The sequence below is a fragment of the Pseudophryne corroboree genome, chromosome 5, assembly GCF_028390025.1.
Source record: "Pseudophryne corroboree isolate aPseCor3 chromosome 5, aPseCor3.hap2, whole genome shotgun sequence".
Classification (NCBI taxonomy): Eukaryota; Metazoa; Chordata; class Amphibia; order Anura; family Myobatrachidae; genus Pseudophryne; species Pseudophryne corroboree.
The window spans coordinates 304,361,872-304,433,960 of NC_086448.1; the positions used below are offsets into that span (position 1 = coordinate 304,361,872).

The 72,089-nt window shown below is 47.7% G+C and overlaps 1 protein-coding gene across 1 annotated transcript; it reads right to left on the minus strand.

Moving 5' to 3' along the window:
• Positions 1–30,793: 30,793 nt before the first annotated feature.
• SEC61G (SEC61 translocon subunit gamma) lies at positions 30,794–44,234 on the minus strand. Its single transcript, XM_063922448.1, has 4 exons — positions 44,112–44,234; positions 40,048–40,146; positions 38,367–38,469; positions 30,794–30,939 (listed from the first exon to the last, which is right to left on the minus strand). The coding sequence occupies exons 2-4, from the start codon at positions 40,139–40,141 to the stop codon at positions 30,930–30,932; spliced, it is 207 nt and encodes a 68-aa protein (XP_063778518.1). The 5' UTR covers positions 40,142–40,146; positions 44,112–44,234; the 3' UTR covers positions 30,794–30,929.
• Positions 44,235–72,089: the final 27,855 nt, after the last annotated feature.

Here is a 72,089-nt window from a genome sequence, read left to right on the forward strand (position 1 = left end):
TGATAAGCAAATGGCCCCTGTTGCAGAAGGTCCTCTCGAAGAGGATGAGGCCTCGGATCTTCTAGTAGTAATCCGCATACCAAGCCATTCTTGGCCAGTCCGGAGCAATGAGGATCACCTGAACTCTTATTCTTTTTATAAGTTTGAGAATCCTTGGGATGAGTGGAAGTGGAGGGAACACATACACCGACTGGAAGAACCATGGAGTCACCAGTGCGTCCACCGCCACTGCCTGTGGGTCTCTTGACCTGGAACAGTACCTGCAAAGCATCTTGTTGAGGTGGGAGGCCATTATGTCGATTTGAGGTATGCCCCAAAGACTTGTCACCTCTGCAAACACCTCTGGGTGGAGGCCACACTCTCCTGGATGGAGATCGTGTCTGCTGAGGAAGTCTGCTTCCCAGTTGTCCACACCCGGAATGAAGATCACCAACAGCACCAGCGCGTGCCTTTCTGCTCAAAGGAGGATCTTGTCAACTCTGACATTGCACCTCTGCTCTTCGTTCTGCCTTGTCGGTTTATGTAGGCCACCGTCATTACTAGAGATGAGCGGGTTCGGTTCCTCGGAATCCGAACCCGCCCGAACTTCAGTTTTTTTTTACACGGGTCCGAGCGACTCGGATCTTCCCGCCTTGCTCGGTTAACCCGAGCGCGCCCGAACGTCATCATCACGCTGTCGGATTCTCGCGAGGCTCGGATTCTATCGCGAGACTCGGATTCTATATAAGGAGCCGCGCGTCGCCGCCATTTTCACACGTGCATTGAGATTCATAGGGAGAGGACGTGGCTGGCGTCCTCTCCGTTTATAGAGATTCGAGAAGAGAGTGAGACAGAGAGAGACACAGTAGTAATTTTGGGGAGCATTAGGAGGAGTACTACTACTACTACTAGTACTTGCTGAAGTAATAGAGAGAGATAGTGTGACTGTATTATCTGACTTGTGGGGGAGACACTGACAGTGGGGAGCAGTTAGAGTCTGAGAGCAGGACTCAGGACTCAGGAGTACATATAACGTACAGTGCACACTTTTGCTGCCAGAGTGCCAGCCACACTGCCATTGTTTGTGACCACACTGACCACCAGTATAATATATATTGTGATTGTCTGCTTAGGACTCAGGAGTACTACTTGCAAGTTGCTGATAGTGTGACCAGTGACCTGACCACCAGTTTAATAATCACCACCAGTTTATGAGTTTAATATATATATATATATATATATAATTGTATATAATATATATATAATATTGTATACCACCTAGCACCTACCCGTGTTTTTTTTTTTTCTTTCTTCTTTACATACTACTATAGTAGCTTACTGTAGCAGTCTGCGGTGCTGCTGAGCTGACAGTGTCCAGCAGGTCCGTCATCAGTCATTACATAATAAATATATATACCTGTCCGGCTGCAGTACTAGTGATATTATATATACATATATATTGATTTCATCTCATTATCATCCAGTCTATATTATCAGCAGACACAGTACGTTAGTCCACGGCTGTAGCTACCTCTGTGTCGGCACTCGGCAGTCCATCCATAATTGTATACCACCTACCCGTGGTTGTTTTTTTTTCTTTCTTCTTTATACATACTACTATAGTAGCTTACTGTAGCAGTCTGCGGTGCTGCTGAGCTGACAGTGTCCAGCAGGTCCGTCATCAGTCATTACATAATAAATATATATACCTGTCCGGCTGCAGTACTAGTGATATTATATATACATATATATTGATTTCATCTCATTATCATCCAGTCTATATTATCAGCAGACACAGTACGGTAGTCCACGGCTGTAGCTACCTCTGTGTCGGCACTCGGCAGTCCATCCATAAGTATACTAGTATCCATCCATCTCCATTGTTTACCTGAGGTGCCTTTTAGTTGTGCCTATTAAAATATGGAGAACAAAAATGTTGAGGTTCCAAAATTAGGGAAAGATCAAGATCCACTTCCACCTCGTGCTGAAGCTGCTGCCACTAGTCATGGCCGAGACGATGAAATGCCAGCAACGTCGTCTGCCAAGGCCGATGCCCAATGTCATAGTACAGAGCATGTAAAATCCAAAACACCAAATATCAGTAAAAAAAGGACTCCAAAACCTAAAATAAAATTGTCGGAGGAGAAGCGTAAACTTGCCAATATGCCATTTACCACACGGAGTGGCAAGGAACGGCTGAGGCCCTGGCCTATGTTCATGGCTAGTGGTTCAGCTTCACATGAGGATGGAAGCACTCAGCCTCTCGCTAGAAAAATGAAAAGACTCAAGATGGCAAAAGCAGTAGCACCGCAAAGAACTGTGCGTTCTTCGAAATCCCAAATCCACAAGGAGAGTCCGACTCCAACTGTGTCGGTTGCGATGCCTGACCTTCCCAACACTGGACGTGAAGAGCATGCGCCTTCCACCATTTGCACGCCCCCTGCAAGTGCTGGAAGGAGCACCCGCAGTCCAGTTCCTGATAGTCAGATTGAAGATGTCAGTGTTGAAGTACACCAGGATGAGGAGGATATGGGTGTTGCTGGCGCTGGGGAGGAAATTGACCAGGAGGATTCTGATGGTGAGGTGGTTTGTTTAAGTCAGGCACCCGGGGAGACACCTGTTGTCCGTGGGAGGAATATGGCCATTGACATGCCTGGTGAAAATACCAAAAAAATCAGCTCTTCGGTGTGGAAGTATTTCAACAGAAATGCGGACAACAGGTGTCAAGCCGTGTGTTGCCTTTGTCAAGCTGTAATAAGTAGGGGTAAGGACGTTAACCACCTCGGAACATCCTCCCTTATACGTCACCTGCAGCGCATTCATAATAAGTCAGTGACAAGTTCAAAAACTTTGGGTGACAGCGGAAGCAGTCCACTGACCAGTAAATCCCTTCCTCTTGTAACCAAGCTCACGCAAACCACCCCACCAACTCCCTCAGTGTCAATTTCCTCCTTACCCAGGAATGCCAATAGTCCTGCAGGCCATGTCACTGGCAATTCTGACGAGTCCTCTCCTGCCTGGGATTCCTCCGATGCATCCTTGAGTGTAATGCCTACTGCTGCTGGCGCTGCTGTTGTTGCTGCTGGGAGTCGATCGTCATCCCAGAGGGGAAGTCGTAAGCCCACTTGTACTACTTCCAGTAAGCAATTGACTGTCCAACAGTCCTTTGCGAGGAAGATGAAATATCACAGCAGTCATCCTGCTGCAAAGCGGATAACTGAGGCCTTGACAACTATGTTGGTGTTAGACGTGCGTCCGGTATCCGCCGTTAGTTCACAGGGAACTAGACAATTTCTTGAGGTAGTGTGCCCCCGTTACCAAATACCATCTAGGTTCCACTTCTCTAGGCAGGCGATACCGAGAATGTACACGGACGTCAGAAAAAGACTCACCAGTGTCCTAAAAAATGCAGTTGTACCCAATGTCCACTTAACCACGGACATGTGGACAAGTGGAGCAGGGCAGGGTCAGGACTATATGACTGTGACAGCCCACTGGGTAGATGTATGGACTCCCGCCGCAAGAACAGCAGCGGCTGCACCAGTAGCAGCATCTCGCAAACGCCAACTCTTTCCTAGGCAGGCTACGCTTTGTATCACCGCTTTCCAGAATACGCACACAGCTGAAAACCTCTTACGGCAACTGAGGAAGATCATCGCGGAATGGCTTACCCCAATTGGACTCTCCTGTGGATTTGTGGCATCGGACAACGCCAGCAATATTGTGTGTGCATTAAATATGGGCAAATTCCAGCACGTCCCATGTTTTGCACATACCTTGAATTTGGTGGTGCAGAATTTTTAAAAAAACGACAGGGGTGTGCAAGAGATGCTGTCGGTGGCCAGAAGAATTGCGGGACACTTTCGGCGTACAGGCACCACGTACAGAAGACTGGAGCACCACCAAAAACAACTGAACCTGCCCTGCCATCATCTGAAGCAAGAAGTGGTAACGAGGTGGAATTCAACTGTCACGATCCGGGTATCTGGACGCCATTACTTACCCTTCAGATGCCTCCTAAGGCTGGCTCAGCGTTCCAGGACCGGATCCCGCTGTTCCTGAGTTTCCACATGCAGAATGTCAGAGTGGTGATTTCATCAGCCGCGGCCTCCGCTGTGCCCGCGTGGTTAAATGTGCGCTTGTCAGTCTGGCGTCTCCTGTCTCCTGTGGCCGGCGTCGCCATTACTGTTTCAATTCTCACATGGATTACAAACCAAACTTCCCTCCAAGTGTCTGCATGGGCGCAGCCATCTTGGATTTTGTCATCTGATCATTTCCACCAATCTGCTGTCTGTATTGTTGATTTGCATAATTGCCTAGCCAACCCCTTCCTTGCTGCAGGTATAAGTAAGCTGTGCCTGAGCAAGGAAGGCGTCAGTGCTTTGGTAGTCTAACCTAGTTCCAGTTTGTCTCTCTCCTGTGGTTATCTTCCAGGTTCCAGCTCCTGTCTCCAGACTTCTGCTATAGAGACCCGCACCAGCATTCCATCTGCGGTGTAGCCTGACTCTCCGATCCATTCTGGACTCACCTGTTTCCAGTTACAACAATCACCTGCTTCCAGCCCAGCTTCCAGCAGTGTACAGCTTCTCTTAATGGGCCGGTGTCCTTTCTGCAGTTTACCACTCTCCACCGGTATTATTATTTCACCGCTCTCAAACTCCAAACTTCATTATCTATCACCTGCTTCCAGCCCAGCTTCCAGCAGTGTACAGCTTCTCTTAAAGGGCCGGTGTCCTTTCTGCAGTTTACCACTCTCCACCAGTATTATTATTTCACCGCTCTCAAACTCCAAACTTCATTATTATTTCATCGCTCTCAAGTTCGTTTATTATTTAACTGGTTCCAGCCAGTACCCACTCCGTACCAACAACAGTCTGGTTCCAGCCAGTATCCACAGCAGCCGTTTTATCTTCAGCAGCCCAGCCTTTCCTGGAACACCAGCTGGTACGATCCTGGGTTCTCTCCATTGCTACAGTCAGGCCTGGTAAGGACTTTCCAACTAGAAGATTATAAGAACTGTCTCACACTACCAGTGCCTGTGGCCCTTGCCACCCTGTAGTACCCAGGAATTGTATTTATCCTCTGTTGACTTTTATGTTTCCTTTACTGCTGCTGTGTTACGGAGTTTGTCATAATAAACATCATTGACTTTTATCCTGGTTGTCGTGGTCACGCCTTCGGGCAGTTATTCTACATGTTACTTACATGTCTAGGGGTCTGATACAACCTCCCAGGTTCCGTTACATCTCAGCCCCTACAACTGAGGCTGCCTCCCGTCAGCTCAGGCCCTCAGTTGTGACATCAACTTTCTATATGCTTCAGAGGTTGGAGGAGCAGCAAAAGGCCATTCAAGCCTATACAATTCAGCACGATATAGGAGGTGGAATGCACCTGTCTCAAGCGCAGTGGAGAATGATTTCAACATTGTGCAAGGTTCTGATGCCCTTTGAACTTGCCACACGTGAAGTCAGTTCAGACACTGCCAGCCTGAGTCAGGTCATTCCCCTCATCAGGCTTTTGCAGAAGAAGCTGGAGACATTGAAGGAGGAGCTAACACAGAGCGATTCCGCTAGGCATGTGGGACTTGTGGATGGAGCCCTTAATTCGCTTAACAAGGATTCACGGGTGGTCAATCTGTTGAAATCAGAGCACTACATTTTGGCCACCATGCTCGATCCTAGATTTAAAGCCTACCTTGGATCTCTCTTTCCGGCAGACACAAGTCTGCTGGGGTTCAAAGACCTGCTGGTGAGAAAATTGTCAAGTCAAGCGGAACGCGACCTGTCAACATCTCCTCCTTCACATTCTCCCGCAACTGGGGGTGCGAGGAAAAGGCTCAGAATTCCGAGCCCACCCGCTGGCGGTGATGCAGGGCAGTCTGGAGCGACTGCTGATGCTGACATCTGGTCCGGACTGAAGGACCTGACAACGATTACGGACATGTCGTCTACTGTCACTGCATATGATTCTCTCACCATTGAAAGAATGGTGGAGGATTATATGAGTGACCGCATCCAAGTAGGCACGTCACACAGTCCGTACTTATACTGGCAGGAAAAAGAGGCAATTTGGAGGCCCTTGCACAAACTTGCTTTATTCTACCTAAGTTGCCCTCCCACAAGTGTGTACTCCGAAAGAGTGTTTAGTGCCGCCGCTCACCTTGTCAGCAATCGGCGTACGAGGTTACATCCAGAAAATGTGGAGAAGATGATGTTCATTAAAATGAATTATAATCAATTCCTCCGTGGAGACATTGACCAGCAGCAATTGCCTCCACAAAGTACACAGGGAGCAGAGATGGTGGATTCCAGTGGGGACGAATTGATAATCTGTGAGGAGGGGGATGTACACGGTGATATATCGGAGGATGATGATGAGGTGGACATCTTGCCTCTGTAGAGCCAGTTTGTGCAAGGAGAGATTAATTGCTTCTTTTTTGGTGGGGGTCCAAACCAACCCGTCATTTCAGTCACAGTCGTGTGGCAGACCCTGTCACTGAAATGATGGGTTGGTTAAAGTGTGCATGTCCTGTTTATACAACATAAGGGTGGGTGGGAGGGCCCAAGGACAATTCCATCTTGCACCTCTTTTTCTTTAATTTTTCTTTGCGTCATGTGCTGTTTGGGGAGTATTTTTTGGAAGGGCCATCCTGCGTGACACTGCAGTGCCACTCCTAGATGGGCCCGGTGTTTGTGTCGGCCACTAGGGTCGCTTATCTTACTCACACAGCTACCTCATTGCGCCTCTTTTTTTCTTTGCGTCATGTGCTGTTTGGGGAGGGTTTTTTGGAAGGGCCATCCTGCGTGACACTGCAGTGCCACTCCTAGATGGGCCAGGTGTTTGTGTCGGCCACTAGGGTCGCTTATCTTACTCACACAGCTACCTCATTGCGCCTCTTTTTTTCTTTGCGTCATGTGCTGTTTGGGGAGGGTTTTTTGGAAGGGCCATCCTGCGTGATACTGCAGTGCCACTCCTAGATGGGCCCGGTGTTTGTGTCGGCCACTAGGGTCGCTTATCTTACTCACACAGCTACCTCATTGCGCCTCTTTTTTTCTTTGCGTCATGTGCTGTTTGGGGAGGGTTTTTTGGAAGGGCCATCCTGCGTGACACTGCAGTGCCATTCCTAGATGGGCCCGGTGTTTGTGTCGGCCACTAGGGTCGCTTATCTTACTCACACAGCTACCTCATTGCGCCTCTTTTTTTCTTTGCGTCATGTGCTGTTTGGGGAGGGTTTTTTGGAAGGGCCATCCTGCGTGACACTGCAGTGCCACTCCTAGATGGGCCCGGTGTTTGTGTCGGCCACTAGGGTCGCTTATCTTACTCACACAGCTACCTCATTGCGCCTCTTTTTTTCTTTGCGTCATGTGCTGTTTGGGGAGGGTTTTTTGGAAGGGACATCCTGCGTGACACTGCAGTGCCACTCCTAGATGGGCCCGGTGTTTGTGTCGGCCACTAGGGTCGCTTATCTTACTCACACAGCTACCTCATTGCGCCTCTTTTTTTCTTTGCATCATGTGCTGTTTGGGGAGGGTTTTTTGGAAGGGACATCCTGCGTGACACTGCAGTGCCACTCCTAGATGGGCCCGGTGTTTGTGTCGGCCACTAGGGTCGCTTATCTTACTCACACAGCTACCTCATTGCGCCTCTTTTTTTCTTTGCGTCATGTGCTGTTTGGGGAGGGTTTTTTGGAAGGGACATCCTGCGTGACACTGCAGTGCCACTCCTAGATGGGCCCGGTGTTTGTGTCGGCCACTAGGGTCGTTTATCTTACTCACACAGCTACCTCATTGCGCCTCTTTTTTTCTTTGCGTCATGTGCTGTTTGGGGAGGGTTTTTTGGAAGGGACATCCTGCGTGACACTGCAGTGCCACTCCTAGATGGGCCCGGTGTTTGTGTCGGCCACTAGGGTCGCTTATCTTACTCACACAGCTACCTCATTGCGCCTCTTTTTTTCTTTGCGTCATGTGCTGTTTAGGGAGGGTTTTTTGGAAGGGCCATCCTGCGTGACACTGCAGTGCCACTCCTAGATGGGCCCGGTGTTTGTGTCGGCCACTAGGGTCGCTTATCTTACTCACACAGCTACCTCATTGCGCCTCTTTTTTTCTTTGCGTCATGTGCTGTTTGGGGAGGGTTTTTTGGAAGGGCCATCCTGCGTGACACTGCAGTGCCACTCCTAGATGGGCCCGGTGTTTGTGTCGGCCACTAGGGTCGCTTATCTTACTCACACAGCTACCTAATTGCGCCTCTTTTTTTCTTTGCGTCATGTGCTGTTTGGGGAGGGTTTTTTGGAAGGGACATCCTGCGTGACACTGCAGTGCCACTCCTAGATGGGCCCGGTGTTTGTGTCGGCCACTAGGGTCGCTTATCTTACTCACACAGCTACCTCATTGCGCCTCTTTTTTTCTTTGCGTCATGTGCTGTTTGGGGAGGGTTTTTTGGAAGGGCCATCCTGCGTGACACTGCAGTGCCACTCCTAGATGGGCCAGGTGTTTGTGTCGGCCACTAGGGTCGCTTATCTTACTCACACAGCTACCTCATTGCGCCTCTTTTTTTCTTTGCGTCATGTGCTGTTTGGGGAGGGTTTTTTGGAAGGGCCATCCTGCGTGACACTGCAGTGCCACTCCTAGATGGGCCAGGTGTTTGTGTCGGCCACTAGGGTCGCTTATCTTACTCACACAGCTACCTCATTGCGCCTCTTTTTTTCTTTGCGTCATGTGCTGTTTGGGGAGGGTTTTTTGGAAGGGACATCCTGCGTGACACTGCAGTGCCACTCCTAGATGGGCCAGGTGTTTGTGTCGGCCACTAGGGTCGCTTATCTTACTCACACAGCTACCTCATTGCGCCTCTTTTTTTCTTTGCATCATGTGCTGTTTGGGGAGGGTTTTTTGGAAGGGCCATCCTGCGTGACACTGCAGTGCCACTCCTAGATGGGCCCGGTGTTTGTGTCGGCCACTAGGGTCGCTTATCTTACTCACACAGCTACCTCATTGCGCCTCTTTTTTTCTTTGCGTCATGTGCTGTTTGGGGAGGGTTTTTTGGAAGGGCCATCCTGCGTGACACTGCAGTGCCACTCCTAGATGGGCCAGGTGTTTGTGTCGGCCACTAGGGTCGCTTAGCTTAGTCATCTAGCGACCTCGGTGCAAATTTTAGGACTAAAAATAATATTGTGAGGTGTGAGGTATTCAGAATAGACTGAAAATGAGTGGAAATTATGGTTTTTGAGGTTAATAATACTTTGGGATCAAAATGACCCCCAAATTCTATGATTTAAGCTGTTTTTTAGTGTTTTTTGAAAAAAACACCGAATCCAAAACACTAGTGATGAGCGAGGTTCGGTTTTACTCGGTTTTACTCGGTTCTCAAAACGGCATCTTATTGGCTATCCAAAACACGTGACATCCGTGAGCCAATAAGATGCCGTTTTGAGAACCGAGTAAAACCGAGTAAAACCGAATCCGCTCATCACTACAAAACACACCCGAATCCGACAAAAAAAATTCGGTGAGGTTTTGCCAAAACGCGGTCGAACCCAAAACACGGCCGCGGAACCGAACCCAAAACCAAAACACAAAACCCGAAAAATTTCAAGTGCACATCTCTAGTCATTACATTGTCCGACTGCACCTGAATGGCCTGATCTTGTAGAAGATGTGCCGCCTGTCAAAGTCCGTTGCACACAGCTCTTAGTTCCAGAATGTTTATCGGAAGGATGGATTCCAGACTTGACCACTTTCCTTGGAAGTTTTCCCCTTGAGTGACTGCGCCCCAACCTCTGAGACTTGCATCCGTAGTTAGAAGGATCCAGTTCTGAATCCCAAACCTGCCGCCCTCGAGAAGGTGAGGCATTTGTAGCCACCAAAGGAGTGAAATCCTGGCTTTCGGCGACATACGTATCTGCTGGTGCATGTGTAGGTGAGATCCCGACCACTTGTCTAGGAGATCCAGTTGGAAGGACTGTGCATGAAATCTTCCATACTGTAGAGCCTTGTAGGAGGCAACCATCTTCCCCAGAAGGCGAATGCACTGATGAACCGATACCCAGGCAGGGTTCAAGACATCCCGGACCATCGATTGTGTCACCAACGCTTTTTCCACCAGTAGAAACACCCTCTGCACTTCCCTAGGAAGTCAAATGTGACTGGAAGATTCATGATCCCCCGTGATCCTGGAGTAGTTAAGTTGTGATAGCAATGTTCTGCAATAACTTCTCCCTGGAAGATGCTTTTATCAGCAGATCGTCCAGATATGGAATTATGTTTACTCCCTGCTTGCGTAGGAGTAGCATCATCTCTGCCATTACCTTGGTGAACACCCTCGGTGCTGTGGATAGGCCAAATGGCAGTGCCTGGAATGGATAGTGACAGTCCAACAGCTCAAATCTGAGATAAGCCTGCGCATCCTTGATGTCCAGGGATACCAGAAATTCCCCCTCCTCCAGACCCGAGATCACCGCTCTCAGAGACTCCATCTTGGACTTGAATTCCCTCAAGTAGGGGTTTAAAGATTTCAGGTTCAATATCGGTCTGACCGAACCGTCCGGTTTTGGTACCACAAAGAGGTTTGAGTAGTAACCCTTGTGTTCCAGATGAGGTGGAACTGGGACAATGATATTTGCCTCTTCCAATTTTTTAATGGCTTCCTGTAGGATAGACCTTTCTGTCAGCAAAGCTAGTAAGCCTGATTTGAAAGATCTGTGAGGTGGCAGTTCTTGAAACTCCAGTCTGTATCCCTGGGACACAATATCTTGTACCCAGGGGTCCAGGCCTGATGACGCCCAGATGGAAATTTCTTAGATGTGCTCCCACCTGCCCGATCTCCAGGCTGGGAGGTCCACAGCCATGCTGAGGATTTTGAGGAAACAGAACCAGGCTTCTGTTCCTGCAAACCTGATGGTACGGGTTTTCTGGATTTTCCCCGACCACCTCTGAAGAAAGTGGAAGGGGGCTTGGACTTTTTAACCTTTGCAGTCCGAAAGGACTGCATAGTAGACATAGGATAAGATTTCCTCATCGGTGGAGTGGCTGAGGGAAGAAACGTTGACTTACCCGCGGTTGCCATGGAAATCCACGCATCCAACGCTTCCCCAAACAGAGCCTGACCTGTGAAGGGTAGGTTCTCCACACTCTTCTTGGATTCTGCATCCGCAGACCGTTGGCGCAGCCAGAGTCCCCTGCGTGCCGAGACAGCCATGGAAGATGTCCATGCATTCAGATGACCAAGGTCCTTCATGGCCTCCACTATGAAACCTGCAGAATCCTGTATGTGGTGTAAAAACATTTCAATGTCACTTGTATCCATAGTATCCAATTCCTCTAGTAACGTGCCTGACCACTTTACTTATGGCTATAGAAATCCATGCACAAGCAATAGTGGGCCTAAGCGCCACGCCTGAAGCAGTGTATATGGTAGAGCAGTGGTTCTCAAACTCGGTCCTCAGAACCCCACACAGTGCATGTTTTGCAGGTAACCCAGCAGGTGCACAGGTGTATTCATTAATCACTGACACATTTTAAAAGGTTCACAGGTGGAGTTAATTATGTCACTTGAGATTCTGTGAGACCTGCAAACCATGCACCATGTGGGGTCCTGAGGACCGAGTTTGAGAACCTGTGTGGTAGAGCATAGTCTCGATCTTTCGGTCTGCCGGCTCTTTCAAGGCGGTAGACCTAGGGACAGGTAAAACACCTTTTTAGACAATCTAGCTACAGAAACGTCTACAATAGGGTTTTTTTTCCCACTTTTTCCTATCCTCTTCAGGGAAAGGAAAAGGAACAAGAACTCTTTGGGATCTGGAATTTTTTTCTCCAGGATTTTTCAAATAACGCGTTTAATTTCTTCGACGCAGGGTAAGTAAGGGAGGCCTTCTTATTGTCTGTAAAGTAAGCCTCCTCTACCTGTTCAGGTACCTTGTCAGCAATGTGTAAAACATCCCAAATGGCCTCAATCATGAGTTGTACCCCCCCCCCCCCCCCAAATATAACACCATCACCGTCTCCCATATCAGACTCGGTATCCGTGTCGACTTGCATTATCTGTGCAAGAGCATGCTTTTTTTGGGAATATACCACGGGATTTTGAGGACAAATTGGGAGCAGAAGACGACAAAACCGCTACAGATTTTTTCAAAACTTGTGTTTGTTTCATTATGGGCTATCCTAGAAGAAATCTGGGATATCATTCACTTAATAGAAGCCACCCACTGGGGTTCGGATTCAGAAGGCTGAGGCAGTATATTGCATTCCTGAGTACAAGGAACAGACTCTTCTGGAGAAGATACATACTCTGCAGCACAAGACACAGAGTCCCTAGACATAGCAATGGGAGATATTTCATACACCCAAAATGTCAGACACAGTTTCCCCAAGTACCTTCAGAGAGACAAAGAGTTAAGGAGCCAGCACACACAGCGCCCCAGTAGGAAGTTAAATAATAAAAGCCTGGCGCTGACTGAGTAAACTTAATAGACTACCCAGTCCTTAATGTGAATAAACAATCTCCCTCCCCCTCTATTACCTCTGGTACCACACAGGATAGCTGGAGTTATGTGGAGGGTCAGCACTTGTAAGGATTATACTGGCCTGAGGTATCGCATGCTAGCAGCAGTACAGAGTCCCTGGTAGATTAGATGACCAATCTGTAGGGTATTGCGCTGGCACAGGGCACCCCTCACAGCGCAGCACCACAGTACCACAGAGCCCTCCGGAGCACATCAGGGCTGCGCTCCCACCCTGATGCCGCCATTCTCACCAGCTCCCCGCTCGTTAGGGCACCGGCGTCCAACTCACCACCGACATCTTCTGGCTCTGTTAGGGGGTGGCGGCAGTGCTGCGGGAGCGAGCGGTCACCTCAGGGGCTTGTGATCGACACCCTCAGGAGCTCGGTGTCCTGTCAGCAGAGATAGGGGCCATAAACCTCAGAGGGTTGGATCCTAAGTCCCACGAAGCAGGGAGGCTGTTGCCAGCAGCCTCCCTGTGCCTAACTCTTAATAAAAAAAAAACCCCAAAAAAACTCCTAGGAACATTCCTAGCTGTGACCGGCTCCACCAGGCACATTTTCTAAACTGAAAAAATGTGGGCACTGCAGGACTCTTATGCCGAGGACGCTCGGCTCTGACCAGCCCACCGGAGAGGTATTGAGATTTGCTTAACCGAGGGACCCATATTCAACTGGGACATTATCTGTGCACCCTGTCTTCTAATAGCAATTAATTTCATCAAGTGGAATACGAACTTTCTCTATTAAGGTTACGTCCATCTTATTGACCTTGAGCTATTACTAGTTTTCACTTTACTAGTGACTCTTCTTAATATCATTTTTACCGGTATATATGTTTTAATTCTATTTTTATTAATTAATAAATACTGTTATCATTCACGTTGGCTCTCTGTACAGTATATTCATTTTCCTGACCTCCAGCGCAGCCGTTTGTCTTTTTTCTCTTGTTGCTATCCCAATACTACACATAGTATTCCGGCAAGCGCAGCATCTCAGGAATTGTTATTTCTAGAAGTGTAACACAATTAGTTTAATCCATACAATCTCATGTTTAGGCGCTCCTTTAGCAGTTTTTGTTTTGATTTTCTAAACTGAGTCTGGTAGGAGGGGCATAGAGGGAGGAGCCAGCCCACACTATTAAACTCTTAAAGTGCCCATGGCTCCCAAGGGACCCGTCTATACCCCATGGTACTAATGTGAACCCCAGCATCCTCTAGGACGTAAGAGAAAAGCGGTTTTTATTTTATAAATTCTTATCTTTATCCAGATAAGATTTAGTTTCTTTTTCCAAACATTGCCAAATTAAGTGTATATCTTTTTAGCAGCATGTTAACCTAGGTTTAAAAATAAGATTTTACTTACCGATAAATCTATTTCTCATAGTCCGTAGTGGATGCTGGGGACTCCGTCAGGACCATGGGGAATAGCGGCTCCGCAGGAGACAGGGCACAAAAGCAAGCTTTTAGGATCACATGGTGTGTACTGGCTCCTCCCCCTATGACCCTCCTCCAAGCCTCAGTTAGGTACTGTGCCCGGACGAGCGTACACAATAAGGAAGGATCTTGAATCCCGGGTAAGACTCATACCAGCCACACCAATCACACCGTACAACTTGTGATTTGAACCCAGTTAACAGTATGATAACAATGAAGTAGCCTCTAAAAAAGATGGCTCACAACAATAATAACCCGATTTTTTTGTAACAATAACTATGTACAAGTAATGCAGACAATCCGCACTTGGGATGGGCGCCCAGCATCCACTACGGACTATGAGAAATAGATTTATCGGTAAGTAAAATCTTATTTTCTCTAACGTCCTAGTGGATGCTGGGGACTCCGTCAGGACCATGGGGATTATACCAAAGCTCCCAAACGGGCGGGAGAGTGCGGATGACTCTGCAGCACCGAATGAGAGAACTCCAGGTCCTCCTCAGCCAGGGTATCAAATTTGTAGAATTTAGCAAACGTGTTTGCCCCTGACCAAGTAGCTGCTCGGCAAAGTTGTAAAGCCGAGACCCCTCGGGCAGCCGCCCAAGATGAGCCCACCTTCCTTGTGGAATGGGCATTTACAGATTTTGGCTGTGGCAGGCCTGCCACAGAATGTGCAAGCTGAATTGCACTACAAATCCAACGAGCAATAGTCTGCTTAGAAGCAGGAGCACCCAGCTTTTTGGGTGCCTACAATATAAACAGCAAGTCAGACTTTCTGACTCCAGCCGTCCTGGAATTATATATATATATATATATATATAATTTCAGGGCCCTGACAACGTCTAGCAACTTGGAGTCCTCCAAGTCCCTAGTAGCCGCAGGCACCACAATAGGTTGTTTCAGGTGAAACGCTGACACCACCTTAGGAAGAAACTGGGGACGAGTCCGCAGTTCTGCCCTGTCCGAATGGAAAATCAAATATGGGCTTTTGTAAGACAAAGCCGCCAATTTTGACAATCGCCTGGCCGAGGCCAGGGCCAACAGCATGGTCACTTTCCATGTGAGATATTTCAAATCCACAGATTTGAGTGGTTCAAACCAATATGATTTGAGGAATCCCAACACTACGTTGAGATCCCACGGTGCCACTGGAGGCACACAAGGGCTGTATATGCAATACTCCCTTGACAAACGTCTGGACTTCAGGAACTGAAGCCAATTCTTTCTGGAAGAAAATCTATAGGGCCGAAACTTGAACCTTAATGGACCCCAATTTGAGGCTCATAGACACTCCTGTTTTCAGGAAGTGCAGAAATCGACCTAGTTGAAATTTTTTCGTGGGGCCTTCCTGGCCTCACCCACGCAACATATTTTTACCACATGGGGTGATAACGTTGTGCGGTCACTTCCTTCCTGGCTTTGACCAGGGTAGGTATGACCTCTTCCGGAATGCCTTTTCCCTTAGGATCCGGCGTTCAAACCGCCCTGCCGTCAAACGCAGTCGCGGTAAGTCTTGGAACAGACAAGGTCCCTGCTGGAGCAGGTCCTTTCTTAAAGGCCGATGCCACGGTTCCTCTTGGAACAGACATGGTACTTGCTGAAAGCAACTCCCTTCTTAGCTCCCGAGGCCATTAGTCCTCTGTGAGCATCTCTTGAAGTTCCGGTTACCAAGTCCCTCTTGGCCAATCCGGAGCCACGAGTATAGTTCTTACTCCTCTATGTCTTATAATTCTCAATACCTTGGTTATGAGAAGCAGAGGAGGGAACACATACACCGACTGTTACACCCACGGTGTTACCAGGACGTCCACAGCTATCGCCTGAAGGTCTCGTGACCTGGCGCAATACCTGTCCCATTTTTTGTTCGGGCGGGACGCCATCATGTCCACCTTTGGTCTTTCCCAACGGTTCACAATCATGCGGAAAACTTCCCGATGAAGTTCCCACTCTCCCGGGTGGAGGTCGTGCCTGCTGAGGAAGTCTGCTTCCCAGTCGTCCACTCCCGGAATGAACACTGCTGACAGTGCTATCACATGATTTTCCGCCTAGCGAAAAATCCTTGCAGTTTTGCCACTGCCCTCCTGCTTCTTGTGCCGCCCTTTCTGTTTACGTGGGCGACTGCCGTGATGTTATCCCACTGGATCAATACCGGCTGACCTTGAAGCAGAGGTCTTGCTAAGCTTAGAGCATTATAAATTTGCTCTTAGCTCCAGTATATTTATGTGGAGAGAATTCTCCAGACTTGATCACACTCCTTGTGTGACTGCTCCCCAGCCTCTCAGGCTGGCCTCCGTGGTCACGAGCATCCAATCCTGAATGCCGAATCTGCGGCCCTCTAGAAGATGAGCACTCTGTAATCACCACAGGAGAGACACCCTTGTCCTTGGATATAGGGTTATCCGCTGATGCATCTGAAGATGCGATCCGGACCATTTGTCCAGCAGATCCCACTGAAGAGTTCTTGCGTGAAATCTGCCGAATGGAAGCGCTTCGTAATAAGCCACCATTTTTACCAGGACTCTTGTGCAATGATGCACTGACACTTTTCCTGGTTTTAGGAGGATCCCGATTAGCTCGGATAACTCCCTGGCTTTCTCCTCTGGGAGAAACACCCTTTCCTGGACTGTGTCCAGAATCATCCCTAGGACCAGCAGACGTGTCGTCGGAACAACTGCGGTTTTTGAATATTTAGAATCCACCCGTGCTGTCGTAGAACTACTTGAGATAGTGCTACTCCGACCTCCAACTGTTCTCTGGACCTTGTTCTTATCAGGAGGTCGTCCATTTTCTTTGAAGACGAATCCTCCTTTCGGTCATTACCTTGGTAAGGACCCGGGGTGCCTTGGACAATCCAACGGCATCGTCTTGAAACTGATAGTGACAGTTCTGTACCACGAACCTGAGGTACCCTTGGTGAGAAAAGGCAAATTTTGGGACATGGAGGTAAGCATCCCTGATGTCCCGGGACACCATATAGTCCCCTTGTTCTTTGCTATCACTGCTCTGAGTGACTCCATCTGGATTTGAACCCTTGTAAGTGTTCAAATTTTTCAGATTTAGAATAGGTCTCACCTAGCCTTCAGTACCACCCTATAGTGTGGAGTAATACCCCTTTCCTTGTTGTCGGAGGGGTAATTTTATTATCACCTGCTGGGAATACAGCTTGTGAATTGTTTTCAATACTGCCTCCCTGTCGGAGGGAGACATTGGTACAGCAGACTACAGGAACCTGCGAGGGGGGAAACCTCTCGACATTCCAATCTGTACCCCTTGGATACTACTTGTAGGATCCAGGGGTCCTGTACGGTCCCAGCGTCATGCTGAGAACTTGGTAGAAGCGGTGGAGGGCTTCTGTTCCTGGGAATGGGCTGCCTGCTGCAGTCTTCTTCCCTTTCCTCTATCCCTGGGCAGATATGACTCTTATAGGGACGAAAGGACTGAGGCTGAAAAGACGGTGTCTTTTTCTGCAGAGATGTGACTTAGGGTAAAAAACGGTGGATTTTCCAGCAGTTGCCCTGGCCACCAGGTCCCATGGACCGACCCCAAATAACTCCTCCCCTTTATACGGCAATACATCTTTGTGCCGTTTGGAATCTGCATCACCTGACCACTGTCGTGTCCATAAACATCTTCTTGCAGATATGGACATCGCATTTACTCTTGATGCCAGAGTGCAAATATCCCTCTGCGCATCTCGCATATATAGAAATGCATCCTTTAAATGCTCTATAGTCAATAAAATACTGTCCCTGTCAAAGGTATCAATATTTTTAGTCAGGGAATCCGACCAAGCCACCTCAGCTCTGCACATCCAGGCTGAGGCGATCGCTGGACGCAGTATAACACCAGCATGTGTGTGTATACTTTTTAGGATATTTTTCAGCCTCCTATCAGCTGGCTCCTTAAGTACGGCCCTATCCGTAGATGGTACCGCCACTTGTTCTGATAAGCGTGTGAGCGCCTTATCCACCCTGAGGGGTGTTTCCCACCGCGCCTTAACTTCTGGCGGGAAAGGGTATACCGCCAATAATTTTCTATCGGGGGAAACCCACGCATCATCACACACTTCATTTAATTTATCTGATTCAGGAAAAACTACAGGTAGTTTTTTCACCTCACACATAATACCCTTTTTTGTGGTACTTGGAGTATCAGAAATATGTAACACCTCCTTCATTGCCCTTAACGTGTGGCCCTAAAAGAAAATATACGTTTGTTTCTTCACCGTCGACACTGAAATCAGTGTCCGTGTCTGGGTCTGTGTCGACCGACTGAGGTAAATGGGCATTTTACAGCCCCTGACGGTGTTTGAGACGCCTGGACAGATACTAATTTGTTCGCCGGCCCTCTCATGTCGTCAACCGGCTTGCAGCGTGTTGACATTGTCACGTAATTTCCATAAATAAGCCATCCATTCCAGTGTCGACTCCCTAGAGAGTGACATCACCATTACAGGCAATTTGCTCCGCCTCCTCACCAATATTTTCCTCATACATGTCGACACACACGTACCGACATACAGCACACACATAGGGAATGCTCTGATAGAGGACAGGACCCACTAGCCCTTTGGGGAGACAGAGGGAGAGTTTGCCAGCACACACCAAAACGCTATAATTATCCAGGGACAACCTTTATATAAGTGTTCCTCCCTTATAGCATTTTAATATATATACATATCGCCAAATCAGTGCCCCCCCTCTCTGTTTTAACCCTGTTTCTGTAGTGCAGTGCAGGGGAGAGCATGGGAGCCTTCCCACCAGCCTTTCTGTGAGGGAAAATGGCGCTGTGTGCTGAGGAGAATAGGCCCCGCCCCCTTTTCGGCGGGCTTCTTCTCCGGAGTTTTAGATATCTGGCAGGGGTTAAATACATCCATATAGCCTCAAGGGCTATATGTGATGTATTTTTCGCCATACAGGTATTATACATTGCTGCCCAGGGCGCCCCCCCCCAGCGCCCTGCACCCTCCGTGACCGCTGTGTGAAGTGTGCTGACAACAATGGCGCACAGCTGCAGTGCTGTGCGCTACCTGATGAAGACTGAGAGTCTTCTGCCGCCTGGTTCCGGACCTCTTCATCTTCAGCGTCTGCAAGGGGGGTCGGCGGCACGGCTCCGGGACGAACCCCAGGGCGAGCCCTGTGTTCCGACTCCCTCTGGAGCTATGTCCAGTAGCCTAAGAATCCAATCCATCCTGCACGCAGGTGAGTTGAAAATCTCTCCCCTAAGTCCCTCGATGCAGTGAGCCTGTTGCCAGCAGGACTCACTGAAAATAAAGAACCTAAAAACTTTTTCTAAGTAACTCTTTAAGAGAGCCACCTAGATTGCACCCTTCTCGGCCGGGCACAAAAACCTAACTGAGGCTTGGAGGAGGGTCATAGGGGGAGGAGCCAGTACACACCATGTGATCCTAAAAGCTTGCTTTTGTGCCCTGTCTCCTGCGGAGCCGCTATTCCCCATGGTCCTGACGGAGTCCCCAGCATCCACTAGGACGTTAGAGAAAACAATTTTAACGATTCTTCTACCGATAATCTGTTAATTTTTGTTTCATTTTAAATTGTAGTATTGTTAGGAGCTTCTTTAGCATCCACCTGAAACGGTCTTCATTCCGAGAAATTCTCTTATCCCATCAGATTACCATTTCCAGTTGAAACGGCAGAAGTTCCTGGTAAAGGTCTGCTACGCCATGACCATTAGCAAAGCTCAGGGGCACAGTTTGAAAGTGTCTGGTGTGGATCTGAGGAGTGACTGCACTCCCATGGCCAGTTGTATGTTGCCTGTTCCAGAGTCCGCTCCTCTGACAGCCTGGCCATTCTCCAGCCTGAAAGAAAGACTAAAAATGTACTTGACCAGGAAGTCCTTCAAAATGAAACAGTTATACACAGACACAGAAATACTCCAAATTCCGTAGTGAAGCGGAGGTATTCAGCTAGTAGGTGTATATATCGCTGATGAATGACACGTGTTAACTGTAAGCACCAGCAAAAAAAATTGCTGATTTAAAGGAACAATCAACAGTGTTACCACCATGTGACAAATGGGGTGGTGGGGTTGAAGTCCCCTCCAAAACAATTTTCACTTATCCTTAAAACAATCTAAGTATTGTACATGCACAAACAGAATGTAACTTGTCTGTTTTACCTTTTCTGCAGAGATCTCTACTCCACTGTTTCAGACTTCAGAGTAAATATTATAGCCTGCAACTTCCAGGCACAGATTACTTCCCAGTGAGTCTACCAGATGTTTTAAAGAGGCAATTATTTAAAAAAAGGCAAAACCAACACTTCCCCTTTAAAACATCACGCACTCAGCAGACACTCACCAATGCATGCGAGATGCAGGTAATTATGCTGGGTACACACTGGTCTATATATACACTGCTCACAAAAAATAGGATTTTAATACCTACCGGTAAATCCTTTTCTCCTAGTCCGTAGAGGATGCTGGGAACTCCATAAGGACCATGGGGTATAGACGGGATCCGCAGGAGCTTGAGCACACTAAAAAGACTTTGGGTGTGAACTGGCTCCTCCCTCTATGCCCCTCCCCCAGACCTCAATTATAGGAACTGTGCCCAGGAGAGACGGACATTTCGAGGAAAGGATTTTGTTAACTAAGGGCGAGAAACATACCAGCACACACCACAACATACCGTACAACTGGAGTATCATGAAACCAGATAACAGTATGAATTAACAACAGCAACAAGCTGAACATAACTGATATACAAATCATGTGTAACCGAAAATAACCAGTATCAACTCAACTGTAAGGAACAGTCCGCACTGGGATGGGCGCCCAGCATCCTCTACGGACTAGGAGAAAAGGATTTACCGGTAGGTATTAAAATCCTATTTTCTCTTACGTCCTAGAGGATGCTGGGGACTCCAAAAGGACCATGGGGTCTATACCAAAGCTACAGAACGGGCGGGAGAGTGCGGACAACTCTGCAGCACCGATTGAGCAAACATGAGGTCCTCATCAGCCAGGGTATCAAACTTGTAAAATTTAGCAAAAGTGTTTGAACCCGACCACGTAGCTGCTCGGCAAAGTTGAAGTGCCGAGACCCCTCGGGCAGCCGCCCAAGATGAGCCCACCTTCCTGGTAGAATGGGCCTTTACTGACTTCGGCAACGGCAGCCCAGCCGAAGAATGAGCTTGCTGGATCGTACTACAAATCCAGCGTGCAATAGTTTTGCTTAGAAGCAGGATTTCCAATCTTGTTGGAAGCATACAGGACAAACAGAGCCTCTGTCTTCCTAGTAAGAGCCGTTCTGGTGACATAAATTTTCAAAGCTCTGACAACATCAAGAGACTTTGGGACCACCATAGCATCCGTAGCCACAGGCACCACAATAGGTTGGTTTATGTGAAACGAAGAGACCACCTTCGGCAGAAATTGTTGACGAGCCCTCAATTCCGCTCTATCCGAATGAAAAATCAAATATGGGCTCTTGTGAGACAAGGCCGCCAACTCGGAAACTCGTCTGGCAGACGCCAGAGCCAAAAGCATAACCACTTTCCAAGTGAGAAACTTGAACTCAACCTTACGCAAAGGCTCAAACCAATGGGACATAAGAAACTGCAACACCACTTCAAGATCCCACGGCGCCACTGGTGGGACAAATGGAGGATGGATATGCAGCACTCCCTTCACGAAAGTCTGAACCGCAGGAAGGACGGCCAATTCCTTTTGAAAGAAAATAGATAAGGCCGAAAACTGCACTTTGATGGAACCCAACTTCAGGCCTGCATCCACGCCTGCCTGCAAAAAATGGAGGAAACAACCCAAGTGAAACTCCTCCGCAGGAGCTGCCTTGGTTTCACACCACGACACATATTTTCTCCAAATACGGTGATAATGTTTCGCCGTGACCTCCTTCCTAGCTTTAAGGAGAGTGGGGATGACCTCCCCAGGAATACCCTTCCGAGCTAAAATCTGGCGTTCAACTTCCACGCCGTCAAACGCAGCCGTGGTAAGTCCGGAAATAGGCAGGGCCCCTGCAGTAAGAGGTCTTCTCTTAGAGGAAGCGGCCAGGGATCTACCACTAGTAATTCCTGAAGATCCGGGTACCAGGCCCTCCGTGGCCAATCTGGAGCGACGAGTATTGCCCGAACCCTTGTTCGCCTTATGATCCTAAACACCTTTGGAATGAGAGGAAGTGGAGGGAAAACATACACTGACTGAAACACCCACGGAGTTACCAGGGCGTCCACTGCACAGGCTTGGGGGTCTCCTGACCTGGAACAATACTTCGGAAGTTTCTTGTTGAGGCGCGACACCATCATGTCTATCAGAGGAGTTCCCCAACGCCTTGTCACTTCTGCAAATATCTCTTGATGAAGAGCCCACTCTCCTTGATGGAGATCGTGTCTGCTGAGAAAATCTGCCCCCCCAGTTGTCCACGCCCTGGGAGGAAGACTGCTGACAGAGCGCTCACGTGCTGTTCTGCCCAGCGGAGAATTCTTGTGGCTTCCGCAATTGCCGCCCTGCTCCTTGTTCCACCTTGGCGGTTTACATACGCCACCGCTGTTATGTTGTCCAACTGGATCAGTCCCTGAGACCCTGAAGAAAACTCTTCGCTTGCAGGAGGCCATTGTAAATGGCTCTTAACTCGAGAACATTTATGTGGAGAGAAGATCCCTGGCTTGACCATTTTCCCTGGAAACTTCTTCCCTGCGCGACTGCGCCCCAGCCTATGAGACTTGCATCTGTGGTGAGCAGGACCCAGTCCTGAATTCTGAAACGGCATCCCTCTAGGAGGTGAGAGCTTTGCAGCCACCACAGGAGAGAGATCCTGGCCCTGGAAGATAGACTTATTTTCCGGTGCATGTGTAGGTGAGACCCGGACCATTTGTCCAGCAGGTCCCACTGAAACACCCTGGCATGAAACCTGCCAAACGGACCTCGTAAGCCGCCACCATCTTCCCTAGCTCTTGAGTGCATTGATGAATCGACACTCTTGTCGGTCTCAAAAGCTCCTTGACCATGGTCTGTATTTCTAGAGCTTTGTCCTCCGGAAGAAACACTCTCTGAAGCTTCGTGTCTAGGATCATGCCCAGGAATGGCAGCCGAGTCGTCGGAATTAACTGAGACTTTGGCAAATTTAAAATCCAACCGTGATGTTGCAGAACTGTCAGGGAGAATTCCACATTCTTTAACAATTGTTCCTTTGACGTCGCCTTTATCAGGAGATCGTCCAAGTACGGGATAATTGTGACCCCTTGCTTGCGAAGGAGTTCCATCATTTCTGCCATAACCTTGGTGAAAACCCTCGGGGCCGTGGAAAGCCCAAACGGCAACGTCTGAAATTGGTAATGACAATCCTGCACTGCAAATCTCAGGAAGGCCTGATGTGGAGGATGAATCGGGATGTGTAAGTAGGCATCCTTTATGTCGACTGATGCCATAAAATCCCCCCCTTCTAGGCTGGAGATCACAGCTCGAAGAGATTCCATCTTGAACTTGAAAGTTTTCAAGTATGGATTGAGGGATTTTAGGTTCAGAATCGGTCTGACCGAACCGTCCGGCTTCGGTACTACAAAGAGGCTCGAATAGAACCCTTCCCCCCGTTGGGATGGGGGAACGGGAAAAACAACCCTCTGTTGACACAACTTTTGTATCGCAGCATTTACTACCTCTCTTTCTGGAAGAGAAACTGGCAAGGCCGATATGAAAAAGCGGCGGGGAGGCATCTCCTGAAACTCCAGCTTGTACCCTTGGGACACTATGTCTAAGACCCAAGGATCCAGGGCTGATTGAAACCAGACCTGACTGACGATCCGGAGACGGCCCCACACCGGCACGGACTCCCGCAGGGGAGCCCCAGCGTCATGCGATGGACTTGGTAGAGGCGGGGGAGGACTTTTGGTCCTGGGTGCCTGATCCTGCAGGCGACTTCTTTCCCCTTCCTCTACCCTTTGAAGCGAGGAAGGACAAGCCTTTACCTTGTTTGTATTTATTAGGTCCAAAGGACTGCATCTGTTGATGGGGTGCCTTTTTCTGTTGTGTGGGAACATAAGGAAGAAAAGATGACTTACCCGCAGTAGCAGTAGACACCAGGTCAGCCAGGTCGTCACCAAACAAGACACTACCTTTGAAGGGGAGAGCTTCCATATTTTTCTTGGAGTCGGCATCAGCATTCCATTGATGGATCCACAGCGCCCTCCTGGCCGAGACCGCCATGGCATTGGCTCTTGATCCCAAGAGGCCAACATCCCTCGCTGCATCCTTTAGGTAATCTGCAGCGTCCTTGATATAACCAAGAGTCAAAAGAATATTATCTTTATCAAGGGTATCCATATCAGAAGCTAAATTATCAGCCCATTTAGCAATAGCACTACTCACCCATACCGACGCCACAGCAGGTCTGAGCAATGCACCAGTATTAACGAAAATGGCCTTTAAAGACGTCTCCAGCTTGCGATCCGCCGGATCCTTGAGAGCAGCCGTGTCAGGGGACGGAAGCGCCACCTTCTTGGACAAACGGGATAGAGCCTTGTCTACATTCGGAGACGACTCCCATTTTTCCCTGTCATCAGAGGGGAAAGGATACGCCATAAAAATTCTCTTGGGAATCTGCCACCACTTGTCCGGCGACTCCTAAGCTTTTTCACAAAGAGCATTCATTTCATGAGAGGGGGGAAACTTCACCTCAGGTTTTTTCCCTTTAAAAAGGCAAATCCTTGTTTCCTGAACAGCCGGTTCATCAGAGATACATAAGACATCTTTAATAGCCACAATCATGTACTGAATACTCTTAACTACCCTTGGGTGTAAAGTAGCCTCATTAAAATCGACATCGGAATCAGAGTCCGTGTCGGCATCTGTATCTACCATCTGGGTAAATGAATATTTTTGCGACCCTGAGGGGATCTGCACCTGAGCCAAAGCATCCTCCATGGATTTTCTCCATGTTTGTGTCTGAGAATCAGATTTGTCAAGCCTCGCAGACAACAAAGCCACATTAGCATTACGTGTACTCAACATAGCAACCCAATCAGCAGTCAGCTGTGCCGACAGAGACATTTCCAGCTCCTTTTCTGCGCCCCCAGTAACTTCCTCCGGGGAGGAAGACTCAGCCTCAGACATGCCGACACGAAGTACCGACACCCAACACACACACTGGCCAATTTAAAGGGGACAGCCTACAGGGAAGCCCGGAGAGAGAAACACAGAGTATGCCAGCTCACACCCCAGCGCCCATATACTACACACAATACTATATGTCAGTGGTGCTGTATAATAACAATAAAAGCACCAACCTTATTTGTGCCCCAATTCCCTCCCCCCCCCCCCCCGTTTTGATCCCTGTTACTTGCGAGGAGCCTGGAGGTCTGGGCCAGCGTTCTCTGCAGCGGCTGTGGAGAGAAAAAAAAATGGTGCTGGTGAGCTGTGCGGCTAAGCCCTGCCCCTACCCGGCGCGCTTCAGTCCCGCTCAAATGTAAATTCTTTATACTGGCGGGGGTCTTATATACGGTGCCCGGGCACCAAATATGGCTTTCACCAGTTTTCAAAACCTCAGTAACTGCTGCCCAGGGCGCGCCCCCCCTCCCAGCACCCTGTGAGTGTCGTTGGTGGAGTGTGTGGGAGCACGGAGCGCAGCGCTACTGCTGCGCTGTACCTCATTACTGAAGTCTTCTGCCGTCACTGAAGTCTTCGGATCTTCTAATACTCACCCGGCTTCTGTCTTCTGTGACGGCGCGGCTCCGGGAACAAGCAGCTAGGCGAACCAAATGATCGAATCCTCTGGAGCTAATGGCGTCCAGTAGCCTAAGAAGCAGAGCCCTTAACTAAGAAGAAGTAGGTCTGACTTCTCTCCCCTCACTCCCACGATGCAGGGAGCCTGTAGCCAGCAGGTCTCCCTGAAAATAAAAAACCTAACAAAAGTCTTTCTAGAGAAACTCAGTAGAGCTCCCCTAGTGTGTGTCCAGTCACTCCTGGGCACAAAGTCTGAGGTCTGGGGGAGGGGCATAGAGGGAGGAGCCAGTTCACACCCAGTCAAAGTCTTTTTAGTGTGCCCAAGCTCCTGCGGATCCCGTCTATACCCCATGGTCCTTTTGGAGTCCCCAACATCCTCTAGGACGTAAGAGAAATAAAGGGAACACTATAATAACATATCCTAGATCTGAATGAATGAAATATTCTTATTAAATACTTTGTTCTTTACATAGTTGGATGTGCTGACAACAAAATCACACAAAAATTATCAATGGAAATCAAATTTATTAACCCATGGAGGTCTGGATTTGGAGTCACACTCAATATTAAAGTGGAAAAACACACTACAGGCTCATCCAACTTTGATGTAATGTCTTTAAAACAAGTGAAAATGAGGCTCAGTAGTGTGTGTGGCCTCCACGTGCCTGTATGACCTCCCTACAACCCTTGGGCATGCTCCTGATGAGGTGGCGGATGGTCTCCTGAGGGATCTCCTCCCAGACCTGGACTAAAGCATCCGCCAACTCCCGGACAGTCTGTGGTGCAATGTGGCGTTGGTGGATGGAGCGAGACATAATGTCCCAGATGTGCTCAATTGGATTCAGATCTGGGGAACGGGCGGGCCAGTCCATAACATCAATGCCTTCGTCTTGCAGGAACTGCTGACACACTCCAGCCACATGAGGTCTAGCATTGTCTTGCATTAGGAGGAACCCAGGGCCAACCGCACCAGCATATTGTCTCACAAGGGGTCTGAGGATCTCATCTCGGTACCTAATGGCAGTCATGCTACCTCTGGCGAGCACATGGAGGGCTGTGCGGCCCCCCCCAAATAAATGCCACCCCACACCATTACTGACCCACTGCCAAACCGGTTATGTTGGAGGATGTTGCAGGCAGAACGTTCTGCTTGGCGTCTCCAGACTGTCACATGTGCTCAGTGAGAACCTGCTTTCATCTGTGAAGAGCACAGGGCGCCAGTGGCGAATTTGCCAATCTTGGTGTTCTCTGGCAAATGCCAAACGTCCTGCACGGTGTTGGGCTGTAAGCACAACTCCCACCTGTGGACGTCGGGCACCCATACCACCCTCATGGAGTCTGTTTCTGATCGTTTGAGTAGACACATGCACATTTGTGGCTTGCTGGAGGTCTTTTTGCAGGGCTCTGGCAGTGCTCCTCCTGTTCCTCCTTGCACAAAGGCAATGGTAGCGGTCCTGCTGTTGGGTTGTTGGCCTCCTCCACGTCTCCTGATGTACTGGCCTATTTCCTGGTAGCGCCTCCATGCTCTGGCCACTACACTGACAAAGCAAACCTTCTCGCCATAGCTCGCATTGATGTGCCATCCTGGATGAGCTGCACTACCTGAGCCACTTGTGTGGGTTGTAGACTCCATCTCATGCTACCACTAGAGTGAATGCACCGCCAGCTTTATAAAGTGACCAAAACATCAGCCAGAAAGCATAGGAGCTGAGAAGTGGTCACCACCTGCAGAACAACTCTTTTATTGGGGGCGTCTTGCTAATTGCCTATAATTCCTCTATCAAGCGAGCGATACATTGCCAGTGTGTACCAATATGTCTGCGAACACCGTTGTTTACATACCTAGCGCATCGGCCCTGCAGCGCACACGATGACCAATATATCTACAGATATATTGTTGTGTGTACAGGCAGACACATGCTGCGGCCACCAGTGGTGATTGACGCATGAACTGGGCAGGCGCATGTAAATGCCCACCCAGTTTGTGATGTCAGTCACCACGGATCAGGCAGTGTGTATGCACAACAGTTTGATCTGGCTATAGATATATCTGCAGATCAATTGATCTGCAGATACACCTATCAGTGTGTACACAGCATTACACTTATCCCTTTGCCAGCTAGATAAATGAGAGAAATACAACTGCATCCAATACAAACCTGATTGTATGTTACAATATACGACAGCAAGCAATGAAACAACTCTAGATTAGGAGTTGTCTGGCAGTGGACAAGTGTTAACAAAATTTCAACAGACCTGAAGAAAGGAAAAAAATTCCCACACCAAGAGAGAATATTTTATTACTAGGGAGACAGGTCCTTATATAGACAACATATGTATTATTGTATATGACCAATCAAATTAGGTGCTGCCGTCCAAGTATATGTATAGACTAGAGTGACGACCAATAGAGGAAAGAAATTGGATTGGGGGGGTGGGTGCACTATATCCCTTAAAACAAATATTAGAATTTAACTTTTATTTAACTCATTTCTTAATAACAGGTACCAGAATTGAATGGTATTATAACAGCCTATAAAAGGTTTTCATGTATTTCTTTATTATTACATGTCAGCCTACAAAGAGGCTAAACAAAGCAAAATATAAACAAAAACCATATACAAGGGTGACATACCCTTTTCTTGCCTTACCTGTACTACAGTAGTGAAAGTGCTCAGTTTACATTAGTTTCAGAGCAATCTAGTTTCCTGTACTCTGATACTTTATAACTTATAGTGATCCAACTCTATTGGCTAGTGAAACTGTCCTACAAGTAATCGCAAAATACACGCTATGGGCAGTGAGGGACTCGGATTTTAAAAGTGAGCGGGTCCCGCCAAAAGAAATCCCCAAGCCCTGCCTCACCAACCAATAGCCAGCAGCTTCTCAACACCCAGTCGATGCCGGCAGCGTCTCCCAGTCCAAGCGCCACCTGAGACGTCAGTCCCTCCTCCCTATGCTGCCTCCAACCTATTGAAAGTGCTGGTGGCAACCGGGCGGGGACATCACGATGACAGGGGTATGGAAGATGCAGGAGGGAGCCAAGGTGAAGGAGAGGGCGGCCTTCACCATGGGCAGCCTGGTTGGTCTGCTGCGGAGAACATGAGCTGGGGCCGAGCAGGACATGTCAGTGCGGTCAGGCACCACGACCGCAAAGTATCAAGAGGTCAGAGTGCTGCGACCTGGGGGGGGGGGGGGGGGAATGGTAATAAATATTTTAGTTTCACGAACGTGTGGGCGGGCATTTCCTATATGTATATAATAACATGGGCAATACCTGCACAGTATGAGGGCGCAGGCGAGAAACTAGGTGCGCTTCCTGTTACTTGCATCTTATTCCCCCAGCGTCCGTTCCACTCCCAACTACTAGTGCACACATCCTGCCCCTTGCTACCACTACTGCACCTATCCTACCTCCTGCTCCCACCACTACTGCACCCATCCTGCCCCCTACCACTACTGCACCCATCCTGCCCCCTTCCACCTCTACTGCACCCATTTTACCCCACATACCCACACAGTGCTCAGTATTCACCCCCCCACAGTGCCCATCATACACACACCCCATTCCCAGTGCTCATTCTACACCCCCCAGAGCTCATAAAACGCTCTAAACCCACACAATGCCCAGTATACACACCTCAATAGTGACCATCATACGCACACCCCTATACCACACAGTGCTCATTATACACCCCTCACGGCTCTCATAACACTATACCCACACAGTACTCATACACACTTACAATGCTCATAGCACCCTCTATACCCGCACAGTGGCCATCATACGCACAACCCATACCCACACAGTGCTCATTATACCCCCCTCCCCCACAGCACCTAGCCTATGGGCACTCCATACCCACAGTGCCCAGCATACATAAACTCCCATATCCACACACAGTGCTCAGCATACACACAAACAATACCCAAACCAAAGCAGTGCCCAGCATACGCACACATCTCGTGCTATAGCGGTAGGGCTTCAACAAGGACACAGAAGCTGATCTTAAAAGTTGACAGGGAGCAGGAAGCACCAAATACTGGGTACCGATGCCTCTCTACCTCTAACACTGCCTACAGCACTACCTGCACTTAACCCCCTATTTGCCCCTCAATACTGCCATAACTGCTATCTACCATGTGGGGTGGTCTAATGCTATGTGGGGAGGCATAATGGGAGCTCAAAAGCATACATTGCTATGGGACCCAGAAACTGAAGTAGGACCCCAATTTTTTTAAAGTGAGGGGTCCCCGGGACCCACAATTTTTTTTGCTCAACGCGATCACTGCCTACTATATAAACAAATCGGCAGTCTGAGACTAAACATTTTTCAACAGAATGTTGCAATAAATAAAAAGGATACAATTCTCACTATGTAAGTTACAAAGTATCAGAGTACAGGAAACTAAATTGCTCTGAAACTAATCTAAGCACTTTCAATACCGTAGTACAGCCAAGGAAAGAAAAGGGTATATTACCAATATTTGGAATAAACAAGACAACTTTTTTTTGAGAATAAAAATCACTTTATATTTCACTTCATTTAGCCTAACAAGTTAATAAATATATGCAAACCTTATAGGAGGTTATAGTACAGTACAATTCTGGTACCCATTTAGGAAATGAGATTAATAAAAATTAAGCTGGCCATACACTTTAAGACTGCTTGTCAAATCTGGCTGGTTGACATGAAAACCTGGAAATGTACAGGAGCAAATGACAATTGACCATTTGCTCTGAAATGCTGGAAAACTGACAAATGCTCAATCAGCTAAATTGGTTACATTAAATGGATTTAACAAGTTTGTCTGACTTTCAGTGTTTGGGAGCAAATTGTCATTGACAATTTAGCCAGCTGTAGCCTGTGGGCTACACACTAAGCCTAGCCGGCAGAGGGCTCCCCTGGAACCGTCCCTGGCAATAGCCGCCATGCACGCTCATTAGACCAGCAGTAAAAAGAGCACATTACAAGGACAGGCTCCTTTCCCCACAGGTGCATATTCACACATCTAGATGATATATGTGCATTGTGCAATGTGATCTTGGTTGCATAGATAGCATAGCAGATGTAGTGATTGGTAAATGCCGCCCCGTGGGGGCCCCCCTTCCCTCTCCTTGTGGCACTGCAGAATTTAAACTACCACCAAATTACAACAGACACAAACCAACATGGAAAAAAAAAACAATCATTTTGTGTGTTTTATTACATGAACTAGGCCACATAAAAATATACATAGAACTTAGAAAAAAAAAAAAATGCATTTGTCCATTAACACATTGCCATTGTTTGAAATCCGTGCCATCACCTGCAGCGAGGGAGACTAACTGCCGCTGAAAGAGAAAAATTACAAATAATGGTTAGCAGGCGGCATATTTTAATTATGGTGCATTGTAACTGAAAGATAGCTTAAATAAAATCAAAGCACATCTCTAGGATTGACAGTTATTAAGGGATATGTTTTGCTATACAGTGAAATCTTTAGTCCATTACTTCTTTCTATTGGGCAGCCCCCACTGATGGAGCAGAGCATGAACTCAGACAGTATTGCTTCTCAATGGGTAGACATTGCAGTCACTGCTTTTAAGTACTGAAATGCGGGTGCAGATGGAGATGCATAAGTAACATGGGGCAGATGTATTAAGCATGGAGACAGCATAAGGAAGCGATAAACCAGTGATAAGTGCAAGCTGATAAACGCACCAGCAAATAGCTCCTGTTAATTTACATATTGGAGCTGATTGGCTGCCGCGTTTATCACCTTGCACTTATCACCGATTTATCACTACCTTATGCCTTCTACAGGTTAATACATCTGCCAGCCAATCACTAAAAGCCAAACTAGACACCACATTGGAAGTACTTTATTACAATTAAAAGTGAATTTGGTGGAATAATGCAACTCTTACTAATAAATAAAATGTTAAGCGTTCAAGGGCCATATAAAAAAGAAAAACCCCAACTTTTAATGGCTATTTAAAATTATGGACTGTACCATTAAATGCGTCATACATAGACATACACACCTGGTTCAAAAACAAATGGGAAACTATAAAAACTGTCTACCCAGCCATCTAACAATGGGGCAGATGTATTAAACCTGGAGAATGGATAAAGAAGTGATAAAGCAGTGAAAAGTGCAAGGTGATAACACACCAGCCAATCAGTTCCTAACTGTCATTTTTCAAATCCGTAATGATTGGCTGGTGCGTTATCACCTTGCGCTTATCACTGGTTTATCACTTCTCTAGGTTAACACATCTGCCCCAGTGTGCTTAATCTGCACTACATGAATATGAAAAGATAAAGACATTTCCCGGTCATACTAGTGTGATACCACCATACAGATGCAGGGGAATATGTGCCAAGCGTTGAAGGATAGAGTGTGATAAAATGCCAAACAGTTCCTAAGTGCCATGTAAACAGGAGAGATTTAAAATAAAAAAAAATTGACAACTACTAGCCGGTTGGTACTTTATCTCTCTCCAAGGCTTGGTACATAAGCCCCACAGTACATTGGCAGCAGGCCCCCTATTCTGTGTTATGGGAACAGCATTCACCATTAACTGACTTTTCTTCTCAGAAATAATAAGAATTTACTTACCGATAATTCTATTTCTCGTAGTCCGTAGTGGATGCTGGGACTCCGTAAGGACCATGGGGAATAGCGGCTCCGCAGGAGACAGGGCACAAAAGTAAAGCTTTAGGATTAGGTGGTGTTCTGGCTCCTCCCCCTATGACCCTCCTCCAAGCCTCAGTTAGGATACTGTGCCCGGACGAGAGTACATAATAAGGAAGGATTTTGAATCCCGGGTAAGACTCATACCAGCCACACCAATCACACCATACAACTTGTGATCTGAACCCAGTTAACAGTATGATAAAACGTAGGAGCCTCTGAAAGATGGCTCACAACAATAAACAACCCGATGTTATTGTAACAATAACTATATACAAGTATTGCAGACAATCCGCACTTGGGATGGGCGCCCAGCATCCACTACGGACTACGAGAAATAGAATTATCGGTAAGTAAATTCTTATTTTCTCTGACGTCCTAAGTGGATGCTGGGACTCCGTAAGGACCATGGGGATTATACCAAAGCTCCCAAACGGGCGGGAGAGTGCGGATGACTCTGCAGCACCGAATGAGAGAACTCCAGGTCCTCCTCAGCCAGGGTATCAAATTTTTAGAATTTAGCAAACGTGTTTGCCCCTGACCAAGTAGCTGCTCGGCAAAGTTGTAAAGCCGATACCCCTCGGGCAGCCGCCCAAGATGAGCCCACTTTCCTTGTGGAATGGGCTTTAACAGATTTTGGCTGTGGCAGGCCTGCCACAGAGTGTGCAAGCTGAATTGTACTACAAATCCAACGAGCAATCGTCTGCTTAGAAGCAGGAGCACCCAGCTTGTTGGGTGCATACAGGATAAACAGCGAGTCAGATTTTCTGACTCCAGCCGTCCTGGAAACATATATTTTCCGGCCTTGACAACGTCTAGCAACTTGGAGTCCTCCAAGTCCCTAGTAGCCGCAGGCACCACAATAGGTTGGTTCAGGTGGACGCTGAAACCACCTTAGGGAGAAACTGAGGACGAGTCCTCAATTCCGCCCTGTCCGAATGGAAAATCGGATAAGGGCTTTTACAGGATAAAGCCGCCAATTCTGACACACGCCTGGCCCAGGCCAGAGCCAACAGCATGACCACTTTTCCTGTGAGATATTTTAACTCCATAGATTTAAGTGGGTCAAACCAATGTGACTTTTGGGACCCAAAAACTACATTGAGATCCCAAGGTGCCACTGAAGGCACCAAAGGAGACTGTATATGCAGTACCCCTTTTACAAACGTCTGAACTTCAGGGACTGAAGCTAGTTCTTTTTGGAAGAAAATTGACAGAGCCGAAATTTGAACCTTAATGGACCCCAATTTCAGGCCCATAGACACTCCTGTTTGCAGGAAATGTAGGAATCGTCGAATTTCCTCCGTCGGGCCTTACTGGCCTCGCACCACGCAACATATTTTCGCCAAATGCGGTGATAATGTTTTGCGGTTACATCCTTCCTGGCTTTGATCAGGATAGGGATGACTTCATCCGGAATGCCGTTTTCCTTCAGGATCCGGCGTTCAACCGCCATGCCGTCAAACGCAGCCGCGGTAAGTCTTGGAACAGACAGGGTCCTTGCTGGAGCAGGTCCCTTCTTAGAGGTAGAGGCTACGGATCCTCCGTGAGCATCTCTTGAAGTTCCGGTTACCAAGTCCTTATTGGCCAATCCGGAGCCACGAATATAGTGCTTACTCCTCTCCATCTTATCAATCTCAGTACCTTGGGTATGAGAGGCAGAGGAGGGAACCCATACACTGATTGGTACAGCCACGGTGTTACCAGAGCCTTTACAGCTATTGACTGAGGGTCCCTTGACCTGGCGCAATACCTGTCGAGTTTTTCCCAACGGTTTATAATCATGTGGAGGACTTCTGGGTGAAGTTCCCATTCTCCCGGGTGGAGGTCGTGCTGAGGAAATCTGCTTCCCAGTTGTCCACTCCCGGAATGAATACTGCTGACCGTGCTATCACATGGTTTTCCGCCCAGCGAAGAATCCTTGCAGCTTCTGCCATTGCCCTCCTGCTTCTTGTGGCACCCTGTCTGTTTACGTGGGTGACTGCCGTAATGTTGTCCGACTGGATCAACACCGGCTGACCTTGAAGCAGAGGTCTTGCTAAGCTTAGAGCATTGTAAATGGCCCTTAGCTTCAGATATTTATGTGAAGTGATGTCTCCAGGCTTGACCATAAGCCCTGGATATTCCTTCCCTGTGTGACTGCTCCCCAGCCTCGCAGGCTGGCATCCGTGGTCACCAGGACCCAGTCCTGAAAGCCGAATCTGCGGCCCTCTAGAAGATGAGCACTCTGCAACCACCACAGGAGGGATACCCCTGTCCTTGGTGACAGGGTTATCCGCTGATGCATCTGAAGATGCGACCCGGACCATTTTTCCAGTAGGTCCCACTGGAAAGTCCTTGCGTGGAATCTGCCAAATGGGATTGCTTCGTAGGAAGCCACCATGTGTACACAGAACCCTTGTGCATTGATGCACTGAGACTTGGCTCGGTTTTAGGAGGTTCCTGACTAGCTCGGATAACTCCCTGGCTTTCTCCTCCGGGAGAAACACCTTCTTTCTGGACTGTGTCCAGGATCATCCCTAGGAACAGAAGACAAGTCGTCGGAACCAGCTGCGATTTTGGAATATTGAGAATCCAATCGTGCTGCCGCAACACTACCTGAGATAGTGCTACACTGACCTCCAACTGTTCCCTGGATCTTACCCTTATCAGGGAATCGTCCAAGTAAAGAATAACTAAAATTCCCTTCCTTCGAAGGATCATCATCATTTCGGTCCTTACTTTAGTAAAGACCCGGGGTGCCGTGGACCATCCCTACGGCAGCGTCTGAACTGATAGTGACAGTTCTGTACCATAACCTGAGGTACCCTTGGTGAGAAGGGTACATTTTTTGACATGAAGGTAAGCATCCTTGATGTCCCGAGACATCATGTAGTCCCCTTCTTCCAGGTTCGCAATCACTGCTCTGAGTGACTCAATCTTGAATTTGAACCTCTGTATTCAAAGATTTTAGATTTAGAATCGGTCTCACTGAGCCGTCTGGCTTCGGTACCACAATAGTGTGGAATAATACCCCGTTTCCTTTTGCAGGAGGGGTACCTTGATTATCATCTGCTGGGAATACAGCTTGTGAATGGCTTCCAAAACTGCCTCCCTGTCAGAGGGAGACGTCGGTAAAACCGACTTTTGGAAACGGCGAGGGGGAGACGTCTCGAATTCCAATTTGTACCCCTGAAATATTACCTGAAGGATCCAGGGGTCTACTTGCGAGTGAGCCCACTGCGCACTGAAATTCATTGAGAACGGGCCCCCACCGTGCCTGAGCTTGTAAAGCCCTAGCATCATACTGAGGGCTTGGCAGAGGCGGGAAAGGGTTTCTGTTCCTGGGAACTGGCTCATCTCTGTAGCCTTTTTCCTCTCCCTCTTGTCACGAGCAGAAAAGAGGAACCTTTTGTCCGCTTGCCAACAAAGGACTGCGCCTGATAATACTGCGTCTTATTTTGAGAGGCGACCTGGGGTACAAACGTGGATATCCCAGCTGTTGCCGTGGCCACCAGGTCTGAAAGACCAACCCCAAATGTCCCCTTTTTTAAGGCAATACTTCCAAATGCCGTTTGGAATCCGCCTCACCTGACCACTTTACTGGTAGAATTGGACAACGCACTTATACTTGATGCCAGTCGGCAATATTCCGCTGTGCATCTCGCATATATTTTAAATGCTCTATAGGCAATAATATACTGTCCTTATCTAGGATATCAATATTTCCAGTCAGGGAATCCGACCACGCCAACCCAGCACTGCACATCCAGGCTGAGGCGATTGCTGGTCGCAGTATAACACCAGTATGTGTGTAAATACATTTTAGGATACCCTCCTGCTTTCTATCAGCAGGATCCTTAAGGGCGGCCATCTCAGGAGAGGGTAGAGCCCTTGTTCTTACAAGCGTGTGAGCGCCTTATCCCCCCTAGGGGGTGTTTCCCAACGCACCCTAACCTCTGGCGGGAAAAGGTATACTGCCAATAACTTTTTAGAAATTATCAATTGTTATCGGGGGGAAACCCACGCATCATCACACACCTCATTTTATTTCTCAGATTCAGGAAAACTACAGGTAGTTTTTCCTCACCAAACATAATACCCCTTTTTGGTGGTACTCATATTATCAGAAATGTGTAAACATTTTCCCTTGCCTCAATCATGTAACGTGTGGCCCTATTGGAAATCACGGTTGTCTCTTCACCGTCGACACAGGAGTCAGTATCCGTGTCGGCGTCTGTATCTGCCATCTGAGGTAACTGGCGCTTTAGAGCCCCTGACGGCCTATGAGACGTTTGGAGAGGCACAAGCTGAGTAGCCGGCTGTCTCATGTCAACCACTGTCTTTTATACAGAGCTGACACTGTCACGTAATTTTCAACAGTACATCCACTCAGGTGTCGACCCCCTAGGGGGTGACATCACTTTCACAGACAATCTGCTCCGTCTCCACATCATTTTTCTCCTCATACATGTCGACACAAACGTACCGACACACAGCACACACACAGGGAATGCTCTGATAGAGGACAGGACCCCACTAGCCCTTTGGGGAGACAGAGGGAGAGTTTGCCAGCACACACCAAAGCGCTATAAACTGTATAGGGACAACCTTATAATAAGTGTCTATCCCTTATAGCTGCTTATATATATTTTTAGCCAAATAAGTGCCCCCCCTCTCTGTTGTACCCTGTTTCTGTAGTGCAGTGCAGGGGAGAGTCTGGGAGCCTTCCTACCAGCGGAGCTGTGTGGGAAAATGGCGCCGTGTGCTGAGGAGATAGGCCCCGCCTCCTTCTCGGCGGGCTCTTCTCCCGCTTTTATCTGGAAAACTGGCAGGGGTTAAATACATCCATATAGCCCAGGGGCTATATGTGATGTATTTTTTGCCATAGGAGGTATTTACATTGCTGCCCAGGGCGCCCCCCCCCCAGCGCCCTGCACCCTCAGTGACCGCAGTGTGAAGTGTGCTGGGAGCAATGGCGCACAGCTGCAGTGCTGTGCGCTACCTTAATGAAGACAGGAACGTCTTCTGCCGCCGATTTCTGGACCTCTTCACTCTTCAGCATCTGTAAGGGGGCCGGCGGCGCGGCTCCGGGACCCATCCAGGCTGTACCTGTGATCATCCCTCTGGAGCTAATGTCCAGTAGCCAAGAAGCCCAATCCACTCTGCACGCAGGCGAGTTCGCTTCTTCTCCCCTTAGTCCCTCGATGCAGTGAGCCTGTTGCCAGCAGGTCTCACTGAAAATAAAAAACCTATTTAAACTTTACTTCTAAGCAGCTCAGGAGAGCCACCTAGCCTGCACCCTTCTCGTTCGGGCACAAAAATCTAACTGAGGCTTGGAGGAGGGTCATAGGGGGAGGAGCCAGTGCACACCACCTGATCCTAAAGCTTTACTTTTGTGCCCTGTCTCCTGCGGAGCCGCTATTCCCCATGGTCCTTACGGAGTCCCAGCATCCACTTAGGACGTCAGAGAAATATTGGATTTTCAAACATCAGTCAGCACCACCACGACTTTATCTGGCGGCTGTCCCAGCTGTTAAGATTACACAGGGGGTGCTTGGGGGGGGGTTAATTTACACTTTCCCAGCGGCTGCTGTAGTCTTCAGCCGCCAGGTGGGGTCCTGCCATGCTGACCTATCAGCAGTGATGGACACTGGGGCAGGTATTGCAGAGGTACCTCCCGGACCCTCTGAGAGCAGCAGCGGAGGGAAGTTTCTCTTGCCTGCAGCTGCAAACACGGTTTCTGACTGGTCGCATCCTGTGTGACCAGGTCAGATACAGCACTTGCTGGTGTGGTCGCATCTGATGTGACCATGCCAGGCAAGGTATCTGCTATGCCTGGCCCTCAACAGCAGCATTAGTCATGCAAGCTAAAGTTTACTTGATCTTTATCACACTGTGGCTCTAGTGGACACTATAAATGAATGCTAATCAGAAAGCATGTGCATAACAACTTCATGTTGTGAATACTGTGCACTGATTAGTTGTAATAAAAGTTTCCGGGAGATCAGAGAATGCAGGTAGGGATGTGATGTGGGCTTTGCACGTACCTCAAACTTTATTTTATTCCAATACAATTTTTTTTTTAAACAAATTACTTACACAATAATGTTGTTAATAGGAATATGGATTAGTTTTACAAAGAATCCAATAAATCCCATTATAGCAAATCCAATTGCTGTTGCCATTGCGATCTTCTGAAATTCTGCAACAGAAAATAAAGGGGAAGTTGAGTGTTCAAATCTTGCATAAATATAACATCAATACTCGGACATCTTAGAAAGGAAACTAACTTAGGTTGCTTGCTAAAGTGGTTTGATTAGGCAATACATGGGTTTGCCATTAACGGTAGGGATACTATGATCACCCACCATAGTGATGATTTTTTTTTTTCTTTCTCTCCCCTCAACTCCCAACGTGACCTGCAGAGCCGCTTCTCTGATTAACCATCTAACTAGCATGCAACGAACCATGAAGCTCTGCACACTTCCAACTGGCACCAGTGATGTCTATCAGTGCTTGGCACCACCATCATCAATGGTTAAGCCTTCGATGGCCATCCCTACACCAACAACCCCCTTTCTCCCATAATAAGCAAAAAAAAATAAAAAAAAAAAAGCTGTTTCAACTGAAGCTATCCTAGTTGCCCAAAGCACAAATGCCATGGTCACAATTGTTTATTAATAGCTGCATATATGAGGAGATGACCAGTTTCTGAAGCCAGGCCATATAAAGTTTGATCAATTCCAAAATGGATTTACATCAAGGGAGAGGTGTCCATCTAATAAGATAGATGTATTAACCTTGCGGTCAGAAAAACTGGTTAAATCACGGATTTAACCAGTTTGTCTCAACGACAGTTCTTCTGTTTTACAGTGTTTGGGAGCAAGTAGTCAATTGTCCTTTGCCCTCATTCATTACCAGATATTCATTCCAAACATCCAGATCTGACAGATGATCAGCTTTACTCATTGGTATTAATGAAAATGACCACAATTCTCTTATCTGAATGACTATAGTGTTCAGCACAATTTATACAAAAATCCATATTAGAGCAGTAAAACTTTTTTTTACTCTATATAGCACTGCATGTTAGAGCTTAATCTCCCATTAAACAATACACCATACTACTTAACAAATCAGTGATTCACAGACTTCATGGTATGGGCCCCTGTGAGTCATTTCAAAAATTCACAACCCTACTTCACAATTTCTGGGTCCAGTCATAATGAATGAACCTCAGTTGGCTGGACAGGGGCAGCACTATTTTATTTGCTGGAGCAGGTCTAAATAAGTGTTCTGGTTGCCCCAGGCTCTAACTGGCTGCTGCCCAAAGGAAGGTATCCTCTCTGGTGCCCACTACTCCCTGCACCACAGTGATGGGTGCAGGGAGTATTGGTCCATTGCTCTGTCGTCACAGCTCCCTTATGTAGCCACTATACTATAGCAAAGAGACATGCCCTTGCAGTGTCCAGTGCACAGCCAGATGCCTTGACTTATTTATATAGAAGCACACCCCTACAGAGCACACAATCTGTACACAGCCCTCACTGAACTTAGCCACAGAATGCCATATCTGCGCAGCTAAACTCCCTCCAGCCTAAAGTGAAGATGAGACTACAACGATTACAGGAGCAGATGCAGTATGGAAGATACATTCATCATCAATACATTGGCCCCAAAGTGCTTTAGTATCTATGTAGAACTGCAAGTAAACTCAGCACTGGATTCAAATGCAACAATATATTACTGATGCAGTAAAACAGAGGTCATGAAAACATACCTTTCCTGTCTGGCTTAGTACATCTTTTGACAAGCCTGATGGAATCTTTTACAAACTGGCGGCTGGGCTCAACAAATTGCATTACCTGATCCATGATGTCTGGAAACAATGTACAAAAATAGAATTACACATCATGGTTAAAAATAAAGTATTTGATCGTAATTTCTAGGATTACACAATTTCTTCTAATTAAGAATGACCTGGGTATAGCGCGGTGGGGTGTGGGTAACTGTATATGGTGGGTCGATGATGCAGGAGGCGGTCCCGGAATCCTAATTAGTATCGGGGATATGGAGGGGAGCTCTCCTGATTGGTTGAACAGCTCATTTTAAAAATGGTGCAGCAAGCAGTCGTTGGCTCACACACGGCACCATTTTTAAAATTCAAGATGGCCACTGTGAGCCAAACACAGCTCACTGTGTAATTTCCCCACCCCTTGGGCTGGCTAATACTAACCTGTGCGAGACAGGGGGCAGGCAGTCCGACAGTGGAGAAGCTGAGAAGAGCTTCTGAAGAGTGAAGAATCCGGAGGAAGTCCTGGGTAGGCAGCGGCCATGTAAAAGAGCTTAAAAGGACACCGGCCTGGGCAGACTAGTTTGGGGGAGATTAAATGTCCCGGTTGAGGGTAAACCTGTGAAGTGTGTCCCCTGGGAGCAGGATTATTTCCCCCCCCCATCTCTGCCAGTGGTGCCCGGTGCTGGTTCCAAAAATACGTGGGTACCTCAACTCACTCCCCCCTCCCCATCTGTATTTTTAGAGCAGTGATTTTCAACTTTTTTTTTTACTCGCAGCACACCAAATAATATTTTAAAATTGCCAAGGCACACCATCACTTTCCCATAGAAAACAAACAAACAAACAAACAAACAAACAAACAAACAAACAAACAAACAAACAAACAAACAAACAAACAAACAAACAAACATTGGCCCTCACAGTAAAAAAAAAAAAAAATCCACATACACATTGGCCTACACAGAAAAACAATCACATTGCTCCCCACATGAATCATGTTGCTCCCTACATCAATCCTATTGCTCGCCACATGAATTATTCACATTGTTCCTCCCATAAATTCTTATTCTCCCCACATAAATCATGTTGCTCCCTACATCAATCCTATTGCTCGCCACATGAATTATTCACATTGTTCCTCCCATAAATTCTTATTCTCCCCACATAAATCCTATTGTTCCCCCACAGGAACAACATATTATCAGCTGTCCTCCTCGCCGTCCCTCAGTGGCGGGGGTTGTTCATAGTGGAGTTCTGCGAATATTGAGCAGTGGGCGGTCAGGCAGGTGTGGATGTGGGTTGGCAAGGAAAGCTGTGTATACAGGCAGGAACTGGAAGATGTGTATGCAGGCAGGTGGGCTGGGTGGGTGGTGAGGCGCGGCAGCCGTGACCTATGATGTCACACCGTTTTCAAGGCATAGGTCATGGCCGGAGCATGACTGATCCTCTAAGAAGAGCCTGGGCCAACAGTTCACTCTGAAGGTGCAGGAAGCTGCTCTGGTTCCGCGGCACACCTTGCAACTGGTCGCAGCACACTAGTATGCCACAGCACACTGGTTGAAAAAGCCTGTTTTAGAGCAAGGGCCGGCTCATTAAATATGGAGGACCCTTACACGTCACATTTTTTCCATTCAAATTTTAAACTATTAAAAGAAGGCTTCATTGTTGTTTTAGTTCAAGAGTAGAATGGGGGTGGCGAGTAATAGTACCACCCATTATTGACAATTTCTACATGTGACTTCATGTGATTTATGGCCACTTTCATGATGTACAGATCAAATGTTTAGAAGGGGAAAAAAATCTGCAATGAATGGGCAAAGTTAATGGCTGAAGAAGGCTTCCTGTATTTGATATATTGTCTTTTATTGGCAGCTAGAATGTATATATCATTGCAGAACCTCTGAAAGATGTTTGAGGACAAATTGATATTGACAAGAAATGGTCCACATATGCATCAGCAATCACAAAATGTATGGGACCTTGATGGACTGCGGAAAAAAACAAAACACCAACTCTAAAGAGGGCCATACATCAGCAATCACAAAAAAATAATAAAAAAATCTAAAATAAATAAATCAGATTCTGTAGTCCCCCCCCCCCCCCCCCAATTTAATTACTCCCCAGTCCACCAATCCACACCCATACATTGCCAATATTTTTCAGTGATTTGCAGGTTTTTTTTCCTTATCTAAAGAACTGACCTGCAAATCATGAAAGTGCCATTAATAGTAAAATACTAGTAACGGTCTGCAAATCGGCTAATTGTCTCCATACACTGTAGCCCCGATTGATTGCTAAAGTTCAACCGGACACTGCAATTCTGAACACTTTTTGGTCAAAATCAGCAATTGGTGGAACAATCCCCTGGAAAAAGCCAAGCTGTCCCAATTTATCACAGATGTATGTGGACTTAAGTTTTAGCAACCAACCTAAGGCCCCTGTACAACAGCAATCAATTGGGGCAATTTGGAGTTTTGCAGATTATGTAACTAAGGCCCTCATTTCGATATGATCGTAGCTGTGCTAAATTTAGCACAGCTACGATCATTCACACTGACATGCAGGGGGACGCCCAGCTCAGGGCTAGTCCGTCCCGCATGCGAGACCAACCCCCCCCCCCCCCCAGATGCCTTTGCGCTTCAAAAGTAGCTCCTGACCAGCGCAACTTTAGCGTGCAGGCCGGGAGCTACTCGTTGCTCCCGGCCCACAGTGGCTGCGTAGGGGGTCACGCAGCTGCTGTGTGCCACTTCCCACACAGTCCGGCCACGCCTGTGTTGGCCGGATCACACCCACAAAACGTCAGCCAAATGCTACCAGTCCAGCCCCTCCCGCCCAGCGCCCGCCTCTGCCTGTCAAGCAGGCAGAGGCGATCGCAGCCCAGCTACAGCCTTCGGCTGTCTGGCATGCGCCGGCGAACTACAGTGCATGCACAGTGGGTACCCGTTCGCTCAGCTGTGATTAAAAGCTGCGAGCGAACGGGTCAGAAGGACCACCTAAATCTGCAATGTATGGGGATCGCAGGTTCCAACCAAGAAGTGATTGGGATTGGTAAATTAGGTTGTCCAACGTGTTGGATTTGGCAGCTCAATTAGGGCTGTAGATTGCTAGTGTATGGTAACAATCAGCAGATTTGCAGACCATTTCTGGTAAAATTATGAGCCTTTCAAAATTGGCAGATCTGTATTTGTGAAAATGATCTGCAAACCACTGAAAAATATCTGTAATATATGGGGGCTGATTGGTAAATCATAAGGTGGGTACACACTAGGCGATATGCTCCATGAGCGACATCGCTTAGTGTGTCCCCCTCCCCGCTCACCTGATGTGGGCATACACACAATGTGATATTGCAAGGACACCATGCTGCTGCCGGGTATGCAGTTTTGGACAATGAGTCCAAATTGAGATGCATGCGTTAACGACTGACGTGAGCAGCATACACACTCGGTAATACAGTAAGCGATACCGCTCAGGAGGGTAAAAGTAAGCAATATCATTTACAGGCCTTAAATCTGGGCGAGAGAATGTGCTAATTGTTTTTATTTTGTAATTGCTGATGTATGGGGGCCTTTACTTGGCAATATAACTTTGTTCTTAAACATGTTTAACAGAGGTTCTGCAACGATATAATACATTCTAGCTGCCAAAAAAAAAAAAAAAAACAAGTATAGGAAACCTTCTGCAGACATAATTTAAATACAAAGATTAGGCAGCCGTATTCCTAATACGGAAAAGACTACAGGCTAGATATGTTACAGGGGGCATATAGCAGTGGGGACACATATACTGGGGTACAGATGGGACTCAAAGTGCATGCATACATACACATACTGGGAGCAATCATTAACAGAGTAATAGCCCCACAGGCCGCCGTTCACATGTACTGGCACGGGATATGGGTGGCCAGTGACCATGAGTGAGGACACTACGCAGCGCACTACATACAGTACATAGCAATATTACCCGTCCCTGACAGTGACATATTCAGAACACTGCCCTTAACCAGCTAGAATAGAGCAGCACCGGCATATGTGAGAGTGCGGGGTTACCTGTTGGTGAGCTACTGATGGTGATAGTGGCTGAGACAGCTGATGACGCTCGGCTTTCTGCTCAGTAAGACACGTCGCACTCCAGCCCAGGCTTCTATAGTACCGATTACGTAACCGGATGTGTGATCCCGCCAATCCTATCACAGAGTAAAGATGTTGGCGTGTAACAGGAATGCGGAAGTAGTTTGCAGGCGCTCTAGCCATCCTCCTCATGTCTTTGGTATGGGGGAGGAGTTGCTAAGTGCCTAGTCAGAGAAATATAAATCTATATAAATATATATATATATATATATATATATATATATATAAAATGTAATTTTTTACATTTTATTTTTTCTGCGCAACTTTATTGTTATTATTGTGTTACGTTGCGCTGAAGTCTGTCAGGCAGTTGCTACGGAGGATTCGTGTGTCTGCTGCCTGCCTGGCACAGCGATTGTGTCTGCTGTGTTACTGTGATTGTATTTAGAGGTCAGTTCAATTGGTATCCGGACTCCAGGTCGACAACAAAAAGGTCGACACACTTTTGGTCGACGCCAATTGGTCGACATGGACAAAATATCGACATGGACAAAAGGTTGACATGGACAAAAGGTCGACATGAGTTTTTCACAATTTTTTTCTTTTTTGGAACCTTTTCAAACTTAACGATCCACGTGGACTACGATTGGAACGGTAATCTGTGCGGAGCGGAGCGAAGGCACCATGCCCGAAGCTGCGAGGGGACGCGGTGCACTAATTTGGGTTCCCGGTCACTCTACGAAGAAAACGACACCAAAAAAACATAAAAAACTCATGTCCGACCTTTTTCCACGTCGACCTTGTTCCTGTCGGCCTTTTGTCCATGTCGACCTAAGGTGTGTCGACCAATTGGCGACGACCTAAGGCGTGTCGACCTTTTTGTTGTCGACCTGGAGTCCCAGACCCCAGTTCAGTTACCCAAGATAGCTGCCTGTAAACGCCGGCAACGGGGCATCGTAATTCACAATAAAGAACAAATGAAGACACTCTCCTGTGCAAACATAGTATTAGCGGGATCCGGTCTGAAGATCGACAGTGTCTAGGTCGACAATGTTTAGGTCGACCACTATAGGTCGACAGTCACTAGGTCGACATGGATGGAAGGTCGACAGGGTTTCTAGGTCGACATGTGCTAGGTCGACAGGTCTAAAGGTCGACATGAGTTTTTCAAAAAATTTTATTTTTTTTATTTTTTCATACTTAACGATCCACGTGGACTACGATTGGAACGGTAAAGTGTGCCGAGCGAAGCGGTAGCGGAGCGAAGGCACCATGCCCGATGCATGGCGAGCGAAGCGAGCCATGCGAGGGGACGCGGTGCACTAATTTGGGATCCCGGTCACTTTACGAAGAAAACGACAAAAAAAAAAAATCCTCATGTCGACCTTTAGACCTGTCGACCTAGCACATGTCGACCTAGAAACTAGAGATGAGCGGGTTCGGTTTCTCTGAATCCGAACCCGCCAGAACTTCATGTTTTTTTTCACGGGTCCGAGCGACTCGGATCTTCCCGCCTTGCTCGGTTAACCCGAGCGCGCCCGAACGTCATCATGACGCTGTCGGATTCTCGCGAGGCTCGGATTCTATCGCGAGACTCGGATTCTATATAAGGAGCCGCGTGTCGCCGCCATTTTCACACGTGCATTGAGATTGATAGGGAGAGGACGTGGCTGGCGTCCTCTCCATTTAGATTATAAGAGACTGAGAGAGATTTACTGGAGCTGACTAGGAGGAGTACTGTTACTGTAGAAGTGTAGAGACTGAGTGGAGAGAGTTTACTAGTGAGGACAGTGCAGTTTACTTTATAATCCGTTCTCTGCCTGAAAAAAGCGATACACAGCACACAGTGACTCAGTCACATACCATATCTGTGTGCACTGCTCAGGCTCAGGCCAGTGTGCTGCATCATCTATTATCTATCTATATATAATATTATATATATCTGTCTGACTGCTCAGCTCACACAGCTTATAATTGTGGGGGAGACTGGGGAGCACTACTGCAGTGCCAGTTATAGGTTATAGCAGGAGCCAGGAGTACATAATATATTATATAGTGAGTGACCACCAGACACACAGTGCAGTTTATTTAATATATCCGTTCTCTGCCTGAAAAAAGCGATACACACAGTGACTCAGTCAGTCACATACCATATCTGTGTGCACTGCTCAGGCTCAGGCCAGTGTGCTGCATCATCTATATATATTATATATCTGTCTGACTGCTCAGCTCACACAGCTTATAATTGTGGGGGAGACTGGGGAGCACTACTGCAGTGCCAGTTATAGGTTATAGCAGGAGCCAGGAGTACATAATATTATATTAAAATTAAACAGTGCACACTTTTGCTGCAGGAGTGCCACTGCCAGTGTGACTAGTGACCAGTGACCTGACCACCAGTATATATAATATTAGTAGTATACTATCTCTTTATCAACCAGTCTATATTAGCAGCAGACACAGTACAGTGCGGTAGTTCACGGCTGTGGCTACCTCTGTGTCGGCACTCGGCAGCCCGTCCATAATTGTATATACCACCTAACCGTGGTTTTTTTTTCTTTCTTTATACATACATACTAGTTACGAGTATACTATCTCTTTATCAACCAGTCTATATATTAGCAGCAGACACAGTACAGTGCGGTAGTTCACGGCTGTGGCTACCTCTGTGTCGGCACTCGGCAGCCCGTCCATAATTGTATATACCACCTAACCGTGGTTTTTTTTTCTTTCTTTATAGTCATACTAGTTACGAGTATACTATCTCTTTATCAACCAGTCTATATTAGCAGCAGACACAGTACAGTGCGGTAGTTCACGGCTGTGGCTACCTCTGTGTCGGCACTCGGCAGCCCGTCCATAATTGTATATACCACCTAACCGTGGTTTTTTTTTCTTTCTTTATACATACATACTAGTTACGAGTATACTATCTCTTTATCAACCAGTCTATATTAGCAGCAGACACAGTACAGTGCGGTAGTTCACGGCTGTGGCTACCTCTGTGTCGGCACTCGGCAGCCCGTCCATAATTATATATACCACCTAACCGTGGTTTTTTTTTCTTTCTTTATACATACATACTAGTTACGAGTATACTATCTCTTTATCAACCAGTCTATATATTAGCAGCAGACACAGTACAGTGCGGTAGTTCACGGCTGTGGCTACCTCTGTGTCGGCACTCGGCAGCCCGTCCATAATTGTATATACCACCTAACCGTGTTTTTTTTTTCTTTCTTTATAGTCATACTAGTTACGAGTATACTATCTCTTTATCAACCAGTCTATATTAGCAGCAGACACAGTACAGTGCGGTAGTTCACGGCTGTGGCTACCTCTGTGTCGGCACTCGGCAGCCCGTCCATAATTGTATATACCACCTAACCGTGTTTTCTCTATCGTCCTAGTGGATGCTGGGGTTCCTGAAAGGACCATGGGGAATAGCGGCTCCGCAGGAGACAGGGCACAAAAGTAAAGCTTTCCGATCAGGTGGTGTGCACTGGCTCCTCCCCCTATGACCCTCCTCCAAGCCAGTTAGATTTTTGTGCCCGGCCGAGAAGGGTGCAATCTAGGTGGCTCTCCTAAAGAGCTGCTTAGAAAAGTTTAGCTTAGGTTTTTTATTTTACAGTGAGTCCTGCTGGCAACAGGATCACTGCAACGAGGGACTTAGGGGAGAAGAAGTGAACTCACCTGCGTGCAGGATGGATTGGCTTCTTGGCTACTGGACATCAGCTCCAGAGGGACGATCACAGGTACAGCCTGGATGGTCACCGGAGCCTTGCCGCCGGCCCCCTTGCAGATGCTGAAGTAAGAAGAGGTCCAGAATCGGCGGCAGAAGACTCCTCAGTCTTCTAAAGGTAGCGCACAGCACTGCAGCTGTGCGCCATTTTCCTCTCAGCACACTTCACACGGCAGTCACTGAGGGTGCAGGGCGCTGGGAGGGGGGCGCCCTGGGAGGCAAATGAATACCTATTTTGGCTAAAAATACCTCACATATAGCCTCCGGAGGCTATATGGAGATATTTAACCCCTGCCAGAATCCGTTAAGAGCGGGAGACGAGGCCGCCGAAAAAGGGGCGGGGCCTATCTCCTCAGCACACAGCGCCATTTTCCCTCACAGAAAGGCTGGAGGGAAGGCTCCCAGGCTCTCCCCTGCACTGCACTACAGAAACAGGGTTAAAACAGAGAGGGGGGGCACTAATTTGGCGTTAAAAATATATAAAAAAGATGCTATAAGGGAAAACACTTATATAAGGTTGTCCCTATATAATTATAGCGTTTTTGGTGTGTGCTGGTAAACTCTCCCTCTGTCTCTCCAAAGGGCTAGTGGGTCCTGTCCTCTATCAGAGCATTCCCTGTGTGTGTGCTGTGTGTCGGTACGTGTGTGTCGACATGTATGAGGACGATGTTGGTGAGGAGGCGGAGCAATTGCCTGTAATGGTGATGTCACTCTCTAGGGAGTCGACACCGGAATGGATGGCTTATTTAGGGAATTACGTGATAATGTCAACACGCTGCAAGGTCGGTTGACGACATGAGACGGCCGACAAACAATTAGTACCGGTCCAGACGTCTCAAAAACACCGTCAGGGGTTTTAAAACGCCCGTTTACTTTAGTCGGTCGACACAGACACAGACAGGGACACTGAATCCAGTGTCGACGGTGAATAAACAAATGTATTCCTTATTAGGGCCACACGTTAAAGGCAATGAAGGAGGTGTTTCATATTTCTGATACTACAAGTACCACAAAAGAGGGTATTATGTGGGATGTGAAAAAACTACCGTAGTTTTTCCTGAATCAGATAAATTAAATAAAGTGTGTGATGATGCGTGGGTTCCCCCCGATAGAAAATTATGGGCGGTATACCCTTTCCCGCCAGAAGTTAGGGCGCGTTGGGAAACACCCCTTAGGGTGGATAAGGCGCTCACACGCTTATCAAAACAAGTGGCGGTACCGTCTATAGATAGGGCCGTCCTCAAGGACCAGCTGACAGGAGGCTGGAAAATATCATAAAAAGTATATACACACATACTGGTGTTATACTGCGACCAGCGATCGCCTCAGCCTGGATGTGCAGAGCTGGGGTGGCTTGGTCGGATTCCCTGACTAAAAATATTGATACCCTTGACAGGGACAGTATTTTATTGACTATAGAGCATTTTAAAGGATGCATTTCTATATATGCGAGATGCACAGAGGGATATTTGCACTCTGGCATCAAGAGTAAATGCGATGTCCATATCTGCCAGAAGATGTTATGGACACGACAGTGGTCAGGTGATGCAGATTCCAAACGGCACAAAGGTGTATTGCCGTATAAAGGAAGAGGAGTTATTTGGGGTCGGTCCATCGGACCTGGTGGCCACGGCAACTGCTGGAAAATCCGCCGTTTTTACCCTAAGTCACATCTCTGCAGAAAAAGACACCGTCTTTTCAGCCTCAGTCCTTTCGTCCCTATAAGATCATATCTGCCCAGGGATAGAGGAAAGGGAAGAAGACTGCAGCAGGCAGCCCATTCCCAGGAACAGAAGCGTTCCACCGCTTCTGACAAGTTCTCAGCATGGCGCTGAGACCGTACAGGACCCCTGGATCCTACAAGTAGTATCCCAGGGGTACAGATTGGAATGTCGAGACGTTTCCCCTTCGCAGGCTCCTGAAGTCTGCTTTACCAAGGTCTCCCTCCGACAAGGAGGCAGTATGGGAAAAAATTCACAAGCTGTATTCCCAGCAGGTGATAATTAAATTACCCCTCCTACTACAAGAAAAGGGGTATTATTCCACACTATATTGTGGTACTGAAGCCAGAAGGCTAGGTGAGACTTATTCTAAAAAAAATTTTTGAACACTTACAAAGGTTCAAATCAAGATGGAGTCACTCAGAGCAGTGATAACGAACCAGGAAGAAGGGGACTATATAGTGTCCCGGGACATCAGGGATGCTTACCTCTATGTCCCAAATTTGCCCTTCTCACTAAGGGTACCTCAGGTTCGTGGTGCAGAACTGTCACTATCAGTTTCAGACGCTGCCGTTTGGATTGTCCACGGCACCCCGGGTCTTTACCAAGGTAATGGCCGAAATGATGATTCTTCTTCGAAGAAAAGGCGTCTTAATTATCCCTTACTTGGACGATCTCCTGATAAGGGCATAGTCCAGGGAACAGTTGGAGGTCGGAGTAGCACTATCTCGGATACTGCTACAACAGCACGGGTGGATTCTAAATATTCCAAAATCGCAGCTGATCCCGACGACACGTCTGCTGTGCCTAGGGATGATTCTGGACACAGTCCAGAAAAAGGTGTTTCTCCCGGAAGAGAAAGCCGGGGAGTTATCCGAGCTAGTCAGGAACCTCCTAAAAACAGTGCATCATTGCACAAGGGTCCTGGTAAAAATGGTGGCTTCCTACGAAGCAATTCCATTCGGCAGATTTCACGCAAGAACTTTTCAGTGGGATCTGCTGGACAAATGGTCCGGATCGCATCTTCAGATGCATCAGCGGATAACCCTATATCCAAGGACAAGGGTGTCTCTCCTGTGGTGGTTATAGAGTGCTCATCTTCTAGAGGGCCGCAGATTCGGCATTCAGGATTGGATGCTGGTGACCACGGAGCCCAGCCCGAGAGGCTGGGGAGCAGTCACACAAGGAAAAAATTTCCAGGGAGTGTGATCAAGTCTGGAGACTTTTCTCCACATAAATATACTGGAGCTAAGGGTAAATTTATAATGCTCTAAGCTTAGCAAGACCTCTGCTTCAAGGTCAGCCGGTATTGATCCAGTGGGAAAAACATCACGGCAGTCGCCCACGTAAACAGACAGGGCGACACAAGAAGCAGGAGGGCAATGGCAAAAACTGCAAGGACTTTTCGCTGGGCGGAAAATCATGTGATAGCACTGTCAGCAGTGTTTCATCCCGGGAATGGAAACAGGGAAGCAGACTTCCTCAGCAGGCACGACCTCCACCCGGGAGAGTGGAAACTTCATCGGGAAGTTTTTTCCACATGATTGTAAACCGTTGGGAAATACCAAAGGTGGACATGATGGCGTCCCGTCTGAACAAAAAACGGGACAGGTATTGCGCCAGGTCAAGAGACCCTCAGGCAATAGCTGTGGACGTTCTGGTAACACCGTGGGTGTACCAGTCGGTGTATGTGTTCCCTCCTCTGCTTCTCATACCTAAGGTGCTGAGAATTATAAGACGTAGAGGAGTAAGAACTATACTCATGGCTCCGGATTGGCCAAGAAGGACTTGGTACCCGGAACTTCAAGAGATGCTTACAGAGGTCTTATGGCCTCTGCCGCTAAGAAGGGACTTGCTTCAGCAAGTACCATGTCTGTTCCAAGACTTACCGCAGCTGCGTTTGTCGGCATGGCGGTGGAAAGCCGGATCCTAAGGGAAAAAGGCATTCCGGAAGAGGTCATTCCTACCCTGGTCAAAGCCAGAAAGGAGGTGACCGCACAACATTATCACCACATGTGGCGAAAATATGTTGCGTGGTATGAGGCCAGGAAGGCCCCACAAAGAAATTTCAACTCGGTCGTTTCCTGCATTTCCTGCAAACAGGAGTGTCTATGGGCCTCAAATTGGGGTCCATTAAGGTTCAAATTTCGGCCCTGTCGATTTTCTTCCAGAAAGAATTGGCTTCAGTTCCTGAAGTCCAGAAGTTTGTCAAGGGAGTATTGCATATACAACCCCCTTTTGTGCCTCCAGTGGCACTGTGGGATCTCAACGTAGTTCTGGGATTCCTCAAATCACATTGGTTTAAAACCAGTCAAATCTGTGGATTTGAAGCATCTCACATAAAAAGTGACCATGCTCTTGGCCCTGGCCTGGACCAGGCGAGTGTCAAATTGGTGGTTTTTTCTCAAAAAAGCCCATATCTGTTTGTCCATTCGGACAGGGCAGAGCTGCGGACTCGTCCCCAGTTCTCTCCCTAAGGTGGTGTCAGTGTTTCACCTGAACCAGCTTATTGTGGTGCCTTGCACCTACTAGGGACTTGGAGGACTCCAAGTTGCTAGATGTTGTCAGGGCCCTGAAAATATGTTCCAGGGCGGCTGGAGTCAGGAAAACTGACTTGCTGTTATCCTGTATGCACCCAACAAACTGGGTGCTCTTGCTTCTAAGCAGACTATTGCTAGTTGGATGTGTAATACAATTCAGCTTGCACATTCTGTGGCAGGCCTGCCACAGCCAAAATATGTAAATGCCCATTCCACAAGGAAGGTGGGCTCATCTTGGGCGGCTGCCCGAGGGGTCTCGGCTTTACAACTTTGCCGAGCAGCTACTTGGTCAGGGGCAAACACGTTTGCTAAATTCTACAAATTTGATACCCTGGCTAAGGAGGACCTGGAGTTCTCTCATTCGGTGCTGCAGAGTCATCCGCACTCTCCCGCCCGTTTGGGAGCTTTGGTATAATCCCCATGGTCCTTTCAGGAACCCCAGCATCCACTAGGACGATAGAGAAAATAAGAATTTACTTACCGATAATTCTATTTCTCGGAGTCCGTAGTGGATGCTGGGCGCCCATCCCAAGTGCGGATTATCTGCAATACTTGTACATAGTTACAAAAATCGGGTTATTATTGTTGTGAGCCATCTTTTCAGAGGCTCCGCTGTTATCATACTGTTAACTGGGTTTAGATCACAAGTGGTACGGTGTGATTGGTGTGGCTGGTATGAGTCTTACCCGGGATTCAAAATTCCTCCCTTATTGTGTACGCTCGTCCGGGCACAGTACCTAACTGGCTTGGAGGAGGGTCATAGGGGGAGGAGCCAGTGCACACCACCTGATCGGAAAGCTTTACTTTTGTGCCCTGTCTCCTGCGGAGCCGCTATTCCCCATGGTCCTTTCAGGAACCCCAGCATCCACTACGGACTCCGAGAAATAGAATTATCGGTAAGTAAATTCTTATTTTTTTTTTCTTTCTTTATACATACATACTAGTTACGAGTATACTATCTCTTTATCAACCAGTCTATATTAGCAGCAGACACAGTACAGTGCGGTAGTTCACGGCTGTGGCTACCTCTGTGTCGGCACTCGGCAGCCCGTCCATAATTGTATATACCACCTAACCGTGGTTTTTTTTTCTTTCTTTATACATACATACTAGTTACGAGTATACTATCTCTTTATCAACCAGTCTATATATTAGCAGCAGACACAGTACAGTGCGGTAGTTCACGGCTGTGGCTACCTCTGTGTCGGCACTCGGCAGCCCGTCCATAATTGTATATACCACCTAACCGTGGTTTTTTTTTCTTTCTTTATACATACATACTAGTTACGAGTATACTATCTCTTTATTAACCAGTCTATATTAGCAGCAGACACAGTACAGTGCGGTAGTTCACGGCTGTGGCTACCTCTGTGTCGGCACTCGGCAGCCCGTCCATAATTGTATATACCACCTAACCGTGGTTTTTTTTTCTTTCTTTATACATACATACTAGTTACGAGTATACTATCTCTTTATCAACCAGTCTATATATTAGCAGCAGACACAGTACAGTGCGGTAGTTCACGGCTGTGGCTACCTCTGTGTCGGCACTCGGCAGCCCGTCCATAATTGTATATACCACCTAACCGTGGGTTTTTTTTCTTTCTTTATACATACATACTAGTTACGAGTATACTATCTCTTTATCAACCAGTCTATATATTAGCAGCAGACACAGTACAGTGCGGTAGTTCACGGCTGTGGCTACCTCTGTGTCGGCACTCGGCAGCCCGTCCATAATTGTATATACCACCTAACCGTGGTTTTTTTTTCTTTCTTTATACATACATACTAGTTACGAGTATACTATCTCTTTATCAACCAGTCTATATATTAGCAGCAGACACAGTACAGTGCGGTAGTTCACGGCTGTGGCTACCTCTGTGTCGGCACTCGGCAGCCCGTCCATAATTGTATATACGACCTAACCGTGATTTTTTTTTCTTTCTTTATACATACATACTAGTTACGAGTATACTATCTCTTTATCAACCAGTCTATATTAGCAGCAGACACAGTACAGTGCGGTAGTTCACGGCTGTGGCTACCTCTGTGTCGGCACTCGGCAGCCCGTCCATAATTGTATATACCACCTAACCGTGGTTTTTTTTTCTTTCTTTATACATACATACTAGTTACGAGTATACTATCTCTTTATCAACCAGTCTATATATTAGCAGCAGACACAGTACAGTGCGGTAGTTCACGGCTGTGGCTACCTCTGTGTCGGCACTCGGCAGCCCGTCCATAATTGTATACTAGTATCCAATCCATCCATCTCCATTGTTTACCTGAGGTGCCTTTTAGTTGTGCCTATTAAAATATGGAGAACAAAAATGTTGAGGTTCCAAAATTAGGGAAAGATCAAGATCCACTTCCACCTCGTGCTGAAGCTGCTGCCACTAGTCATGGCAGAGACGATGAAATGCCAGCAACGTCGTCTGCCAAGGCCGATGCCCAATGTCATAGTACAGAGCATGTCAAATCCAAAACACCAAATATCAGAAAAAAAAGGACTCCAAAACCTAAAATAAAATTGTCGGAGGAGAAGCGTAAACTTGCCAATATGCCATTTACCACACGGAGTGGCAAGGAACGGCTGAGGCCCTGGCCTATGTTCATGGCTAGTGGTTCAGCTTCACATGAGGATGGAAGCACTCAGCCTCTCGCTAGAAAAATGAAAAGACTCAAGCTGGCAAAAGCAGCACAGCAAAGAACTGTGCATTCTTCGAAATCCCAAATCCACAAGGAGAGTCCAATTGTGTCGGTTGCGATGCCTGACCTTCCCAACACTGGACGTGAAGAGCATGCGCCTTCCACCATTTGCACGCCCCCTGCAAGTGCTGGAAGGAGCACCCGCAGTCCAGTTCCTGATAGTCAGATTGAAGATGTCAGTGTTGAAGTACACCAGGATGAGGAGGATATGGGTGTTGCTGGCGCTGGGGAGGAAATTGACCAGGAGGATTCTGATGGTGAGGTGGTTTGTTTAAGTCAGGCACCCGGGGAGACACCTGTTGTCCGTGGGAGGAATATGGCCGTTGACATGCCAGGTGAAAATACCAAAAAAATCAGCTCTTCGGTGTGGAGGTATTTCACCAGAAATGCGGACAACAGGTGTCAAGCCGTGTGTTCCCTTTGTCAAGCTGTAATAAGTAGGGGTAAGGACGTTAACCACCTCGGAACATCCTCCCTTATACGTCACCTGCAGCGCATTCATAATAAGTCAGTGACAAGTTCAAAAACTTTGGGTGACAGCGGAAGCAGTCCACTGACCAGTAAATCCCTTCCTCTTGTAACCAAGCTCACGCAAACCACCCCACCAACTCCCTCAGTGTCAATTTCCTCCTTCCCCAGGAATGCCAATAGTCCTGCAGGCCATGTCACTGGCAATTCTGACGAGTCCTCTCCTGACTGGGATTCCTCCGATGCATCCTTGCGTGTAACGCCTACTGCTGCTGTCGCTGCTGTTGTTGCCGCTGGGAGTCGATGGTCATCCCAGAGGGGAAGTCGTAAGCCCACTTGTACTACTTCCAGTAAGCAATTGACTGTTCAACAGTCCTTTGCGAGGAAGATGAAATATCACAGCAGTCATCCTACTGCAAAGCGGATAACTGAGGCCTTGACAACTATGTTGGTGTTAGACGTGCGTCCGGTATCCGCCGTTAGTTCACAGGGAACTAGACAATTTATTGAGGCAGTGTGCCCCCGTTACCAAATACCATCTAGGTTCCACTTCTCTAGGCAGGCGATACCGAGAATGTACACGGACGTCAGAAAAAGACTCACCAGTGTCCTAAAAAATGCAGTTGTACCCAATGTCCACTTAACCACGGACATGTGGACAAGTGGAGCAGGGCAGGGTCAGGACTATATGACTGTGACAGCCCACTGGGTAGATGTATGGACTCCCGCCGCAAGAACAGCAGCGGCGGCACCAGTAGCAGAATCTCGCAAACGCCAACTCTTTCCTAGGCAGGCTACGCTTTGTATCACCGCTTTCCAGAATACGCACACAGCTGAAAACCTCTTACGGCAACTGAGGAAGATCATCGCGGAATGGCTTACCCCAATTGGACTCTCCTGTGGATTTGTGGCATCGGACAACGCCAGCAATATTGTGTGTGCATTAAATATGGGCAAATTCCAGCACGTCCCATGTTTTGCACATACCTTGAATTTGGTGGTGCAGAATTTTTTAAAAAACGACAGGGGCGTGCAAGAGATGCTGTCGGTGGCCAGAAAAATTGCGGGACACTTTCGGCGTACAGGCACCACGTACAGAAGACTGGAGCACCACCAAAAACTACTGAACCTGCCCTGCCATCATCTGAAGCAAGAAGTGGTAACGAGGTGGAATTCAACCCTCTATATGCTTCAGAGGTTGGAGGAGCAGCAAAAGGCCATTCAAGCCTATACAATTGAGCACGATATAGGAGGTGGAATGCACCTGTCTCAAGTGCAGTGGAGAATGATTTCAACGTTGTGCAAGGTTCTGATGCCCTTTGAACTTGCCACACGTGAAGTCAGTTCAGACACTGCCAGCCTGAGTCAGGTCATTCCCCTCATCAGGCTTTTGCAGAAGAAGCTGGAGGCATTGAAGAAGGAGCTAAAAGGGAGCGATTCCGCTAGGCATGTGGGACTTGTGGATGCAGCCCTTAATTCGCTTAACAAGGATTCACGGGTGGTCAATCTGTTGAAATCAGAGCACTACATTTTGGCCACCGTGCTCGATCCTAGATTTAAAGCCTACCTTGGATCTCTCTTTCCGGCAGACACAGGTCTGCTGGGGTTGAAAGACCTGCTGGTGACAAAATTGTCAAGTCAAGCGGAACGCGACCTGTCAACATCTCCTCCTTCACATTCTCCCGCAACTGGGGGTGCGAGGAAAAGGCTCAGAATTCCGAGCCCACCCGCTGGCGGTGATGCAGGGCAGTCTGGAGCGACTGCTGATGCTGACATCTGGTCCGGACTGAAGGATCTGACAACGATTACGGACATGTCGTCTACTGTCACTGCATATGATTCTCTCAACATTGATAGAATGGTGGAGGATTATATGAGTGACCGCATCCAAGTAGGCACGTCACACAGTCCGTACTTATACTGGCAGGAAAAAGAGGCAATTTGGAGGCCCTTGCACAAACTGGCTTTATTCTACCTAAGTTGCCCTCCCACAAGTGTGTACTCCGAAAGAGTGTTTAGTGCCGCCGCTCACCTTGTCAGCAATCGGCGTACGAGGTTACATCCAGAAAATGTGGAGAAGATGATGTTCATTAAAATGAATTATAATCAATTCCTCCGCGGAGACATTGACCAGCAGCAATTGCCTCCACAAAGTACACAGGGAGCTGAGATGGTGGATTCCAGTGGGGACGAATTGATAATCTGTGAGGAGGGGGATGTACACGGTGATATATCGGAGGGTGAAGATGAGGTGGACATCTTGCCTCTGTAGAGCCAGTTTGTGCAAGGAGAGATTAATTGCTTCTTTTTTGGGGGGGGTCCAAACCAACCCGTCATATCAGTCACAGTCGTGTGGCAGACCCTGTCACTGAAATGATGGGTTGGTTAAAGTGTGCATGTCCTGTTTTGTTTATACAACATAAGGGTGGGTGGGAGGGCCCAAGGACAATTCCATCTTGCACCTCTTTTTTCTTTTCTTTTTCTTTGCATCATGTGCTGATTGGGGAGGGTTTTTTGGAAGGGACATCCTGCGTGACACTGCAGTGCCACTCCTAGATGGGCCCGGTGTTTGTGTCGGCCACTAGGGTCGCTAATCTTACTCACACAGTCAGCTACCTCATTGCGCCTCTTTTTTTCTTTGCGTCATGTGCTGTTTGGGGAGGGTTTTTTGGAAGGGACATCCTGCGTGACACTGCAGTGCCACTCCTAGATGGGCCCGGTGTTTGTGTCGGCCACTAGGGTCGCTAATCTTACTCACACAGCTACCTCATTGCGCCTCTTTTTTTCTTTGCGTCATGTGCTGTTTGGGGAGGGTTTTTTGGAAGGGCCATCCTGCGTGACACTGCAGTGCCACTCCTAGATGGGCCCGGTGTTTGTGTCGGCCACTAGGGTCGCTAATCTTACTCACACAGCTACCTCATTGCGCCTCTTTTTTTCTTTGCGTCATGTGCTGTTTGGGGAGGGTTTTTTGGAAGGGACATCCTGCGTGACACTGCAGTGCCACTCCTAGATGGGCCCGGTGTTTGTGTCGGCCACTAGGGTCGCTAATCTTACTCACACAGCTACCTCATTGCGCCTCTTTTTTTCTTTGCGTCATGTGCTGTTTGGGGAGGGTTTTTTGGAAGGGCCATCCTGCGTGACACTGCAGTGCCACTCCTAGATGGGCCCGGTGTTTGTGTCGGCCACTAGGGTCGCTAATCTTACTCACACAGCTACCTCATTGCGCCTCTTTTTTTCTTTGCGTCATGTGCTGTTTGGGGAGGGTTTTTTGGAAGGGACATCCTGCGTGACACTGCAGTGCCACTCCTAGATGGGCCCGGTGTTTGTGTCGGCCACTAGGGTCGCTTATCTTACTCACACAGCGACCTCGGTGCAAATTTTAGGACTAAAAATAATATTGTGAGGTGTGAGGTATTCAGAATAGACTGAAAATGAGTGTAAATTATGGTTTTTGAGGTTAATAATACTTTGGGATCAAAATGACCCCCAAATTCTATGATTTAAGCTGTTTTTTAGTGTTTTTTGAAAAAAACACCCGAATCCAAAACACACCCGAATCCGACAAAAAAAATTCGGTGAGGTTTTGCCAAAACGCGTTCGAACCCAAAACACGGCCGCGGAACCGAACCCAAAACCAAAACACAAAACCCGAAAAATTTCAGGCGCTCATCTCTACTAGAAACCCTGTCGACCTTCCATCCATGTCGACCTAGTGACTGTCGACCTATAGTGGTCGACCTAAACATTGTCGACCTAGATACTGTCGATAAAACGAACCACACCCAGTATTAGCATATCTCTCATCATGGCCCATAATTGCTCTGTTACTTATGATTGTCATCACCAGTGGCAAAACACTTCTTATCAAATAACTAGTTCAACACAGATTAGGGCCATCATAAATTAAGAGGAAAGTGCAGGAACAGAGCATTCTGTCCCTCCTGGAAAGGGTCATGTTGGGAGGCATGTAATGCCCCTTTCACACCGCAGCTTGAACCCGGTAAATTGCCGATTTTTAAGGCTTCCTAAACGGTTCGAGCTGCGATGTGAAAGGGTCACCTTCAATTTACCGTTTTAAAAATACCGGTATTTTGAAACGGTAAAAAAGCAGGGTCCTTCCCGTTTCAGACCCGTTTCATTGTGCAGTGTGAAAGGGTCTGAAACGGTATTTGCAAGCCCCAGAAGGTGATAGGCTGTCTCCATGTGTGATGTCACCAGGCAGAAGCAGGAAATAAACATTTAAAATGACAACCACTGTTTTGTATGGGTGAAACGGGTTCAGTGTGAAAGGTACCAAAACGGTAATGAAATGGTAATATACTGGTTACAACATTTCGATGTGAAGGGGGTTTAACTGCTCAGACCCGTTTTAAGAACCGTTTAAAGAACCATTTCAAAAGCAGGTTTTGCGATGTGAAAGCAGCATAATAGAGCGGGACACTTCAATAAGGACCAAAGAGCATCACCTAACCAGGGACGTGCGGTGGGCTAAATAGCTCAGGAGGCACTGGCTTGCACCAGAGCCAGATTTACATGCAATATATGAGCCAAAGGGTACATTGGGGCATTATGCACATGTACAGTCGTATAAACTCCTGAATATTTTGTGAGTTTTGATTTGAGATGTGCTTAAAAGATAGGCAGGTGAGGCAGTGCCTCACCTGCCATAGACTTTTTACTCCACAGTTTTGGCTATAAAAATGATTAGAATAATGCAAAGAAGATATTTCAAACATATTCTTTGTATTTTTCATATACTTTATACAGTAAAAACTCTGGCACGAACGTTAGTATGACAGGAAAGGCTCTGCTTCACCTGCCTCACCCCACCGCACGTCACTGCACCTAACGTCTCGTCAATATAAACCAAATACTGTAGAGCCTCATTAGTGAACAGTAATATATATGTAATTGCAGATAAAAAAAGAGGGGAGAAAAAATTATTACAACGTATCAGCATACTTGCCTACTTTTGAAAACTAGTTTCAGGGAGATTCCAGGTGGCAGCAGAACACGCAGCGCTTTCCGTTGTGTGTGTGGGGGGGGGGGGTCATGCTCCGCCCAAAGGGTGTGTCTAGGTCCACCTATAAGGGGATTTATTGCCACTCAGGGGTGTGTCCTGATGAAAACTTTAGTACTAAAACCAGCCAAAAACAAAAACAGTAATAATATAGGTACACTAGAGTAATAATAGGTGCACTATATATTACGGTAGTGTGTACTGTACACTGGTGAGAAGAGATGGACGAACAGAAAACCTAAAGTACATACTCTGGTGTGCGATTGTGTGATATATATATATATAGCACCATAATGCATTACATTATATACACAGCCAGAGCCGTAAGTAGACATTTTGGTGCCCTGTGCCAGAAATAGAAATGGTGCCCCCCACCCAAACGCAAAATAGGGCCTGCGCGCCGAAGGCGCGCCCCAAAAAATATAGGGGCATGGTTCTATGGGAAAGTGGTATGACCACATAATTCACATTACAAAGTGTACATTTGTCACATTACATCACACAGCAGTACCCCTTATACACATTACGTGTGACAGCCCCTTATATACACCATACGCCAGGTAGCCTCTTACGCACATCATGCCAGGCAGCCTCTTACACACATTACCCCAGGTAGAGCCCCTTATACACTCTACGCCAGGTGGAGCCCCTATACCTGAGAGAGAGAGAGAGAGACTGTGTGTGTGTGTGTGTGTATGTGTGTGTCACACCATGATAGACAGCAGCGCTTCAGCAAGACCGACAGGTCCATGTCTCACCCGCCCCTGCGAGCAGCTCTGGGACCCGCTGCTCCATGTCCCCTCATATTACCACAGTAACACATTACATTACATTTTACACAGCCCCCTCGCCCCCCATATTACACACACATTACATTACACACACACCCATATTACACGCAGTAGCACATTACATTACACCACCCCATATTACACGCAGTAGCACATTACATTACACCCCTCCCATATTACACGCAGTAGCACATTACATTACACCACCCCATATTACACGCAGTAGCACATTACATTACACCCCCCCATATTACACGAAGTAGCACATTACATTACACCCACCCATATTACACGCAGTAGCACATTACATTACATTACACCCCCCCCCCATATTACACTCAGTAGCACATTACATTACACCCCCCATATTACACGCAGTAGCACATTACATTACATTACACCACCCCATATTACACGCAGTAGCACCTTACATTACATTACACCCCCATATTACACACAGTGGCACATTACATTACACCCCCCCCATATTACACTCAGTGGCACATTACATTACACCCCCCCATATTACACGCAGTAGCAAATTACATTACATTACACCCCCCCATATTACACGCAGTAGCACATTACATTACAACACCCCCCCCATATTACACGCAGTAGCACATTACATTACATTACACCCCCCCATATTACACGCAGTAGCACATTACATTACATTACACCCCTCCATATTACACACAGTGGCACATTACACTACACCCCCCCCCCATATTACACACAGCAGCACATTACGCTATACCCACCCATATTACACACAGCAGCACATTTCACTACCCGCCCCCCCCCCCCCCATCATATTACACTCAGTGGCACATTACATTACACCCCCCCCCATATTACAGCAGCAGCACATTACACTACACCCCCCCCCCCCCCCCATGTTACACACAGCAGCACATTACATTACTACTCCTCCAATAACCCCCAGCAGACACAGTACACACCTGGTTTGTTGCTCCCTGAGTCCCTCCTGTGAAGAGCAGGGAGTGTGGGGTATCGGTGAAAGCCGGACCGGACCAAATTCCGGAACGCCGGACGAGACCCGCTCCCTGCAGCGACCCCTGCCGCTGAGGAGTTTTGTGTGCGCGCGTCCGTCCGGGGGGCGTGACTGACAGGCTGTCAGCGGGGAGACGGGGAGCGAGAGCTTAGAGCCGGCTCCTTTCAAGAAGCTGCGGCTGCTGCTCCCGGGTGACTTTGCCCTGCACACACAGAGGACGGGCGAACGGGTCCGTGCGCTGCTGTGTGCGGGGAGAGATTACAGTCTCCAGACCCCGCTGCTGCTGCTCTGCCCGGACATAGGGAGGGAGGGGGGAGCAGCAGATACTTGTGCTGTTCTGCATACAGATCATTACTTATTTTTATATATATATATATATATATATATATATATACACATATATATATATATATATATATACATATATATATATGCATATATATATACATACACATATACATATATATGTATGCATATATATATACATATATATATATATACACACACACACACACACATATATATATGTATATATATATAGACACTTGCTGCATATGGAGGGGGGGGGGGGCATGTACAGTCTGAAATACTGTATGATATATGCTAAGTTATGAATTACCCCTTACCCATTGAAGGGGGGGGGGGGGGGCACATTGGTACATGTCGCCCCCTCCATTTAGTTTAGAAAAGAAAAATAGTTTTGTTAGTTGCTTCCATTATAGCACGGGGGTCGCCAGGATGTGGTTCCTGCTGTGCCCCATCTCCCCCCCTCCCGGGCCGCTATGACTGTTCACTGGGCCACGTCCATAGGGTCTGCGCATGCACAACAGACATAATGCGCGTGCGCGACCCTTCTCTCAGAAGAACGTTAGGTGATTGGTGGCGATGCGGCATTGCGGGAGACGACATCGGGAAACGCAGACGTGTCATGGACATTTTGGGGGCAGGTCTATGATGTCTCCTGCATTTCCTGCTTATGGAAAAATGGTTGCGGTGCCCCTGTCTACACAGCCAGGCTGCACAAGCAGGGGTCGGCCTCTAATCGATGCGTTCACATTTAAATTGTGAGCACATCGCAGTTTGGCGCCACTCATGCTGGGCGGCCTTGCCCTATCCTGGGCGGCCCCCTGCATGTAAGTCTATGGTCGCAGATTTTGCTGTGTGTGAAAAAATTCTGCGACCCACTCTGAATAGCTCCCACAGCCTACAACAATTAGGGGCGTAATAAGGGTGGGGCAAGCGGGGTATGTGTTGGAGGAGTCAGTTGGCGGGCTTGCTTACATGGTCGGAGCTGAGCACCGGCCACATTGTCCCCTCGTATGTCCCACATAGTAGCCAGTGGTGTATTGCCATTGCCCCTGCAGAAATATGCACTGATATAGCAGCGCCAATTCCTGGCTCCTGGCAGCATCGTGCATCTGCTATAATGAAGACACAATGCTGCCTGACAAAAGAGACGGGAGAAGACAGAAGGCTGCAAGATTTTGAGAGATAGAGGCAAGGGGTCCGTGGCAGAGGTACAGGGGTTGGCACTGTAACCAAAAAAAGGACCGGAGATGAGGGTACTATTAAAAAATCCAGAAAAGTGGGAGCACTTTCCGGTTGCCAGAATAGGGCAGACAGACCACCTTAGATACCCGTACCAGGTGCCGGAATGGGCAGCAGGCCACCTTAGATAGCAGTTCCGTGTGCAGGAAGGAGGTGCAGAAAACCCTGACCACATTACACAGCCATTCCGGGTGCCGGACCAGGCAGCAGATCACCGTAGATAGCATTCCGGGTGCCGGAACGGGGCACAGTCCACCTTAGATAGCCGTTTCAGGTGCCGGAACGGAACGCCGACCAAATTAGATAGCTATTTTGTGTACCGGAACGGGGTGCAGGACATCCAGACCACAATACACAGCCATTCCGGGTGCCGGACCAGGCAGCAGATCACCGTAGATAGCATTCCGGGTGCCGGAACGGGGCACAGTCCACCTTAGATAGCCGTTCCGGGTGCCGGAAAAAGGGCTCAAACCATCTTAGACAACTGGTCCGGGTGCCGGAACAGGAGGCAGACCATTTTAGATAGCTGTTTCATGTGCCGGAATGGTGTGCAGGACACCCAGACAACCTTAGATAGCTGTTCAGGGTGCCTTAAAAGGCCGCAGAACACCTTAGATACCTGTTCCGGGTGCCGGAACAGGGCTCAAACCATCTTAGACAACCGGTCCGGGTGCCAGAACAGGATGCAGACCATCTTAGATAGCGGTTTCATGTGCCGGAATGGTGTACAGAACACCCAGACAACCTTAAATAGCTGTTCAGGGTGCCTTAAAAGGCCGCAGACCACCTTAGATACCTGTTCCGGGTGCCGGAACAGGGCTCAAACCATCTTAGACAACCGGTCCGGGTGCCGGAACAGGATGCAGACCATCTTAGATAGCGGTTTCATGTGCCGGAATGGTGTACAGAACACCCAGACAACCTTAGATAGCTGTTCAGGGTGCCTTAAAAGGCCGCAGACCACCTTAGATACCTGTTCCGGGTGCCGGAACAGGGCTCAAACCATCTTAGACAACCGGTCCGGGTGCCGGAACAGGATGCAGACCATCTTAGATAGCGGTTTCATGTGCCGGAATGGTGTACAGAACACCCAGACAACCTTAGATAGCTGTTCAGGGTGCCTTAAAAGGCCGCAGACCACCTTAGATACCTGTTCCGGGTGCCGGAACAGGGCTCAAACCATCTTAGACAACCGGTCCGGGTGCCGGAACAGGATGCAGACCATCTTAGATAGCGGTTTCATGTGCCGGAATGGTGTACAGAACACCCAGACAACCTTAGATAGCTATTCAGGGTGCCTTAAAAGGCCGCAGACCACCTTAGATACCTGTTCCGGGTGCCGGAACAGGGCTCAAACCATCTTAGACAACCGGTCCGGGTGCCGGAACAGGATGCAGACCATCTTAGATAGCAGTTTCAGGTGCGTGAATGGTGTGCAGGACACCCAGACAACCTTAGATAACTGTTCAGGGTGCCGGAATAGGCCGCAGACCACCTTAGATACCTGTTCCGGGTGCCGGAACAGGGCTCAAACCATCTTAGACAACCGGTCCGGGTGCCGGAACAGTAGGCGGACCATTTTAGATAGCTGTTTCATGTGCCGGAATGGTGTGCAGGACACCAAGACAACCTTAGATAGCTGTTCCGGTTGCCGTAATAGGGCGCAGACCACCTTAGATACCTGTTCTGGGTGCCGGAACAGGGCTCAAACCATCTTAGACAACCGGTCCGGGTGCCGGAACAGTAGGCGGACCATTTTAGATAGCTGTTTCATGTGCCGGAATGGTGTGCAGGACACCAAGACAACCTTAGATAGCTGTTCCGGTTGCCGGAATAGGGCGCAGACCACCTTAGATACCTGTTCTGGGTGCCGGAACAGGGCTCAAACCATCTTAGACAACCGGTCCGGGTGCCGGAACAGTAGGCGGACCATTTTAGATAGCTGTTTCATGTGCCGGAATGGTGTGCAGGACACCAAGACAACCCTAGATAGCTGTTCAGGGTGCCTTAAAAGGCCGCAGAACACCTTAGATACCTGTTCCGGGTGCCGGAACAGGGCTCAAACCATCTTAGACAACCGGTCCGGGTGCCGGAACAGGATGCAGACCATCTTAGATAGCGGTTTCATGTGCCGGAATGGTGTACAGAACACCCAGACAACCTTAAATAGCTGTTCAGGGTGCCTTAAAAGGCCGCAGACCACCTTAGATACCTGTTCCGGGTGCCGGAACAGGGCTCAAACCATCTTAGACAACCGGTCCGGGTGCCGGAACAGGATGCAGACCATCTTAGATAGCGGTTTCATGTGCCGGAATGGTGTACAGAACACCCAGACAACCTTAGATAGCTGTTCAGGGTGCCTTAAAAGGCTGCAGACCACCTTAGATACCTGTTCCGGGTGCCGGAACAGGGCTCAAACCATCTTAGACAACCGGTCTGGGTGCCGGAACAGGATGCAGACCATCTTAGATAGCGGTTTCATGTGCCGGAATGGTGTGCAGGACACCCAGACAACCTTAGATAGCTGTTCAAGGTGCCGGAATAGGGCGCAGAACACCGTAGATACCTGTTCCGGGTGCCGGAACAGGGCTCAAACCATCTTAGACAACCGGTCCGGGTGCCGGAACAGGATGCAGACCACATTAGATTGCTGTTTCATGTGCCGGAATGGTGTGCAGGGCACCCAGACAACCTTAGATAGCTGTTCAGGGTGCCAGAATAGGGGGCAGACCACCATAGATTCCTGTTCCAGGTGCCGGAACAGGGTGCCGACCAGCTTATACAACCGGTCCGGGTGCCGGAACAGGATGCAGACCACATTAGATTGCTGTTTCATGTACCGGAATGGTGTGCAGGGCACCCAGACAACCTTAGATAGCTGTTCAGGGTGCCAGAATAGGGGGCAGACCACCATAGATTCCTGTTCCAGGTGCCGGAACAGGGTGCCGACCAGCTTATACAACCGGTCCGGGTGCCGGAACAGGATGCAGACCACATTAGATTGCTGTTTCATGTGCCGAAATGGTGTGCAGTACACCCAGACACCCTTAGATAGCCATTCCGGGTACCGGAATAGGGTGCAGGCCACCTTAGATAGCTGTTCCGGGTGCCGGAATAGGATGTAGACCACCTTAGATACCCATTCTGGGTTCCGAAACGGGCAGCAGACCACCTTGGATACCCATTCTGGGTACCGTGCTAGTGTGCAGAACACAGAGACATCTTTAGATAGCCTTGTTTGGTGCCAGAATTGGACGCAGACCACCTTAGATAATCGTTCTGGGTGTTGAAACGGGGTGCAAAAACACCCATACATCCTTAGATAGTCAGCACCCCCACAGCTGTTCTTCCGTCGCTGCCCCGCCAGTGCTGTACTATACCGGCTCCTGCTCACACAGTGACAGGCAGCCTGCATTGGCACGCTGCAGTGACTGCAGCATCCTGTACCACCTACGCTCCGCCCCTCCCAATTCCCAATGTCCGCAGTAGGAGAAGAACATAGCGCGGTTGACAAATTGGCAGCCAGGTGGAAGCAGCTGCTCTGGAGGCTGAAGTAAGTATAACACACACAGACACACACAGACACACACACACACACACACACACACACACACACACACACACACACACACACACACACACACACACAAACCAGGGCTGTCTTAACAGCAGTGTAGGCCCCTGGGCACAGCAATGCACTGGGGCCCCTACCCATCCTCTAGTGGAAGGGGTGCTATCAGCGGCAGCTTTGGTGTCCCGTGGGTGGTAGGGGGTGTTTCAGGACGGATCGCAATACGCAATCCAAACGCAAAAATTACTAAAAGGATGCGGTGCATGCACAGGGCCTGTCCTGCGCCCGCATTTTCTGTGTGCGCCCGCAGAAAATGCAAATGAGGTGTTCGTGGGGCAGGGTGCGGCAACGCTCTTTTTCCAAGGCAGAGACTTAGCTTTGCGGGGGCGTGGCTTGGAATTGGGGGGCATGCCAGCATGAATGGGGTGGACATGACAGGGGCATGATCGGGGCGGCTGCGTGACGTCACACCCAGCCACCGCAATCAAAAAGATGGAGGCAGGCCCCCTGCGGTGTGATCGCAATTTCTGCTTGGAAAAGGGGGGTGGTGGAACCTGAACCAGGCCCTATATTCCAGGAGCCAGAGCAATCCACCAACGAAAATATACAAATATATTATAATATATATTAGGCATGTGGAGCTGGAGCCTGCTGCTGGAAGGCTGATATCTCTGGATCTGGGTATGGTAGAGACAAGCTGCCAGAGTCAACCAAAAGGGGAGAATCCCATCTTTTGGGGTACACTGTCAGAAAAACTCAAAGTCAAACAGAACCTGAGATATCTGGCTAGGAGAATCAATTAATAAGCTTGGATGGAGACCACGGCTTTGAAGTCAGATATCTCAGTTTCCCCAGGGCCAATTTTAAAAATCTGTTACCCCCTGGAAAGAGGGGACCATCAGCTATCAGCCTAGCTCCCTTATACACCTGGTGCAATGTGCAAAAGGAAAGGGGGCTCTATCTGGTGCAATGTGTAAAAGGGGGCTCTACCTGGTGCAATGTGTAACAGTAATGGGGGCTCTTCCTGGCGCAGTGTGTAAAAGGGAGCTGTACTTGGTGCAGTGTGTAAGAGGGGCTCTACCTGGCAATGTATAAGGGGACTGTAACATAGTAACATAGTTAATGAGGTTGAAAAGATGCCCATCGGCTTCAGCCTGTATTCTGTATTAAGCCGAGTTCATTATAATGTCCCTGCTGAAGTAATGTTTTATGTCTAGTTAACAACTATAAATCATGTTAATCCCAGATTATCAAAGTTGATATTTTAAATTCTATAACCTTGGATATCTTTTTCAGTCAGAAATGTATCCAATCCATTTTTAACTGCATTTACAGATTCCGCCGTTACCACCTTCCCTGGCAGGGAATTCCAAATCCTTATTGCCCTAACAGTGAAGAACCCTTTCCTCCGCTGCGTACGGAATTTTCTCTCCTCTATCCTCAGCGAGTGACCTCGTGTCCTATACAAAGTTTTTTTTTTAATAAGCAATTCCTCTGATAACTCTTTGTAATTTCCCTTTACATATTTGAAGATATTAATAATGTCTCCTCTTAGATGCCTCTTTTCCAGTGTATACATATTCAACCTAGTAAGCCTTTCCTCGTAATCCAGTCCCTCTAGCCTTTTAATCAATTTAGTAGCACGCCTTTAAACCCTTTCGAGTTCACAGATATCTTTTTTATAATGTGGTGCCCAAAACTGAACACAATATTCCAGGTGCGGACGTACCAATGATTTGTACAGCGGCAGGATTACATCCTCGTCCCTTGTCTCAATGCCCCATTTTATGCACGCTAGCACCTTACTTGCCTTCTTTGCTGCACTTTGACATTGTATACGGTTATTAAGCCTATTTCTCTTACGTCCTAGAGCAGGCCTGGCTAACCTGTGGCTCTCCAGATGTTGTGAAACTAAACATCCCAGCATAACCTGCCACAGTTTCAGCATTCCCTAATAGCAAAACTTTGGCAAGGCATGATGGGACTTGTAGTTTTACAACAGCTGGAGAGCCACAGGTTGGCCAGGCCTGTCCTAGAGGATGCTGGGGTTCCATTTAGTACCATGGGGTATAGACGGGTCCTTTGGGAGCCACTGGCACTTTAAGAGTTTAATAGTGTGGGCTGGCCCCTCCCTCTATGCCCCTCCTACCAGACTCCGTATAGAAACTGTGCCCGAGGAGACGGACAACTTCGAGAGAAGGAATTACACAGATAGTGGCGAGATTCACAGCAGCTCACACATACAAGGCAAACCAAGCTAACCAACTTGAAAACTAAAAAAAAAAACAAAAAAAAAAAAACAATAGGAAGCGCTGTCACCAAAAGTATCAAATTTAATAAAAGTTGTTTTTACATTATTCACAATAACACACATAATATTATAAAACCAACTCTCCTGGGAGTTTTAAACCATTCTGCTGACTCAGTGCTACAGATACAATGTTACTTTAGATTTTATACAGTAACTTTTTAGTGTCCACGCTAGGAGGCTCTCTTTGATACACTGTATCAATATCACCCTAGCAAAGTCTCTTAAATTCCGGGCCACACAGTCAGGCGAGCTGTGACAAGAGTAGCATGCTTTAATTCATTGTATAACTGAACAGAACACTGTGGCATAATTGATCACAAATCATCTAAAATGTGCATCCTACAATTGTTATAAAAATTAAGGGCATTAGTGAGCTCATTCATTTAATTAGCCCACGCGTGGAGCCTGCATATTTTAGAGACTTCTCTGAGGATCTTACTAAAGATCAATTCAATATTGATACAGTGTATCAAAGAGAGCCTCCTAGCGTGGACACTAAAAAGTTACTGTATAAAATCTAAAGTAACATTGTATCTGTAGCATTGAGTCAGTAGAATGGTTTAAAACTACCAGGAGAGTTGGTTTTATAATATTGTGTGAGTTATTATGAATAATGTAAAAACAACTTTTATTAAATTTGATACTTTTGGTGACAGCACTTCCTATTGTTTTTTTGTTTGTATATCCATTTTTATTTGAGGTTCAGCACCCCAAATTGTGAAGCTGCAGTCACTATTAAAGTGTTTTTATAGGTGTCTAACAGTCAGTATACTAGCGCCCACTGTCTATATTGGAGCTTGAAAACTCAGCAACATCTGAACAACATTACTTAACCAAGTAACAACACAGTACTTAACCAAGAACAAAACAGTACTGAAACAAATAGCTACTGCAGGATAACGAAGCACTGGGCGGGCGCCCAGCATCCTCTATGGACTACGAGAAAAGGATTTACCAGTAGGCGATTAAAATCCTATTTTCTTTTACGTCCTAGAGGATGCTGGGGTCCACATTAGTACCATGGGGATGTACCAAAGCTCACAGAACGGGAGGGAGAGCGCGGAGGCTCCTGCAGAACAGATTGACCAAACTGTAGGTCCTCAGATGCCAAAGTATCGAACTTGTAGAACTTAGCAAACGTGTTCGACCCTGACCAAGTAGCCACTTGGCAAAGTTGAAAAGCCGAGACACCCCAGGCAGCCACCCAGGGAGAACCCACCTTACGAGTAGAGTGTGCCTGAAAGGATTTTGGATACTGCAATCCTGCCGAAGAATATGCATGCTGGATAGTGAACCTGATCCAGCGAGAGATCGTCTGCTTAGAAGCAGGACACACAATTTTCTTGGGATCATACAGGACAAATAGAGAGTCCGACTTTCTGTGACGAGCAGTCCTCTTCACATAGATCTTCAGAGCCCTTACAACATCTAATGACTTTGATGGATTTGAGGAGCCAGTAGCAACTGGCACCACAATAGGTTGGTTGATATGAAAATCTGACACAACTTTTGGAAGGAACTGCTGATGTGTCATGAGTTCAGCTCTATATTCATGGAAGATTAAGTAGGGTCTTTTACAAGACAAAGCCCCCAATTCCGACACACGCCTAGCTGAAATTAAGGCCAACAGGGTGACAACCTTCCATGTGAGAAACTTGACCTCAACCTCCTTTAAAGGTTTGAACCAATCCAGGAACTGCAACACCACGTTAAGATCCCATGGTGCCGTAGGAGGCACAAAGGGAGGCTGGATGTGCAGAACCCCTTTCAAGAATGTCTGAATCTCAGGGAGGGAAGCCAGTTGTTTCTGGAAGAAAACGGATAAGGCCGAAATCTTGACTTTTATGGATCCCAAACGCAGACCCATATCCACACCTGCTTGCAGGAAGAGGAGAAACTGTCCAAGTTGAAACTCCACCATAGGAAACTTCTTGAATTCACACCAAGACACGTACTTTTTCCCAAAGTCGATGGTAATGTTTAGACGTTACTCTATTCCTAGCCTGTATCAGGGTAGGAATAACATTGTTCGGAATACCCCTCCATGCCATCAAACATAGTCGTTGTAAGTGTTGATAAGCGAACGTCCCCTGTTGAAGAAGGTCCTCGTGAAGAGGAAGACGTCTCGGATCTTCCAGTAGTAATTCCAGAAGATCCGCGTACTAAGCCCTTCTTAGCCAGTCTGGAGCAATGAGGATCACCTGAACTCTTGTTCTTTTTATTAGTTTGGGAATCCTTGGGATGAGTGGAAGTGGAGGGAACACATACACCGACTGGAACACCCACAGAGTTACCAGAACATCCACCGCCACTGCTTGTGGGTCGCGTGACCTGTAACAGTACCTCCAAAGCTTCTTGTTGAGGCGAGAGGCCATCATGTATACTTGAGGTACGCCCCATTGGCTTGTTACCTTTGCGAACACCTCTGGGTGGATTCCCCATTCTCCAGAATGGAGATCGCGTCTGCTGAGGAAGTCTGCCTCCCAGTTGTCCACTCCTGGAATGAAGATCG

What these genes read in the sequence shown, in the direction of transcription:
- SEC61G (XM_063922448.1), bottom strand. Translation starts at nt 40,141, where the DNA reads ATGGATCAGGTAATGCAATTTGTTGAGCCCAGCCGCCAGTTTGTAAAA. An exon ending in TACTAAGCCAGACAGGAAAG is followed by an intron (nt 38,470 to 40,047) that starts GTATGTTTTCAT and finishes TTTCTGTTGCAG; the next exon opens with AATTTCAGAAGATCGCAATG.